The following is a 72089-nucleotide window of genomic DNA, read 5'->3' as shown; positions in this document are numbered from 1 at the left end:
ATTCTGATTCCTTCTCACTAAGCTTCTTCTACAGTAAAGTTTCCTTCAGTTTTCCCACTCACTAAATTAATGTCTGCGTATGTGAATGGAAACAAACACACAGTGAACATTGTAAAGGGGAAAAAGAACAAATTAAAAAGGGCTGTTTCTCTTCAAGTTTTTATATTCCCAATCTTCAGAAATGTCGCCACCATTATCCCAGGTACTTGACAGGGTAAACTGGTAACTCTCCTAGATTCCCCTCTTTTCAAACTGTCACCATTTCAATCACTCATTAAATCAACTAAATCAACCCATTAAAGTCTATCTCTTCTTACAATAAGTAATTCCATATGTTCAGTCCTTTTGTGTCCACCTGGAATCCATTCTGACACACTCTGCCAAAAATATGTTTATTAATATACAAGTTGGATCATTTTTTCCCCTTTACTAGATTTCCCCTCAATTGCTTCCCACTATTTTCAGAAATATCACATCCTCCCTTTTTAACAAGATATTATTTAACAGTTAACATAAGTCAGGGGCCGGCAAAGTAAAGGTGACAGGTACCATAATTACAAGCTCCAATGAACACTAACAGCATGCCTTGAAGTGTCTAGAGATGGAGGTCTTTGAAAATATAGAGCCTTATGGAAGAAGGTCACAGGTTTTCTTGGTGAAGACAGCACACTCTCCTGGCTGTCACTAGAGGTCACTCGGTTAATTTCCGGAAGTTTGTGACTTGCAAGACATGCATTATTTCTATAGTCATTACCACCACTGCGGCTTTTAAAACATCAGCCTCCTGTTTACTACTGTATGAGGGCTAATTACTGCAAAAACTAAGCCACGGACCTCTGCAGCTCTTCTGCAGGATCAGCCTTAGTCCGAAATGGGTCTCTTCTTAGTGCGGCGCAGGTTCACTTTGTTAGCTGATCAAGTTTATCTCCTTTGACTCCATAATTGGAGTATTTCCAGCATTCACTTACACATCTCTCATGCAAATGATTTTGTCAGGATGCTCCAGGCACTCCCTTTCATTTTGAAGTATGTACCTCTCAGTCCCTTGTGTATCTCGTCCATGGTCTGAACTGCACGCATTGTCCTCATTGTTTATATAAGATCCCTACAGAGTTACTCATGTATACACCCTATATCTTTAATTTAAAAATTAGGATAATGATATCTTTCATTTTCTAGGTGAACAAGTCAATATGCAAAGTCCTTAGGTAGACAAATAGTAGCTCTTAAGCCCCTTGGCAAGTTGGGAATATTCATGCAGTAGGCATCAGGCCAGAGTAAGTATCATAATAGTTTGACCCACATGGGTCTTTGGCAGGGGTTAAATGATCAAGGCTTTGCCAGTAAAATAGATCAGCAGTCCATGGGGTGCCTGGGTGGCTCAGTCAGTTAAGCGTCTGACTCTTCCTTTCGGCTTAGGTCATGATCTCAGGGTTCTGGGATCGAGCCTCCAGTCAGGCTCTGTTCTCAATGTGGAGTCTGCAGGAGATTGTTTCCCCCTCCCTCTGCTCCTCCCCTGATCTCTCTCCTCTCTCTCTTTCTCTCTCTCTCTGTCTACAATAAATAAATAAATCTTAAAAAATAGATCAGCAGTCCTTAAGATCACACTTGAGTTACATAAAAACAAAACAAAATGCTAGGTGTAATGAGCCGAGTCTTGATGTAAATCTCCATTGTAGATTCATGGTTCTGCTCCAAGTTCCAAGACATTAGTCAGTTCACAAATCTTAGACCTTAAATGAAGGAGAGTCTGGGTACACACGAGAAAGGACTGCCAATTAACTCTTAAGCAAACATCTTCCTCCTAACCTTCCCCAAAGAGTCCTGTATCCATTTTACAGGGAATAATTATGCAGCGGAAAGGGAAATATCCACACAAGAACTTTTAGGTGTCCCTAGATACTGGCATTAGGCTGACACTAATCCCTAAGCTTCCATAATACCAAAGTGACCCACCGGTTTGACTGGAGGCTTATGGAGATGAGGGGATAAAAGGAATTTGGGCCTGAACCTGTCTTAAAGTGTAGTGAGAACAGTGGTTCCATGAACATGTCCTATATTCCCAGGTTTATAGCTGGCATTTGTGTATTTAGCAGAGGCAGAATCCTCACATTTTTCTTATTCATCAGATGAGATCTATTATAATAGGAGAAGCCAAGAAGAAGCCCCTAAAACATCTTCTTCCTATAAAAAGAGTAAACTAAAGGCAAAATTTCAGGGTCACCAGAGAGATTAGTGTTACTATCAGAGAGCTGAAAGATGCTCATGTGTTGTTTTCTATCACAACCTCATGGAAATTACCTGTTTGTCCTACATTGGACAGGCAGAACCTAGAGAATGAAATGGATTCTAGGAAATACGACCAGCTGGTGACATTAATGGCAGCTACTTTTCTGGACACGTGGTCACTTCAGTGGTGGTCACATCTAATATATGGCTATAGATAAGATACATGCATTTTCCTCTGTCTACTGCTACCTTGTGTATAACCAAATCTGCTTGTTTGCAACTGACAGGAAGCAGTATACTTTCACCATTTTTTTTTTCCTCAGAAATACGTTTATCTCACTCGATGCCATAGTTTAGTCTGGAGAAACTTCGATGATCTCCCCATCACAGGGCACTTCGTGCTAGTACAAAAAAATTGATGACATCATAATGTTTGGACCTGGGGAGCAGTAAGTAGCATACTTGTTTATGTCCTATGTATGCTACTAGGTGGGAAGAGAGGCAATGTTTTTGCTAGCCAGCTTTACCGTGGAAGAGGTGGTTTGCTTTGTTTTAATGTGCTTGTTTTCCCATGAGTGTCAGCAGAGACAGTCCTGATAGATTACGTGGGTGATGAGAGGCAGAGCACAGGAACCCCTTTTGTTATCGTGGGTTTTGGCCAAAGCAGTGTGTACCTGGGGTCAGTATTTTCATGGTTGGCTTCCTGATTCCTACCTTATGAAAGGGTTAGTGGTGTGGTCTGCAGAGAGAAGTTCAGACAGAGATTTCCTGGGTCCTCAACTGCCTGACCATTGTAGAAATTGCAGCTTGGGAATGAGTTTTGAGGATTATTCTAGGAATCATTTCTGGAAGGCCAGTCTGGAGCTTACTTCCCTGTGCCTCAGAATTGTTTTACAAGAATTCAATTTTCAGTACTGAATCCCTGTCACATTAACTAGCAAACTTGGCTCCTGCCATCTGCCGTTACACTCTAATTGCTGCAAGATCTGGACATATAAGCCATGCACATATGTTAGAAGTAAAAGCAGGTCTGGAATTGCGTTTCATCCAAATGGCATTTTATCCAAATTCTTTTTTAAAATCATCTTTACCTCTCTTTGGCATTCCCTCTCCCACTCCTATCTCCCTGTGTTAGAATCTACATGGTTAATATGACACAATTAACTCATCATTGAGCTACAGCGTGATAAACCCTAACGCAGAACCTGGGTAAAGATTTATGGGAGCACCTGGCTTAGATGAGGAACAGAAGAATGTCCTTCTGTCTATCTCCAAATCTAAGTCTTTTTAATCCTGCTTCCTAGGGCTCTGTGCTTAAAAATATCTATCAATGGCCGTCACTTGTACACACAAATATGAAGAGCTGGAAAAATTACCATAGTCAAATATTTGATTTTGTTTACCTCTCTGAAGGCTAGAAATGTGGAATTAGAAGAAAGAAAACCACATATAGGCAAATGATTCTTTTAAAGATGGGCCACCCTGCCGATTAGTAATCATGATCTATCAATGCCCTCTGGACATAAATACTCCTATTAATCATTCCTTCTCCCTGGAGACTATTTTAAGAAGATAAAGAGAAGGGAGGTAAAACCTTTTTCTACTATAATATGAGACTTACATAATATAACAGACATCTTTAATAAAGTGCACAAATATATTTTTTAAAGTTACAGGAAACTGGGGAGAAGTGTCAGCGGCAAAAGTTTATAGAATGTGAATACGAGGTTACTTTAATTCTTCTTCTTTTTTTTTTTTTTAAAGATTTTATTTATTTATTTGACAGATATAGAGACAGCCAGCGAGAGAGGGAACACAGCAGGGGAGCGGGAGAGGAAGAAGCAGGCTCCCAGCGGAGGAGCCTGATGTGGGGCTTGATCCCATAACGCCGGGATCACGCCCTGAGCCGAAGGCAGACGCTCAACCGTTGTGCCACCCAGGCGCCCCTAATTCTTCTTTTGATTTAGTTTTGTACTACCTGGAATAAGTTTTAACTAGGGACAATTTTTATCCAGTGTTTATCTCTTTCTAGGTATTGTGTCTGGCTTTCCTCTTAAAAACTCTGAGATTTATGTTTTCTCTACTTTATAGATAAAGCTATTGGGTTAGGGCAATTAGGAAACTATCTTGGGAACAGAATTGTTCTTTGACTTAGAAAAAAAAAGGGGGTAGATAAATGTAATCAGTACTTAATACACTGGCTCCATATTATTGAAAATTTGATGTGTAAAATGCATGGTCTTGGACTGCTGAAAGGCTGGGAATGTCAGTGGATAGTAAGACAGGAGACTGTGAATGGATATTGTTATTTCTGTGAGAATCCAAAGCTCTAGTTAATTATTTTAAGGTTATATAAATCATTGCAACATATAATTTTCTTAACTGATTTATGCAAAATTTTCTATGAAGCTTCTTTATATGAAGAAGCATTTATATTTGCTTTATTCATACAATCGTAGTTTTGGAAGACCAGGAAGAAAAAGATCACACCTTTTTCGTACAACGTTGGAAAGGATTGATTCAAGAGTGGAATTAAATTGAAAGGATTTTGTGCTTTTCTGATCCAGTGATGACTTAGAGAATGATGATATTTGAATTTTCTGCCTCTCCCTCCTACTTATCTTTGTGACCATATCTAGTCTCTGCATAGAAATGAAAAGGAATAGTGGATTTTTTGGAAATTGAAGAATATTGGCCTGGCAAATGTGCCTACATATTTACAGTGGAGAAGGAAACATTTAAGGGAAAAACGGAATTCAAGACAAGAAGAAAAGCGTGAGGAATGTATATTTGGCTTTGTCATTATCTATTTGCAAAACATTATACACAAATTTAAATTGCAAAGTCTGTGAGATTGCTCTGGGGAGCTCTATTTGGTCATGTCTACTTCAGTGATGAACCTAGGGAAATTGGTAATGCAGTATTTTTGTGACCTCAAAAAGAACCTTTCACCTACCATTTCTTCATTTTCTACAGTAGATAGGCTTATGGCAAATTATCAGCCAAATATATTGCATATTTAAGTGCAAGGCCTCTTTCTTAACAACATATCAAATAATGCCTGTGACTTCGGTGGCCTGGAGTGTGAAAATGCCACAGTTTTCCATTTATAAAAAATTGTATGAAATCTTTTTTCAGAGTGCTAATTACAAATACGGTGAACTTGTTGCCATAGTTTTTCTTCGGATGCATAGTAAGTAGTTGATGTGCCACTGCTATTTTCTTTGAGGTAAGAGATCACTAAGAAATTAACTTGGTGCGAAAATCACCATTTATTCAATAAACTTGGCAAAAGTTATTTCAAGTTACAAGATGTAATGTAACAGTTGTTTGTTGATGACATTGTTCTTAAAGTAAGCATAAAGAACTAGTTCCAATGATGAGAGTTAGCTAGTGACCACAATTTTTTGACAGGTCGTAATTTCATATGATTAATATTGGAAATAAAAGCTGATATTACATATTCAAAATATAATAATTGGCATTTTGAATCCACAAAATGATTTTTTTAAAGATTCATTATTTATTTGAGAGAGAGAGAACACAAATGGGGAGGGACAGAAGGAGAGGGAGAAAGAATCTCAAGCGGACTCTGAGCTGAGTGTGGAGGCTGACGTGGGGCTCAGTCTCACGACCCTGAGATCATGACCTGAGCAAAAACCGAGAGTCGGACACCCAACCAACCGCTTCACCCAGGAGCCCCCAAAATGATTGTTTCTTATATCCAATATTTTGTAGTCAAATCTTGTGAAGCAATGTAGGAATTTAAATATATAGTGCCATTATTTAAGGTTACCAACTATTTGTATAGGAATAATTTACTTAAGGATATTTTTCAGTAATATGAAGCCAAATGCCTTGATAGACTGAATTGCTCTAATTAAATAACTAATTAATGAAATTTACCCTTTTCGGCCAGACTGATTTAATTATAGACACGGCCATACTCATATGGAAATCAGAAATATTTAGTGTTTGGAGTGAGGGGAGAGATAGGACATACAATAATTAAATAATTTTCCAAAGACATAATTTTTTTAAGTTTTTATTTTAATCACCCAGTGTTCATCACGACAAGTGCACTCCTTAATCCCCATCACCTATTTCACCCATCCCCCGACTCACCTTCCCTCTGGTAACCATCAGTTTGTTCTCTGTAGTTAAAAGTCTGTTTCTTGGTTTCCCTCTCTCTCTCTCTCTCTTCTTTTTGCTCATTTGTTTTGTTTCTTAAATTCCATGTATGAGTGAAATCATATGGTATTTGTCTTTCTCTGACTGACTTATTTCACTTAGCATAATACACTCTACTTCCATCTGTGTTGTTGCAAATGGCAAGATTTCATTCTTTTTATGGCTGAATAATATTCCATTATCTCTTTCTCTCTCTCTCTCTCTCTCTCACACACACACACACACACACACACACACACACACACACCACACCACATCTTCTTCATCGACCAATGGACACTGGGGCTCTTCCTATAATTTGGTTATTGAAAATAATGCTGCTACAAACATAGGGGTGAATGTAACCCTGTGTATTACTTCTTTGGTATTCTTTGGGTAAATACCCAGTAGTGTTGTTGCTGGATCCTAGGGTAGTTTTATATTTAACTTTTTGAGGACTCTCCATTATGCTTTCCAGAATGGGGCACTGGTTTGCATTCCCACCAACAGTGCAAGAGGGTTATTTTTTTTTGTCTCCACATCCTCACTAACACCTGTTGTTTCTTGTGTTTTTGATTTTAGCCATTCTGACAGGTGTGAGGTGATATCTCATTGGAGTTTTGATTTGCATATGCCTGATGATCAGTGATGATGAGCATCTTTTCAAGTGTTTTTTGGCCATCTGGATGTCTTCTTTGGATAAATGACTACTCATGTCTTCTGCCCATTTTTAATTGGATTGTTTCTTGAGTCTTGAGTTTTATGTTTTTATATATTTTGGATGCTAACCCTTTATCAGATATGTCATTTGCAAATATCTTCTCACATTCCGTAGGTTACGTTTTAGTTTTGTTGATTGTTTCCTTCAATGTGCAGAAGCTTTTTATTTTGAGGTAGTTCCAAAAGTTTATTTTTACATCTGTTTCCCTTACCCCCGGAGACATATCTAGAAAAAAAGTGCTACAGCCAATGTCAGAGAAGTGTTCTTTCCTAGGACTTTTATGGTTTCAAGTCTCACATTTAGGTCTTTAGTCCAATTTAATTTATTTTTTAATGTGGTGTAAGAAAGTGGTCCAGTTTCATTCTTTTGCATGTTGCTGCTCAGTTTTCCCAGCATGATTTGTTGAAGACACTGTCTTTTTTTTCCATTGGATATTCTTGCTTCCTTTGTTGAAGACTAATTGACCATATAATTGTGCGTTTATTTCTGGGTTTTCTATTCTGTTCCATTTATCTATGTGTCTATTTCTGTGTCAGTACCATACTATTATGATTACTACAGCTTTGCGATATAACTTGAAGTCCAGAATTTTGACTTGAAGTCCAGCTTTGCTTTGCTTTTTCAAGATTGCTTTGGCTATTTGAGGTCTTTTCTGGTTTCATGCAAATTTTAGGATTGTTTGTTCTCGTTCTGGGAAAAATGCTGCTGGTATTTTGTTAAGAATTGCATTAAATTTGTACATTGGTTTTGGTAATATAGACATTTTAACAATGTTTTTTCTTTCAATGCGTGAACATGGAAGTGTTTCATAGTTCTCAGAGTACAGGTCTTTCACCTCTTTGCTTAGGTTTATTTCTAGAATCTTATTGTTTTTGGTGCAATTTTAAGTGGGATTGATTCCTTAATTTCTCCTGCTGTAGCTTCATTATTGGTGTATAGAAATGCAACAGATTTCTGTACATTGATTTTGTATCCTGTGACTTTACTGAATTCTTTTATCAGTTCTAGCAGTTTCTTGGTGGGATCTTTCAGGTTTTCTATATAGAGTATTTTGCCATCTGCGAGTAGTGAAAGTTTTATTTCTTCCTGACTGATTCTGATGCATTTTATTTGTTTTGTTGTCTGATTGCTATGGCTAGGACTTCCAGCACTATGTTGAATAAAATTGATGAGAGTAGACATCCTTGTCCTTCCTAACCTTGGGGGAAAGTCTCTCAGATTTCCTCAATGAGGATGATGTTAGCTGTGGGTTTTTCATATATGGCCTTTATTATGTTGAGGTATGTTCCTAGACCTACTTTGCTGAGGGGTTTTTAACATGAGTGCATGTTGAGCTTTGTCAAATGCTTTTTTTGCATCTATTGAAATGATCATTTAGTTCTTATCCTTTCTCTTATTGATTTGATGTATCAAGTTGGTTCATTTTCAAATACTGAGCCACCCTTGAATCCAAGGAATAAATCCCACTTGACTGTGGTGAGTGATTTTTTAAATGTTGTTGGCTTCAATTCCCTAGTATTTTGTTGAAGATTTTTTGCTCTGATTTTCATCAGAGATACTGGTCTGTAGTCCTCTTTTTTTGTTGTGTCTTTATCTGGTTTTGGTATTGGAGTAACGCTGGCCTCATAGAATGAATTTGGAAGTTTTCCTTCCTTTTCTATTTTTTTGGTATAGTTTGAAAAGACTAGGTATTAATTCTTCTTTAAATGTTTGGTAGAATTTGACTTTGAAGCCATCTGATCCTAGACTTTTCTTTGTTGGGAGTCTGTTGATTATTGATTCAATTTCTTTGTTAGTTTTCAGTCTGTTCAAATGTTCCATTTCTTCCTCTTTCAGTTTTGATAAGTTAATGTGGTTCTAGGAATTTACCCATTTCTTCCAAGTTGTTTAATTTGTTGGCATATAATTTTTCATAACCCTCTCTTATAATTGTTTGTATTTCTACGGTGTTTTTTGTTATTTCTCCTCTCTCATTTGTGGTTTTATTTATTTAGGTCCTTTCTCCCTTTTTTTTAAATTCATAAGTAGGTTAGAAGTTGATCGATTTTATTGATTTTTTTTTCAAAGAAACAGCTCTTGGTTTCATTGATCTGTTTTATTAGGCGTTTTTTGTTGTTGATTTTTTGTGTTTTGTTTCTATATCATTTATTTCTCCTCTAATCTTTCTTATTTCATTCCTTCTGTGGTTTTAGGTTTTGTTTGTTGTTTTCTTTCTAGCTCCTTTAGGAGTAAGGTTAGATTCTTTATTTGAGATTTTTCTTGCTTCTTGAGGTAGGCCTGTATTGCTATAAACTTCCCTCATGAACAGCTTTTGCTGCGTCACAAAGGTTGTGGACTGTTGTGTTTTCATTTTCATTTGTTTCCATGTACTTTTCTTATTTCTTCTTTTATTCCCTAGTTGACCTACTAATTGTTTAGTAGCATCTTACCTAACCTCCATGTATTTGTGGTCTTTCCAGATTTTTTTTCTTGTGGATGACTTCTAGTTTCATAGTTCTGTGGTCAGAAAAAGACGCATGGTATGACTTCAATCTTCCTGAATTTGTTGAGGTTGTTTTGTGGGCTAATATGTGATCTACTCTGGAGAATGTTTCATGTGCCCTTGAAAAGAATATGTATTCTGTTGTTTTTGGATAGAATTCTCTGAATATATCTATTAAATCCATCTGTTCCAGTGTGTCATTCAAAACCATTTTTCCTTGTTGATTTTCTGTTTAGATGATCCGTCCATTGAGGTAAGTGGGGTGTTAAAGTCGCCTACTATGATTGTATTATTGTCAATTAGTTCCTTTTTGTTTGTCTTAGCTGTTTTATGAATTAGGGTACTCTTATGTTGGGTGCATAAATATTTACAATTATTATATATTCTTGTTGGATTCCCCCTTTTATGATTATGTAGTGTTCTTCTTTGTCTCTTATTACACGTCTTTGCTTTAAAGTCTATTTTGTCCAATATAAGTATCACTACTCTGGCTTTCTTTTGATATCCATTTGCATGATAGATGTTTCTCCATCCCCTCACTTTCAATCTGCATGTCTTTAGGTCTAAAATGAGCATCTAGTAGGCAGCCTATAGATAGGTCTTGGTTCTTTATCTATTCTGTCACTCTATGCCTTTTGATTGGACCATTTCGTCCAGCTACATTCAAAGTAATGATTGATAGATATGTATTCATTGCCTTTTTATGACTCGTTTTGTCGTTGTTTCTGAAGATTTTCTCTGATCCTTTCTTGTCTTTTCTCTTTCATAATTTGCTGGTTTTCTTTAGGGATATATTTGGATTTTTTTCTGTTTATTCTTTGCATATTTATTAGCGTTTTTTGATTTGTGGTTACCATTAGATTTGTATATAATATCTTTTGCATATAGCAGATTTGTTTTCCCTGTGTAGTCCCCTGTGTGCTAGTTTATCTCTCACCCTTCTTCATAACTTTGCCTCTCTCCTCACCACAGTGGCTCCAATCTGTTTCTCTCTCAAGCTGCACCTTCACACTTCCTACCTTCTTTGATGTGGCCTCTTCTCTGCTTTTAGTTGTGGAGTTTGTTCTGCCAGTCTTCAGATCAATTTCTAGTTATCTAGTTGTATTCACAGGATGAGGCGAGCCTAGGGTCTTCCTACAGGTTTATGGCACTATTGATGCAGGAACATTTTTAGTGCCTGGCCAAATTACATCAGATCCTAAAAGCTTGAAGCTAACTCCTTTTCTAGAGACTTGATCTTGGCTGAATATTAAACAGGAGTCAGGTTATCAGGTAAGTTACATACTTCTCCCCCCAACCTTGGACACAGCCTGTCACCAATGACTGACTCATAACGGTTACAGTAGGCCAAACCCTGTTACCTCAAGGAACCAACTCTGTGGTGAAATTCATGCTCCAGAGCTTCTTGTAGGATCATCCACAGCTATAGATTCTGAGACACATTTTTATATTGTTCCTTTTTCCTTGAGAATATTCCCTCAATAAACCATGCACAACAAATCTATTTTTCAAGTTTTGCCTCTAGGGAACACAATCTGAAATAATCTTAATCAATTATTACAGCAAATAAAATTTGCTCAATGTGTCTCGTTCTGAATGCATATAATATTTCTTTCTTATGAATAGTGATTCCGAAAATAGTGAGTTTGAGTTTACACACAAAACTGGCTTGCATTTTTCCTGGATTGGTTGTTACTAACCTAGCAGTATAATTCATTCATCTTGTGTTTTGACATTGTTTTTGTCTTTCCATTGAGCAAAGAATAAGAGCAGGTGGGACTATTTAATGTTTTCTTCTAATGACATCATTAAAGAAACCAAAAGCGAAGAGCTGAAACATTTTTAGAAGCAGGGTGGCACACATTCTTTATTCTTATAAGTATTGAAATAACATCCTTTATAAACTTATAATAACAGTATCAAAAATAGCTTTTCCTCTATTAGGAATCCTTACTTCTTATTAGTCACAAGTATTCCTCTTCAAAGCCAGAAGTCTGCAAACCATAATATAGAGAATCTCATGAATATAAAAGAATTACATCAACAGCTTCCTTGACAGTTCTTCATACTTGTTCCATTTAAAATTTCCAGTGATATAAAAGGATCTCACTATTCCTTTATTAAGAGTTTTATGCTAAGAATATAGGTTTAGAATCAGACTAGAAGTGAGTTCTGATTCTCTACTTTTTAATATATGAGACTGATCAAGTTAATTAAGTGTGCCTCCTTTTTTAAGTTTTCAGAAGGGAGAAAATAATAGTACATGTGGTAGGCTGAAAAGTAAGCCCCCCAAATATCTATTTCCAAATCCTCAGAAGGCTTAAATATTACCTTACGTGGCAAAAGGGAGTTTGCAGATGTGATTAAGTTACTAAGTAAGCTAAAATCAGGGAGAATCTTGTGATGGGGAGATCATCCTGTACTACTGTGTGGGCCCTAAATGTAATCACAAGTGTCCTTATAAAAGAGAGACAAAGGCGGATTTGACTACAGGAGATGAGAAGGCAGGATGACTACAAAGCAAAGGATGGAGTTATGTGTTTTGAAGGAGGAAGGGGCCATAAGCCAAGGAATGCAGGCAGTCATGAGAAGCCAAAGAAAGTAGTGAAACAGATTTCGAATGTCTGACTTCCACAACTATAAGAGAATAAATTTGGGTTGTTTACAGTCAGTGAGGTTGTGGTAATTTGTTACAATGGCAGCAGGAAACTGATAGAGTGAGTGCCCACCTATTTTTAAGTAAGACTTAAATAACATAATGTACATGTAGACCAAGAGCCATGCCTGGGAAAGTATTAGAGGGAAATGTGTTAGAGGGAAAAGTCTACACTCCATTCAGCATGACAAAACTTTGGGTATTTGTTGCCCAGAGAGTTGTCTTTCAACACTGAGCCCATCAGAACAGGTCCTTCTGCCACCACTGATGCAAGAGGGCATCTGCACAATAAAATAATAACTCAGAGGTGAAATGAAGTGCTGAGCTACAAGTGTTTTAAAAAATCATAGAGATGTATTCAATCGTTATGTTTATACATAAACCTATGCGTGAGACCATAAAGAAGGACACAACACAAGATCACATTAAAAAGTGCATGGTGGCTAGTGTTGTCACTCTGGACCTCATGTATACTCTTTAAGCTGATCAATCTAGTCTTAGTTAAAGCATGCTTTCACTGAGCTAGGGTCAAACGGGTTACATTTATCATATAAAGACATATATTTATAAATAAATAAATAAAACCATATATAAACTTTCAAAGAAGTGAATGTTAATAAATGAATGTCATTAATGTTAACACTATTAATTATTAATATGTTTATATGTATTTTTGTCTTTCCTTTGTACCATCTCCCTTACTGAACAAAAGAAAAAATAGCAAGACAATTATACAGTGTTTTTTAGTACAGGTAAAATTATTAGCAGTGTCAAATCTGCCCTATTTATGTTGTCTAGGATACACTTACATCATTTCTCTGAAGAAAGAACCAAACTGAATGCACCCACTCTTAGTTCTTTGTCTATTTAACAACATCTCACCTATAGATTCAGTGGGTGCTGAAATATGATGACATCAGTAAGAATTTAGATTCTTATAATTTGTAGTAACAAACTGTTAGTAACCCACACTTTCACAATGGAAGTTTAAATTTCTAAGTTGTAAAATATTCTAAGTACCTAGAGATAGAAAGGGACAAGGAGGAAGCAGAAAGTCAACATATGTTACCTAAAATAAATCTAATATTTAATCTTTAACTACATCTGAGCTTTTAAATCCTTCAAAAAATGAAAAAGTCACACATTAAAACTGGGAAATATTATTGCTTTCAATTTTTAATACACATGAGCATATAGATTCTGAGGAGAAAGTGAATTAGGAAACGTCATCATAAGCAAGCCACATATGAGCACTCCAATCCTACTTAAAAGCAAACGAGGATAATTTGCATTCTCTGTCAGTCTAGCTCAGTGCATCGCTGGGCCTGTCTCAGCAGTGGCAGTCATGTGAGGAGCACCATTTAGACGCAACATTTACTTTGGCACAGGTTTGGTTCCACACTTAGGTTTTCCTCCAGATGGGCTATCTCCATGCACACATAGGTTTGCCTCTTAATTCAACTACTGAAATTAAGGACAATCTCTGCAAGAGCACTTGGGCAATAAGAGAGCCAGCAGGAGCAGAAGTGGGTATCAGCAAGCCTTTTTCCCTTCTCACTTGCTTCTGAGTGCCTGGATACTTTGCAAAGAACCTGCCTTACTTTGCAGCCGAGTTCTGACAAATGTAGCTGCAGAATAAATTATGTCTGCCATGGCTGTTGCATCAACACTGGTCCTCTGGTTTGTTAAGAATAAATGAGGAGATATCAAAGAATATGCATGGGTTATATATTTTTTAAAGATTTATTTATTTATTTGAGAGAGAGAGCTGGGGGCGGTGCAGAAAGAGAGAGAGAAAGAAAATCCCAGTCAGACTCTCCACGGAGCAAAGAATATGCATGGATTACTAAGAGGCATCGAATACCCAACTGAGTTTCTTGAGGTGCAATACCTGAATTGATTAAAGTAAACGTCTTTATTTTATACTTTTGAAAGAAACCTGGGGCGCCTGGGTGGCGCAGTCAGTTAAGTGTCCCACTTGGTTTTGGCTCAGGTTGTGATCTCCGGGTGTGATCTTGGGTCTTGAGATGGAGCCCCAAGTCCAGCTCCATGCTCTGTGAGAAGTCTGCTTGAGGTTGTCTCTCCTTCCCCTGCTGCCCCTCCCTCTCGTGCTCCTTCTCTCTGAAATAAATAAATCAATCTTAAAAAAAAAAAAAAAAAAGAAAGAAAGAAACCTTTAGGGCGAGAATGAACATATCATTGGATTTTGGAGGGAATAGACTGAGCCCTCAGTGTATCAAGTCCTGAAAAGATGAAGGATTCTAATATATTAAGATTGCTATCCAGAAGGATAAGATAAACAAATGGTGATGAAAATAATAATGTAGAGTAGTTCATGGTTAGATAATAAGCAATTGCTACAGAAAATATTGCTCTGAGTTTAGGACTGTGAGAGACTAGTCTGGATTAGCAGCTGCAGTAGGCAGAATGATGGCCACCCAAAACTATTCCACTCCTAATTCTAAACCTGTAAGTAGGTTATGTCACCTGGCAAAGGAGAATTAAGTTTGCTAATCAGATAACTGCAAAATAAGAACATTATCCTGGATTTTCCAAGTGGATGAAATGTAATCACAAGGATCATTTAAAGTGAAATTGTGAAATCAGAGTCAGAGAGATTTCGAAGCCCTGCCATGCTGGCTTTGAAGATGGAAAGGGGGCCACACACCAAGGACACAGCCAGTCTCTGGGAGCTGGAAAAGGCAACTCAGTGAATTCTCCCCAGACCTTCCAGAGGGAACACAGACCCATGGACATTTTTTTTTTTTTTAGTCCCTTAATACCATTTCAAATTTCTGACCTTCAGAACAGTAAGATATTAAATTTGTGTTAAGTCGCTAAATTTGTGGCAATCTGTTACAGCAGCAATGAGTAGCACAGAAAGGCAGAGTAGTTTTCTAGCATAGAGTCCTAGAATAAGTACACAGTAAAGAAGTATGAATGCCCCATGTATATTTGGTTATAACAAGAATTTTAGGTGATTACAGATTTTGTATAAAGATACCCTGAGAAATAAGGTGTGAAAATGTAGGTTGGATCCCTTGAAAGTAAAGCTAGGAAACTTAGGTATCTCTGAGGTGGTACGGGGAAGTAGAAGATATCCTAATTTCACTATCCTCTATGGATATTTTTTTCTGAAGACCAACCTGCTTTCATCTCCTTTTTTTTCCCCCTTAGTGTAATCCATGTAATCTTGCCTGCTCCCTGTGCTCTAACATTTTAATTTAAGTCAATTGTTATTTCTTTCCTTGGTCCTCCATGGAAAATCTTTAGTTTCTACCACTTATAAGATACAGAGAAAGAAGTAGGCTTAAACAAAGAAACAAAAACAACAGCAAAATCCCCTCTATATGCATTAACAATTATTATGTGTATAGCACAATAACCCAACACATTGGAATCATACACACATAGTTATTATTAATGCATGTGGGTTGTTTTTTAAAAGCCTACTTCTTTTCCTATAACCTGCAGAATTGAGGTGGGAAAATAAGGGATCATGTGGATGATAATGGAAGATCTTTTAGTATAGTACAGGTTAAAAACAAGTATTTCACTAAGTTTTGCATAGATTCGTTGGCATTTGTATAGACGATACAAACATTGGTGTTTACAATTAATCTATGTAGCAATTCATAAGATATAAAGTGTTTTTATATTTACTCATTTAATTCTCAAGGCAACCTGAAAAGTCGCATATTGTTGTGACCATCTCCATAGATGGGAAAGTTTCATACTGCTACCAAGCACCTGAGCAGGATTCAAATGTGACTATCCTGTCTTTAACCCTCTATTCTCATAAACTGTTCTATAATCTCTGCAGTGCCATCCTGTAGCTATTTGCTTCTTGGAGACTAGAAGGATAAAGTTTATGGCGAGGAATCATGGATGAACAAGTAGTGGAGGGGTAGACGTTTTGGCCCTGGCAACTCACCTGCCCTTTCTGGTTTTTCACTTATTTCTCTTTGCCTCAATTTGCCACCTGGGATCTCCCCCAAGAACTGAGTGTGTGTGTGTGTGTGTGTGTGTGTGTGTGTGTATGTGCCCTGCTGGGGGGAAAAAAAAGAATATTCCAAGTAGGATAAGTACTACACCTATGGATGGATTCCAGATTGTTCACACTTTAGAATACATTTATTTCTTACTGGGGCACTTGATGAATTACCAGGATTTTGTAAAGGGTTGGAATAAAAGCAGTATATTTCTTGGGGGTAATTTTTATTCAAATATTTGATATAAAAAATTAATTTACCTGGTAACTTCTACTGATTTTCATATTGAAGTATATTGTGGAATATAATACAACATTTTTAAAAAGATTTTATTTATTTATTAGAGGGAGAGAGCACAAGTAGGCCGAGCAGCAGGCAGAGAGAAAGGGAGAAGCAGGCTCCCCACTGAGCAGAGAGCTAGATGCAGGGCTTGATCCCAGGACCCTGAGCTCATGACCTGAGCTGAAGGCAGACCCTTAACCAACTGAGCCACCCAGGCTCCCCATACAATACATTTTTATTATTTATTTAAATGATAAAACATGAAAGTTAAAAAAAAATTGCCACTCACAATGGGCTATTTCAGTTTATATCCCCAACTATTCAGGGATAAAGTTTATTATACCTCAGATCATAAGTTTTCCCCTATGGAAATGTTGGCAAGATATAAAGTACAACTTTATACTTTATAATGCATTTATTACATTATTATTATTTCAATACAATATTATTATTTACATATTCTTTAATTTAATACTTTTAAAAAATGATGAAATACGTGTGAAGAATTTAGTATAATGATTGGTACATAATCTTCAAAAACAAGTATCTATTATTGTAACCATTATTGAGGATAGCCTGTGAGATCTATATTAATGCCCTCCTGCTATATTGTAACTGTGTAGGAGAGAGATGGAATGATTGCATGGAACTAAACTCTCAAAGCAAACTGATGCTGTATCTTTCTTTTTTAAAAAAAATTGTACTCCTTACGAAAAAAACAATTGTACTCCTTATGTATAAAACAATGTGCATTCCACAGCTGTTGTTAAGTAATAATTTTTGGATGAATCATGATTTTACATAATATGCATATAATTCACGAAGTTGGAAGAGAGAATATTTCCAGTTAAAACAAATCTTGAGCCTATCTCTATCTCCTATGGAGTACAGCGAGGCCCCTTTACCTTGAGAAGTGAAGTGCACTTTAAATTACTTAAAATAATGTACTCACACTCAGTATTTTTTTTTAAGATTTTATTTATTTATTTCAGAAAGAGAAAGAGAGCGAGAGCATGAGCATGAGGAGGGGAGAGTCAGAGGGAGAAGCAGACTTCCCTCACTGATCAGGGAGCCCGATGCAGGACTCCACCCTGGGACTCCAAGATTATGACCTGAGCTTATGGCAGGCCCTTAACCAAGTGAGCCACCCAGGTGCCCTCAAGTAGTTTTCCTTAACAGAAGTTCATGAATCAGTCACTATGGTGTCCATATTTGGGCTTAGGAGAGCAATCTTCTAATTCTATAAAACTGTAAGAAACATTTTATGTTCATACGCTTTTTCCTGTGACGAGTCTCTAAAGTTTTCATCAGATCATTGACCAAAACATACATGTTAAGAAGCAGTGCTGCACTTGGTTGAAGGCAATTGATCCTGAAACCACTTCACAGGGAACTAGGATTTCTGGATATTAGAGTTGGGGAGAAAAAAAGAAGAAAGGAAAGAAGGTATAAAGGAAGGAAGGAAGGAAGGAAGGAAGGAAGGAAGGAAGGAAGGAAGAATGGAAGGAAGGAAGGAAGGAAGGAGGAAGGAAGGAAGGAAGGAAGGAAGGAAGGAAGGAAGGAAGGAAGAAGGAAGGAAGGAAGAAGGAAGGAAGGAAGAAGGAAGGAAGGAAGAAGGAAGGAAGGAAGGAAGAAGGAAGGAAGGAAGGAAGGAAGGAAGGAAGGAAGGAAGGAAGGATGGAAGGAAGGAAGGAAGAAGGAAGGAAGAAGGAAGGAAGGAAGGAAGAAGGAAGGAAGAAGGAAGGAAGAAGGAAGGAAGAAGGAAGGAAGGAAGGAAGGAAGGAAGGAAGAATGGAAGGAAGGAAGGAAGGAAGAAGGAAGGAAGAAGGAAGGAAGGAAGGAAGGAAGGAAGGAAGGAAGGAAGGAAGGAAGGAAGGAAGGAAGAATGGAAGGAAGGAAGGAAGGAAGAAGGAAGGAAGAAGGAAGGAAGGAAGGAGGAAGGGACACTCTAATAGAGTGAGAAAAATAATTTCACAAATAATTTAATTACTTACTCTATTATGAAATCACTTACTCATCTAGCATTTTGTAAGACTTTTTAAAAAAATTCCTTCAGTAAAAAGTATGTAAAACTCTAACTGCAGCAGCATCTCTAATATGCTTTAAGCCTGAAAATGTTGCAACTTACAGTTAATAATTTTTTGATTTATGTATTTAATATAGTTATAGCTTAGTATGCAATGTTCTGTTGAGATAATTTAGGTGAGATATATGAGAGAATATTCTATTCTGATTCAAGTACCAAGGATTAATTTCATGGAGTAGGAAGCACAGAGGAGTTTAAATAATCAGGACTTGGAAATGAAGACATAATAGGAAAAAGCACATCATCAATATACAAATATTGTGCATAAACAAATAGTTGAAATGATACTCCACTACAAAATGGAAACTGAAAAGTCTGCTATATTTGGAAAATAATAGAATTTTTATTTTACTAGACTAAAAAGCATTATTATCATTATTATTTAAATACTACTGTAAAAAGTAATAGGTGATTATGTTATTTGCCTTTATTTTAATCTTTTTTCTTTTCTTCCTATATAAATGTTTTGCTGTTTTAATCTTAAAAATCATAATCTGAAAGCCTTGAATTTCACACTTGTCACGAGTTTGGGGAGTAAAGTAGGCTATAAATCACTGCTATGCAAAACAATTTTTCTTAATTTAATTTTCTTCTTCTTAGAACCCACTCAGTAATTACATTAGTGGACTGTTGTGCCCTGGAATAAGTATATGACTATACTGCTTAGCCTAAATTGTTTTGACAACAGATTTGTAGAACTAGGACACAGTTAAATTGGGTTTATTTGAACACCAGACGCTTGAATCTTGGAATATCAACTACCCTCCAGTCATTTCCTAAGCCATGAGAGCATGATCACAGGAAATTCATCATTTCCCCAGAAAGAGGGGGTTTACTGTGTGTCAGACCTTCTGTGCCTTATTCATTTAGCCACACGTGTGTCTGAGATATGGATGCTCTCTTCTGGTTACTCTTGGAAGTACCACTGAGAATCTGTAACATAACACTTGGTAGTTAAAGAGCTTCAGAACAGCGTGTAGCCATCGATCTCTAAGGGTCTCCCTGAAATTGCAGAGCTCAAATACAAATCTGTGTTTTCTTAAACATATGAACTTGAAAATAGTTATTGAATAACATTTCTATTTATGGTTCCACTGGGAATGCCATGAGCTTAATTGTGTACATTTTCAAAAGATGTCTGCATTAAAATGTTGAGGCCTCCAATGCAAGTTCCTATAAAGAAAATTCACACGAATATGTCAATTTTCTAACTTGGAGAAGGTGGAAATTTAAGCATTTTAAGCTTCCCCCTTAAAAGAAAAGATTATCTGATATGCACCATAATAAATATATTAGTATAAATATAAATAGTAATATAATAAAACCTTACTAGGACCAACTTTGATATTTCTTAATCTGTGACAATTTAATCATGTAGTAGCCTAGCCTAGCATTAAACTGAGCACCATGAATGGAATAAAGTGTTTAAAGCTATGGTATGTAACAAAGTAGTGCTATAAAAAATTGACCAAAAAAAATCCCTTTAAAGAAAGACAGTGATATTAAGTTCTCTAAAATTATCACTTTCATAAAGCTTACTTGATAATTATATGTTGTATACTAATTATAGATTACACCTATATCATCAGTAAGACAAGTCTCATGGACTGCAAGATTCCACTGTTACCTAAACTATTTAAGCCACTTAAAACTGTATAAACTATACAACTAACTATACAACTATAAAACTAACTATACAAACTATATAGCCAATTAAAATAAACTATTATTTTAAAACAACTCTACAGTTAAGACGGGCAATTTCCTAAAAGAGTTTTATTTTATGAATAGTAAACTAAAATCAACCTTAAATAGAATACTTAAGCGTTTACAAAATTGAAGGTCACATTTGAGCCACCATCTGTGATGATTGGGTCCAGCAGATTTAGGTGCCATTTCTTAGTAATATCTTCATGGAAGTTTAATTAGGTATAGTTTTACAATAACAAATCTGTTGAGAAAAGTATGGTTTAGAGAAAAGAATTAAATCCATATACCTTCCTACATAATAATTATTCTATTTAAAGTGTATTATGTCATACTATAATATATTAGTAAAATGACTTCAGAGAATATACATTCACAACTCTTGTATGCTTATATGACCACTATCAATATTTAATAAGGAGGTTATACAAATTCTTAATTGGAATTTTTCAGGGAAATGTGTCAGGTTTACTTTTTCTGGCATATTCTATATTATTTCATATTTCACAGAGAAATGTATTAATAAATATGATTCCTTTCTGGTGTCCAGGCTGCTGTACAGATTTCAATCTCTTTAGAAATTGTTTTCAATATGTTTTTTCTTATCCTAATAATTTTTTTTCCTTAGCTAATCACACCTCTGATTCTAATGACTTTACACAATCTGTGGAAAAAATAAAAATAGTACTGAAGTTATATTTTTCTTAAGGGCTCTGTTGAAATGTTCTGCAAGTGAATGCCTTCTATAAAATGCTTTCTGAGTCTATTTGGGGAAGACTTTATTGTCCCTCTCTCTGTCTGTGACAAAGATACTGTGTGCTGATTGTTGACTGAATAACAATCTTTTCTATCATCCCCTTCCCACTCTCCCATTACTCAAAAATATTTCTACGTTGTTTTCATTTTCTGCTACAACCTATATCCCCATTGTTAAACATGCATTTGGCAATAGCAACTCGTGTTAGAGGTCTTTATTTTATTTTATTTAGCATGGTGACCTGAATATAATACAATAAGCCTTCTTGAGAAAAGTTTTACTATTTTCTATTTTTTTTCCATAAGTAAAATGTGGATACTATATTAGAATTCCAAAAAATTATGCTATATTCTTAGGAAAATTATACATTGAGAAAAAACAAAAAACAAAAAACACAACAAAAATGAAAAAAGTAAAAACTGCAACAGAAAATGTTCATTTATTTGGTTTTTAAATTTTCCAGAATAAATATCTTTTAAATATATGCTATGGAATCAAGAAATATCATCATCATATATACATACTCACTAAAGAGAATATAAAAAATGGGAAATATGATAATGGGTGAAACTGAACACAAAAAAAGAAAGACTAATAAAGAATTGAGGTTTTCTGAATAATTACAATTGAAATTCATTATGTAAGACGTGTATCAGGCAGAAATCAACTAGGTTTTCTGACTCAATAAATTTGTTTAACGGAAAATAGAATAAATGGGGGAGGGAAGTTCAAGAACTGTTTTTCATTCATTATGAATGCCCATCTATATGGCCTAAAAATATTTATCTTCCACACAGGCGGCAAAACTAATCTCCCATAGTTTGATGGAATTTTTATCTCATTGCTTTTTTCTAATTGGCAGTGAAACACTGAAAATGTAGAATTGAACACTAGTACAATGCTTTCCTTCGATGAAGTTTCTGTTCTATTTCTCTGACACTATTTTTCTGAACCAAAGTTTCTCCTGAAAAAAATAATCACAATATCACAGTCATTATTTTGTTTGTTTGCTTCTTATCAATAGCATCAACTTTCTTTTTTAAAATTTTAAAAAATTGTTATTATGAACATAGCACCAATTTTCTTTTCTTTTTTTTTTTTTTTTTTTTTTGAGATTTTTATTTATTTGTCAGAGAGAGAGGGAGTACAAGCAGGAGGAGCGGCAGGCAGAGGGAGAAGCAGGCTCCCTGTGAGTACGGAGCTCGAAGCAAGACTTGATCCCAGGACTCTGGGGTAATAACCTGAGCTGAAGGCAGACGCTTAACTGACTGAGCCACCCAGGTGTCCCTAGCACCAACTTTCTAATTCAAAATATACAAGTAACTTTCATTGCTCTAGTCATTTAATTACTTTTAGCATCTTCTTCATTACAAAATAAAGATGTTTCTTTAAACTGGCTTTACACACCACTAACAGAATTTTCGATGTGAGAGACAATACATAGTTTTCTTGTTCCACAAAATTAACATCTAAATCTTGTTTATTCTTTTTACTTGCTCATTTAATTAGTGACACTTCAAATCCTCAAATATAATCAAATAGATGTACTTCAACTCTTAAAAATATGTCAGGACAAACAAAACAAAGAATGCAACAAAGTGAAAACAAAACCAAAGAATGATAAACCCAAATGTGCCTTAGCCAAAGAAAATGTCATCCATAATAAAGTTACACCACCCAAATTTCTTTAGTAAACTCTCATTACTTTAATAATTTGTTTATCTCAACTGGTTCCTACTTTTGAATCCTTTCTTACGTTCCACAGTGGACTCTTAATACATTTAGTTCTATTCTACATGGTCATTGACTTGATCATTCTCTTCAATTCCATGTAGAAACAGAACCTGGCACTTCTCTGATGATCGTCCCCACCAGGCTTCTGAATTTGATTTTACAAGTCCCTACCATTGAACATCTTTTTTCCTTTTGATTTCTTTCCTTCTGCACTAACTGACTTTTTTTTCACTACATATTTGTGTTGGGATTGGGTGGAGAGTATGGCATGTGAGAAAGGTAGATGTGGTGTTGAAAATTGAATTAAGAAAGACGCAGAGTTTTATCAAGTTAAAATTATATCTGAATTACAACTCAACATATTTATTTATTTTGCAATATACTTTCCTTTGAGTTGTAATTCTCCTTCCAAGTCTGATATTTATAAAGTACCTAAAACATGATTATTATGTATGTTAGACTGTTCTACTTCTTGTGACTTATCTATTGTATTTCTCTATATAATCAAGGAAAGTCGTTCTTTAAAAATATCATCTGCAAATGTTTAAAGGATATTATGTGTTAATAAAGAAGTATCTTGAAAAATAGCTGCTCTGGTCAGAATACTTTTGGTTGCAAATGACAGAAATCCAAATAAACTAACTGAAGTGGAAAATGGCATTTTCCATCTTCCACATGGAAGATGCTGCGGTGACTCAAAGAATTAACAGGAGATAAACGGGAATTATCAAGTGCTGTTAAGATTCTCCACCCCTCCCAATCTTTTTTTCTTCTTTACGTTGCTTGGCTAAATCATTTCCTACTGCAGTCAGACTTTATCTACCTCTTTCTTCCTAAGCTTTAATACAGTATACCATATTCCATGGAAGAATGTGACTGGCCTGGATTGAGTCATAAGTCTATCCATAATTTTTCTGACCATTGGACTGAAGTGATGTAGTTGACAAGGTCTGGGGCTATTGGCCCAACTTGAGAACTAGACTGTTAAAGCATTATGACTGGAAGTCCTTTAAGAAAGTATCATTTCATGGGGACAGAAACAGTATTTTTCACAGAAATGAGGGGTATGTATTACCATAATAAAATGAAAATAATTCTGGAATGGTAGAAGCAAGTTCAGGAGACCTTAATATTGCACATTTCATAACCCTTCCCCTGTTTTTTTCAGCAGGAAATAATTGATTAAGGCAGAAAATGAGATTTAGAAAAATAAGGAAGCAAAGAAAGAAGATGCCTAACAATTGTTCATATTATCTCATGTATTAATTAGATTGGAGATTGCTTTAAAAAAAAGATTTTATTTATTTATTTGAGAAAGAAAGAGCAAGAGAGAGCATGAGTGGGCAGAGGATGGGGGTAGATGGAAAGGGAAAATCATACTCCCTGCTTAGATGGGACTTGATCCCAGGACCCTTGGATCATGACCTGAGCTGAAAGCAGACACATAACCCACTGAGATACCTAGATGCCCCTAGGTTGGAGATTGCTTTGTGAAGATATGAAATAAATAAAGTTGCTTCTCTATAGACATTTTCTTGCTTAGCACATATGACTTCAAACATATCTCTACTTTAACTTAGAAACAAGAAAGATGACAGAATAAAATATCTCTGCTAAAATCATGACCTTTCTGTGTTGAAAATTTCACAGCTTGTGTCTTTCTCTATCCTCACGTCTACTTAATGGCAAATCTTTTGAAATCGTGGCCTCTTGAGCATGACCATAGCCACTGAGTGGAAACTACCACAGATCACAAGTATTGATAAGATATATACTTTGGACGCTTGTGTGGATTGGCTTCCCATATTGAATTACATCTGCAACTTAGATTGGTTAAATCCTATAACTCAAAATTATGCTTGGGAATTAGAACAAATGAAGCAAACAAACAAAAAAAAACCTTTCATTTACTGATTTTATACAACTCTAGTGACCTTAAAAGATTATAGTTCAAAAAAAGAAGCATCTGCTGGTGATATCATTTAAACTTGCAGTCAGTATAAGTGATTTTTCCTGTTTATAATAAGCAAAAGTACGCAGACAAATATGGAACTAAAATTTAAAATCAGATCACTAGCGTGGTTTGGCCCAGTATAGATTCTGATTAATCATCGCTTTCTACATAGTGTGCTTTTGTAAGACAATAAGCAATAAACCCCATTAAGTGCCCTGATCACATATACAGGATGTTTCCTTGCTATTTCAGTAAAGTTAGATTTCTCTCCGAAATATCGACATGGTATTTAATAAATCTTGGTTAGTCTGCATCATTCAGACATCTAAAAGAAGTTCATTTTGTCTTGTTGGTACAATTTATGAAGTCTAATATTTACTCAGAATTTGCCTAACCTCGAGATCTCTCATATGGGGGAAAGAAGCAAAACAATTCACCAAAGTGTGTGGAAAAAAAACTTATTTACTTATTATAAATATTCATGAAGGGTATTATTTGTAATAATGCTACACTGCCACCTCTTGTGGTGACTCCATGAAAAACAGTTAAATAAACGTCATTGGCTGGTTGCCATCTCTAGGGCTCAAAAAGGTCTCTCGAGGATTCAGGTAAGAGCTGCTATGTAGGCAATTTATAACTACATAAACAGGTTCATTATAGTAGCAGACTATATCACTTATGAATGAATTCCATACAAAGAATTAGCCAAATACAACCAATTTCATTAGAGATTTATTTTTGAAAAATTATTGTATGCTGTGAAGTACATTTTACTCAGAGAACAAAAAACTATCAGAATTCAAGGGCTGCATCTGCCATATTTAATATATCACCACATATTAATCTTTATCTCAACCTCAGTTTTTCAATTACTGAAAGAAAATTATGCTTTTGTTCTCTAAAAAGCATCAACACTCATTCATTGTGTGTATAATCCCACAATTTTCTCATTTTGTTATATATACATAAGCACTATTAGCCCAAATTTTTACCCTTCTATGCTAGCTACCCATGTTTTTTCGCTTTAGTTTTTATTTCTCTATTGAACAATTGCATAATTTCATAATGGCAAATATGTGGCAGACGTGCCATCAATCCTCTTTCCCACCTCTCTGCTTGACATCAATAATTAATCATGATAGTTTCCTTGCTAATCATCACATGTTATTGTATTTATCCACCTCCTAACTGAGTATAAGACATCCTCTAACAACTGACCAGGAATGGCATGCAAATTGAAATCCACTGGCTAGCTCCAATAATTGTGTTTAATATTGAGAGGTCAAGTTCATTAGTCCATTCCACTTACATTTATTGCATAGCTACTACATATTAAAGAATTATCCTTGTTACTCTGTAATATTTATCTAAATTTTCATCCTTCAGCATGTCAGTTTTATGAAATGAAACCTAATTGAGCAAAAGAAGCTGTTAGAAATATAAAGGAGAGAAAATTAAACTGAAAAAAGCATAGAAACATGACTCCAAATTCCAATTTTATGAAGTACTTTGGGGAAAAATTATCTCATTTATCTGTCAACAATTTATGAAAAATATTTGAATGAAGTGAAATACAAATGCATATATCCAGTCATTTTAATCATTTCTGATTTTTTAAAATTTAAATTTAATTAATTAACATATAACGTTTTACTTGGATCAGGGGTACAGATACGTGATTCATCAGTCTTACATAATACCGAGTGCTCATTTATGATTTTTAATAGACAAATGTTTCACTTTAGCCTAAATATCCAGAAGTGTATGACTCAGTATATTCCTTCAGCTAATCATGTGCTTGCTCATTCAAAAACATAGTTATTCGGTATCATCTGCGGACCACACAAGGTTTAAGGTACTGGGTGTAGAACCCTGAGAAAGATAAATATAGTTCCTGCTTTTACCGAAAATAAATCTCAGTCAAGAAGACAATTTCAAAAGCCTAAGTGCTCTGAGAGGACAAATATGGGATAGATAGCATGGGTGAGCACAACAGGACCTAACTGAGCCTAGAAAGACAGAGAAATCATCCTAGAGGAAATGGTCATTAAATTGGGCCTGAAAAACGCCTAAGTGTTACCTAGGCAAAGCAGAGAAATGGGAAAATATTCCAAATACGGTTAGTTATTGGCATATAAAGGTCTTGGAGGCTAAGAACTAGTTAGATTAAAAAACTAAAAGGTAAGACTTGTTGGAGTTTAAAGTGGAGAGGTGAAGTGAGGAGACATGAATCTGGAGACATATGCCAATGACAAAACAGTCCTACAAGTTATAGTGAAGAGTTTGAACATTACTCCCAAGGAAACTCGAAAACAATGAAACATAAACAGGGAGTAACATGATTGATTCACGTTTCATTTTCGAAGTCTCTCACTCTCATTGGCAGATATTATACTGAACAGATGAAACTGGAGGGAGGCAAAACAAGGAGAGACATGGCACAAAGTCCGGCAAGAGATTATGGTGGCCTGGATTCATGGTCATGGTGAGGATAGGGAAAATCGGGTTCCTCGTTGGGGCAGGCGGTCGTGCACAAAGCAGAGTCAGCAATTGGGAGAGAAGCAGGTCTGTGGAGTTAGATGGGAATAGGAGAGGAGCATGAGTTAATTCAGTTTTAGATGGGTTACTGTTGATATATCCAATAAATATACCATATTGACAGTTTGAAATACAAAATACATCTATGCTTGTCTATATTTATATCTACATGTCTATATCTCTATGTGATATCTACATCAACTTCTATATATGTTTTATTTTTGTAATATATGAATATGCTTGAGAAGCATCAGATAAGTGATAAAAATTAAGTTTTAGGAGTGGCTACAATTGCCAAAGTGTGGGTATGAAGAAGGCTTAAATTGTTATAGTGTCAGAGACACAAGAGATAAACCAACGAAGTTGAGGTGGGGCATTTAAATATATGTTAAATGGAGAAGCTAAGAACAAGTGCTAGAAAAGTCTTCATATGTGTATAACTGTATGTGTTAGCCTACAAAGAAAAAATAAAATTATCATTTGACAATATGGCTTCTTAAAGTAACAAGAAGTGTGTCCATACAATTGAGTAGCTGGTGAAATTAACAAATGCTTATATTTAATACCCATGGGTAACACCTGCTTATTCAAAATCTTGTCCTTACGGAGACTGGATCATGATAACTGAGCACTATATGTTGAAGCAAAATCGGGGATGTGTTAGTTTTTCTCTTTTTACAATATCACGGAATCTCTTCTGATTAGAATGAAAGTATATTAAAGTTCAGGATCTATTCCATCAATCATCTGCTTAAAATACATATGTAAAGTTAGGTTTTGAAAATAAGCTTACTTAAAAATATAGGGATAAAGAAAGGGGGGGTAATCAGAAGGGGGAATGAAGCATGAGAGACTATGGACTATGAGAAACAAACTGAGGGCTTCAGAGGGGAGGGGGGTGGGGGAATGGGATAGGCTGGTGATGGGTAGTAAGGAGGGCATGTATTGCATGGTGCACTGGGTGTTATACGCAACTAATGAATCATCGAACTTTACATCAGAAACCAGGGATGTACTATATAGTGACTAACATAATATAATAAAAAAACATTAAAATTAAAAAATATATATAGGACAACAATCTATGGATGTTTCTAAACAATGATACCTGCCTGATTGATTACTTTCACTTCAGTCTAACTAGCAAATGCAATGGAACAAAAATGTAAGGAAAACATAATAAAGGTCCTTAAACATATTTATCCCTTTGTAATCCACACCTTGATTTGAACCTAGAGATATGCTTTAATCCTATTAGGAAAAATATTATACCAACCAAGAAAAGTCACCTTATAGTATCTCATAGTTGCTTTCCTTACACTCTCTGTCAGTCAAAATCCTAATTAATGTACCTCAATGTTTTTATTCACAAAGCAGATCCCCAGGACTTCCTGAGAGCTTTAATATCATGAGAAAAATCCTGCAGTCCTGTTTTGTCACCCCGCTAAAATCTATACTCATTATCACTTCACCCTCTGTCGTTCTACTCAGTGCTGTGAATTCTAGTGATTTTTTATTCTTGAAATTTTCGGTGAACTCCATATTTTCTGGTCTGTTTCCAAAGGAGTATGCTAGATTGGAGGAGGCTGGGAAGAGAACATGATTGTTGATGTAGCAGTTGCTATGCACTATCCAAAATATACACTTAATCTTCACACTAAACTGGCATTTTTTAAATCACTGTAGAGACTGATTGACCCGCAGAAGCTTTGCTGCTGTCCTATTTACAACTCTGACTGACAGTGTCAAAGTCAATAGATACATTCAACCACATCTAATAGTAATAAAATTAGCTGGACAGAGGTTAATATAAAATCCCCTATTTATATAGTGATTTGTCCTAAAAGTGAAAGATCCCATTTTTTTAAATTATCATAAATGTAGGTTGGAATATTTCTGGAAGTAAAAAGTAAAATTAAAAAAACAAAACAAAAAAACTTTCTTTTTCCCAGACAAATACTTGAATGATAGAGATTTACAAAATGAACAGTGGTAAAGTGTCATTTCCTGATTTGTATTCATCCACTTTAATTGGAATTAGATGTGTATTTAAGCATCTATATAATAAATATATTATGTAAAGCGATGGGTGAAGAACAACTATACCATTTTCTCATTCTAGGTATTGCCTCCACAATCACTTTACAATTCACTGAGAATGTTAAACATGTTTATAAAAGAAAAACAATGTTCATTAAATTACATCGAAAGCCAGGTTTCTGATTCCTACTCTTTTAGAATTTCATTAGTTATTATGATTTCTTTTCACTTACTTTGTTCTTAAGAAATACAACATCTAAGATAGAGTTGGAGCCTTCTGCATATCTGCCAGTTCCACTCCACACTACTTTACACCAAGGAAAACATGATCTCTAACTCTTTGCTTCTTATTTTCATTAATTTTTTATAACTATGATAAATGTATGAATCCATAAACTATATAAAGTTTTTATTTTCATCTTTTGATATCTATCTATGGTGATCTGTGTATGTATAATCTGTAAATATAAATGGATGGATAGATAGATGATAGATAGATAGATGATAGATAGATAGATGATAGATGATAGATAGATAGATGATAGATAGATAGATAGATAGATAGATAGATAGATGATAGATAGATGATAGATAGATAGATAGATGATAGATAGATCATCTGTAAATTCCTAGTTTTGTTTCAGAGTATGAGTTTTAGCAAAATTAACAAAACTGACTCAAAAGTGAATCCTGTGGAGTCCAAACACATTGTTTAACGTGACTCATTAAGTTTCCACCACTGAAAACTCTTACAAACTACTGGATGGAATGTAAGTGGGTACTTTTTGAGAGAAACTTGTCAGTATATAGTAAAGTTTAACATGCACATATTCAACACGAACAATTCCATACACGGGTAGAAAGGGGGGAACAGGATGTGATGAGCAGTGGGTGTTCTATGCAACTGATGAATTATTGAACACTACATCTGAAACTAATGATGTACTATATGTTGGCTAATTGAATATAAATGAAAAAAAAAAGAAACCACGGAAAATCTTATTCACATGTACAAAGGAGTCATGTAAGTGACTGTTGATTGAAACAGTTCTTTTGATAGCAGCATAGTGGAAAGTTCTCAAATGTCCACCAAAAACAGAATGATTAAACTGTAGTATAATCACATCATGGAGTTTTAGAGCTTTTTAAAGTAAACCCAAATTACATATGTTAATGAATAAATGGGTGAAAAGGACCCCTCACCTCTTGGTCCCTCTCATTTGGAACTTCGTTCCAGCAACAGGTGGCTGGGGGTAGGATGAGAAATGTTGACGGCCTGCTCCTCCCCAGAGGACAGCCCTCCACCTCTGAGCCAGGAGTGGGAAGGAGTCTTGTGTTCCAGGCTGCCCCAGCCTGGAGCAGTTTCCATCTCACGGAGCTGGAGCAGGGAGGGAGAGAGCAAATCTTGGTTCGAAGAACACACAGTCTTGATTTTATTAAAATTTTTTATTTGAATTCTTTTTTTTTTAATTATGATTTTTTATTATATAAAAAAAGTGAATTCTTTTGAATAAATATTTCTTCATTTGTTGCATGCCTTTAGGACCATTTTCAGAGATTTTTTAAAAGATTTTATTCATTTTTTTTGACAGAGAGAGAAAGAGACAGCCAGCGAGCGAGGGAACACAAGCAGGGGAGGTGGGAGAGGAAGAAGCAGGCTCCCAGCAGAGCAGGGAGCCTGATGCAGGGCTCAATCCCCATGCCCTGGGCCAAAGGCAGATGCTTAACCATTGAGCCACCCAGGTGCCCCAGAGATGTTAAATATGTATTTAAAAAAATAAACTTGACCAGTTTTGTTGAGAAGAATGGGTCTGCAGAGTACTTCGTGCTGTCATTTAGGAAGTAGAACGTCTCTGTTAGCACTTAGGTAGAATCCCACAAGTCTGATAGGTAGTGTTTTAGTTGTTCTTTAATGATGTAAGTATATATAATATATTATTTTACATTATATAATATAAATTAATAATAATAAATCCATAATATAAAGTTTAAATTACATAACACATACATTTATAATTGCCACGATATTCATTCTTACCTCCTATTAAGAAGTTTATGTTTTATTTTATTGTATTATTTAATAGGCTGTAATTTTATGGAGTTGAGTTATTTGTTGCCTTCCATCATAGTAGAGTCTCTTAATAGCCCCTCACTTATTTTGGGAGAATTGTTATTATTTTATTTCCCCCTAACATTCCAAATCCAAACTCACATTTCTTCCTTACCACAAGCAGTCATGTTAATGGATCTGATACACATCCTTTGCTGTGAACTCATCTTTGTAAGATCTATATGTAACATTTTGAATACAGGAGTTTTATTTTTATAAATTGTATCATGTTATAAATGTCTTTGTTTCTTGACTTTTTCACTTAAAGTATATTTTTAGATGTCTGAAACTAATGATGTACCATGTGTTGGCTAATTGATTTTAAATTAAATTAAAAAATAAAGTATATTTTAGTATCTACTCATGTTGCCCTACACAAACTAGTTTTTCTTTCTAAGATACTATTCAAAGTACACATAATAAATGCTAGTTAGCTATTCTCCTAGAGGTGAACTTTCAATTTCCCTAAAACTCTCTTTTACTAGAAATATCCATGAAAGTTTGGACCCCAGCACACATATGGGTCCTGATGGGAGCCTTGATTTCCTAAAAATTACTTTTCATCTGGAATTCCAGTCACACTGCAAACTTCCTTACACTTGGTCCATGCTGATGAGAGACATATGATTTCTCTCATCTATGGAACATAAGAACTAGGATGATCAGTAGGGGAAGAAAGGGATAAAGAAAGGGGGGGTAATCAGAAGGGGGAATGAAGCATGAGAGACTATGGACTATAAGAAACAAACTGAGGGCCTCAGAGGGGAGGGGGGTGGGGGAATGGGATAGACTGGTGATGGGTAGTAAGGAGGGCATGTATTGCATGGTGCACTGGGTGTTATACGCAACTAATGAATCATCGAGCCTTACATCAGAAACCGGGGATGTACTGTATGGTGACTAACATAATATAATAAAAAATCATTAAAAAAAAAAATCTGAGTTAAGGGAGCACTGGGTTGCTTGGGTTTTGGTGGTGCACCTCATGTGGGCTCAATAACAGGTTTTTCCTTTTTTCGGTGGGCATTGTAGATCCAGATCTCTCCTCTTATATTCTGTCTTGATCTGAAGCCTTCATAGCGGACCACAAAGTCACCTTTGTCCTTTGTCTTAGGACTTTGTCTTAGTGTGCTCCCTTAATTTAGTACTTGAGGCTACCCATTTCTTTTGAATTAAGGTTTTATTTTAATTGTTTTACCTACCATTTCTATTTGTCCTAACAGGTAAGGGCAAGGTGTGCTTCACCTGTGCTTGACATGTTGCTGAAACTTCCCCCACGTACTGCTTTCTAAAACTTCATACCTTTATATAGTTGGCAGTTGAGAATTTTGACTAATGAGAACATATGGTACTGTCAGTACAACAATAGCATGCTACTTAGAATAAAATCAGTTGTCTATCAAAATTAACCTTTATCCTTTTAAGAAGAATATGCACTACATGCCCTAAAACACAACGCAAGATGTGCCTCCTGGAATTGTAAAATGTGGCAGTATGGTCAACAAAGGGAACAACCATTGGTAAAGCAGAAATGCTCATAAAAAGTAAACATTTTATAAAATCAGTTTTTTTTTTCTGTGATTAGGTGGATAAGAATAAATCAGAGCAAATATTGTATTGTAACTCGGAGGGAAAAATGAGACTTTTTAATCAGTATTGCATTCATTCTTGGTTTCTATTTCTTATTTTCTTCCTTCCAAAGCAAAATTAGGATGTCAAACATTTCGGAAAGAAAAAAAGTCCATGTTATATGCCATGTATCCTAATAGGTTTATTGTTGGTCTTATGATGTATTTATTAAAGTACAATTGTTGGCAGATCATTCGGAGAACCAGAGCATGGAGGAAGTGGGTAAATTTGAAAGATTGCTGCATTGTTCTGTGGCAATTTTCTGAAGCTGTTTTGACAGGAATATCATTTTAATAGTTTTATTTTCTTCCCAGTAATTGCTACTAGCAAGCTGAGGTATGGCAGAAATAGAAGAAAACTAAACATAAGAGTAACAGGATCATTTGACTTTCAGAGCTCTGTCTGGATGTGTTGAGGGTGAGGAAAGAAAACTATGAATGGTTTTTATGTCTCTGAGAGCGCTTGGGGGCTCATTATTATATCTCATTTGATTGGAGAGTAAAGCTCCTAAGTGTTCTTTGTGATTTGCAGAATTTTATTAAAACTAAATTAAGAATTTAGAACCTTAGATTTCATTTAAGATGATTTGAGACCTCAGAAATTCCAGATAAACAAGGTGGAAGTTAGAATTTAAACATTTTAAGACACCATTCATTAAAATAAAGTTACGTTAGGTCTAAAAGACACTGTTGCAAACTAGAGGAATTTAACTTAACAAGGCTAATCATACTGAGAAACAAATATTAGAAAATATCCCTTGGTATATGAGAGGTTTTGGAACTTCTTAAAGTTGAATACTAGAATTTTATTTTGGTTGAGGAATTGTAATAAGCTTAAAATCAAATCAGACATTTTGTCCTTTAAAAACTAGTTCTATACAAAAAAAATTAACTACCTATAAATGGTGAAAATAAAAATTCTAATTGTCAAATTTGATTTCTATAATGATATTTTATTTTTTATTGTCAAATAACATGCGTAATAAATGACGCAAATTAATTGGAAAGATGGTGCTATTGGGAAAAAGTATATATAAAACTCTTAGACATAGTCTTATATAGTAGGTACATGTGTGTTGGTGTGTGTGCGTGACAGGATAAACTCTTGGAATACTGTAGTGACTTGTTATTTACTATTGATTTTCAGGATCACAGAATAGCAGTATCCGTAGAAACCCTGAAAATCATAAAACCTCATCTGTAGCTCTGAAGCTTGTTGGTGGTTAAGCGATCTTGATTAAATTTGTAGTTTTGCATGTTGCCATCTCAAAGACTTGCAGGGACAATGTCTTATTATCATGATAGTCAAAAATATGTTTTAATTTGTTATTTCTCTGTCTAGCTAAAGTCTCTCTTCCTTTAAGATGATTTACTTTGATTTGTTCCTTTAAGATAGGGAGAACTTGTCAGCATTCTTTTCCCTCCACACATGCAGAGACACACATCAAGGCAATTGAGATTGATTTTGGCTACCTCCTTTTCAAAGGCATTTAATTTTATTGTTTTTATTTGTTTATTACTTAGCCACCTAATTGAGGTTTCTTACTTCTCAAAAAGTCAGGATCTTACTTTACAGAAGAATTTAGCTCTCCCTTAAGTAAGTTTGCCATTTCTCAATGCACTGAAAATTTCTTATACAGTCTTTGAATAAATCAACCTAATGGGAAGGACTAGATAAAACATTACAATAGTATATTACATATGAATCTTTACTACCCCAGTACAGTAGTTACATTTTCCTTGATCGTACTCACAAAATTCCTTTTTAATACTTTGCACTGACTGTTGTAGTAGTTTGGACTTTTTCAGTTAATAATATGATTTTGCTAGGTCTTAGTAAACTTTTAATGAACTATAAATTTCATATCCCTTTCCGTTTTTGTTGTACTTGACTTCTTTTTTTCTCCACTTTATTATTTGTTGTTTCGAACTATATGTATCACATGATCCAACCATTTACCTCTCTATTAAAAACACTTTTTACTGTAATAAATGTTATACATAAAACTCAATAGTTAATGTAAAAGTTTGTCTTGATTAGGGAAAATATATCACAGTGTCTTAGAAAAATTAGATTTAATTATATCAGGGCAATACATTCACTAACGACTCAAATAACCATGTATAGTCAAAACGATATAAAAGTTCATAACCAAGAGTCTTGTTTTTACTCTCTGTGTAGGTAGATATTTTTATTAGTTTTCATTGTGTTGCTGTTTCTACATGAACATGCAAGCAAACGTGAATATATTTTCATTTTTCTTCTTTCTACACAAAATTGTAAAAGTTAATATTTCCTTAATGCTTATTACTTGTGTCATGCCCTACTTAATAAATCATCATCTCTAATCCATGAGGTAGGTTCTATGTTATTCCCATTTATTAGGGAAGAAACTGAAATGTAGAACATTTTCATAATTTGCCCAAAATAACACTATTAAGTATGAGAGCTGGGTTTGAATCCAGGAAATCTGTCTTCCAAACCTGATATCTCAATCAATAGGTTCCACTGCTACAATTATAGAGGAATGCCCGGACTGAAGTGTTAAGATTAACAGTAGATCCATGAACTAAATTCCATCAAATCAGTGCTCATTGATAGAAGAATGGACTGTGAATTAAAGGTAAGATATTTTGTTTAAATGCTTCTACGTACTTTCTGGTGTTTATAAAGCAAATAAATTATGGGAGAACAACACCGACTCTGGTATTTATCCCAGCACTGCAATTCTATGAGCTAGATCTAGGTACTTAACTTTGCTAAACTTAGATTTCCTGATCTCAACAAAGGAAATAAAAATAGCATATGCCCACCTCATGGTGGTGTTGCAAGGCTTAAAAGAGATCATTCCTGTATAGTGCTTAGTCCAGGACCTGTCATACTCTAATTGCTCATTAAATGGTAGTTCAAATTCTCATTTTGATTTTCAATGGCACATGAAATAACAACATATACTTCAGGAAAAAAACAACTAATTATTTTTGGTAAATCAAACTACATCACTGATGTTACGTCATTAAAGTAGATGACATATCAATAGATCACCTTTATTGAGCAAAATGTCAAATTACCTGTTTACTTCTTTAATTTTTTAATTTTTATTATTTTTTAAAAGATTTTTTTATTTATTTGAGAGAGAGAGCACACAAGGGCGTGGATGGGCAGAGAGAGAAGCCTACTCCCTGCTGAGCAGGGAGTTCAATGTGGGGCTCCATCCCAGGACCCTAAAATCATGACCTTAGCTGAAGTCAGATGTTTAAGTGACTGAGCCACCCAGGTGCCCCACTTCTTCTTCTTTCATGATTTTATTTTAGAGAGAGACAGAGTGAGCGTGTACACACTCCAGTGCCTAGGAAGAGGGGCGGAGGGGGAGGGAGAGGACAAAGGAAAGAATCCCAAGCAGACTCACATGCAGGGCTAGCTCTCAGGAGCTGAGATCATGACCCGGAAATCATGGCCCTGAAATCATGACCAGAGCTGAAACCAAGAGTTGGATGCTTAACAGACTGAGCCACCCAGGCACCCCTACCTGTTACTTCTAATTATCAATCACATGGTAATTTCAATTTCATATATATGCTTAAGAAGCTGCCTTAGTAAAATCCTACATCATTAGATAGAATTAAGGCTATGTTTTTTCCTTTCTGATCTTAAAGTAAACAATAATGCATAATCCAATTCACCTGAGAGAACTCATTGACACTCTCTTGCAACAATTCTGTTCCAACAAAAACTTGCAGAATTATATTTCACTTTGACCATTCAACATTAATTCTTGTACATTGCAGGTTGGATACTCCAATTGGTTCCCTCCCCAACTGTATAAAGTTTTAGCCTCTGAAGTGAAATTTGAGGATTTGAATAAAGATATATATATAGGATTTGAATAAAAAATATATAGTATATGGTAGAATGGAACGGATTCTTTACATTTATGAGCCTCTTGAGAGAAATTGTACCTTATTTTTTTTAAGTCTGGCACATAGCAAATAAAAAATAAAAAATGGTTGAATGGATTATTCAAAAAATTCAAAAGTACAGAATTTTTTTAAGTATAGTTGGGTATAGAGATAATGAAATTCAATAAATTTTTATCACTTCATGTGGTAATCTTTGGAGGCAATTGAAAATGAAACCCTGAGATATGATTATCCGCACAAAGTGACTATCACAAAATGCAGTTTTACTTTTTATGGAAAATGGTAAAAACTCACTATAAAATTTAAATATATATGAAAATTATGGCATTTGAATTTGTATTTCCTTAGAAGAAAGCAGGACCATAGACGGAAGAGCTATGTGTGTATTCACACATTTCTTCGTGCCAGAACGCCATGAGAGAGTATATTAGTTATAGGAATATTATTTTCTCTCTTCCTAAATTTTAATTTTGAAAATTTAAATTTACACAATTGTCCCTACTAAAGATGATCAAAAATATCTAGTCTAGACATTCATTCTACAGAAAATGTATTACCTATAACAAAAAAAAATTCTAAGATCAATCAATATATAATTTTGGGGAGTTGACAGTATCTCAGAACAAAGTCCATTTCTATTTAGTTTTAATTTCTGCCAAAAAGACATAAGGAAATCCATTTTTCAGATTTCAACCATTTAGGGAACTAAATCAGTTTCTCTCGCTTTCTCTCTCTTTTATTTTCATTTTTCGTTGTTCTACAGAGAGTCATAAACTTTTTGCTAACAATTAATTGCACTTAATGTGAAAGTGAGTGGATAATCACTAATCACCGGTAATCAAAGCTAAGTTACAAATACGGTACATATTTAGAGAAGGAGGAAAAAAAGAAATAAGAATCACTACAGATGTCATCACAATTCTCTTTCCTTTTGCTTATGAGTGAGTTTTGATGGAGTGTGGGGCCACAACATAATTAGTTGGCCTTTCTACCATGTGAACATTTGTAATATGTGATTTGGAGGCAGAATGATGGGAGAAAGCATAAAACATTTTGATATGTAAGCAAGTTTCACCCATCTGTGAGGAAAACAGATGATTTATGAGGCCTGTCTCCCTATAATTAAAAAGAACAGACAGACCTGCTGTTTCAGAAGACTCAATGATGGCCTAACTCATGGAACTGTGAGAAGGCATTGAGTTAATGCTGCTAAAGAAATTAGAGAAGTGTTTAGTATATACTAAGTATATAGCATATGTTTATAATAGCAATTATAGATGTTTTATTACTGTTGTTTTCTTTTATTTTGTTTGACTATTTGGTAGTCTTTTGACTTTTGCTTCAGTCTGCCACTACTTCTTGCTTATCAACTGGAAGACTTGAACTGGCCCAATCTTTAGGCCAAGGACTTAACCACCTACCCAAACCACCGGTCACATCCTATGAATTGGTATACAGTTGAATCTCTGGCTGTTTCCCATTCCACGCAAAATAAACAACCAGATTCACTGCTCAGAGTTCTGCCCACTGAGAGGATCTCTGTTCACCATTGTCCTTCAACAGAAGGAGTGAGGCCCCTGGTTATTTGGGCCATTTCCTCATGCGGCACCCCTGCTACAGTCCCTGGCCTCTCTGAGCCTGCATCTATGGTCTTATTAAGGAGCTTTCTACAATCAGTTAGCTACGAAGGAGAGAACAGGCCTAGCTACAAATTGTTCTGTGCAGTATACCACCACCACCTAAAAGCGGGTAGCTGCCCCACTCCAGCTCCTTTCTGAGATATCCATCAAAGACTGCTGAGCAAAAATCCTCCCAGTAAACTAATATGTCTCTTCAGGGCCTACTTGAGCCTGATTGTGCATATACCACTTCCACTGGATGATGGAGTGCTATTGTGCAACCCAATTTTATGGTTTGGTGGGTCAGACAACACCCAGTTCATGTTGAGCAGCTCAGGGTGCATGGTAACTTCGTGGCCCATGGCTAAACATTTTGTCACTAAGGCCCTCTAGCAAGTGCAAAAGGAAAGGAGCTCCCTGCCCAGGGTGGCAAGGCTTCGTTCCAAAATCCTAAGGGTCGGCACATATAAGAGGCTGCCAAAGGTGAAAAACAGCATCTCTTTCTGACACTGACACTTCAAGCACCATTGAGTCTGCTGAATAATACGGCCAACATGACAAAGCAGCTTGCACAGCAGACTGGACCTACTGCAGAGCTTTCTCGTATTCTAAGCCCCCTGAAAACTAACAGGTATTTGAATCACTTGGTACCCAGAGTAGTACAACCACAGAAGGACTGTATTGCCTCCAAAATCTAAAGACATCCCCTAGGCTCTGTCCTGCTTTTTTGGTTGTAGGAGGGACCAGATGCAACAACTTATACTTTACCTTAGAAGCAATATCTTGACATGCCCCACACTACAGACACTGTGGAAATCACTGGGATGAAAGGCCCCTGAATTTTTTTCAGATTTATTTCCCATCCTCTGACAGGCAGACGTCTTACCAATAAGTCTAGAGGAGTTGCTACTTCTTGTTCACTAGGTCCAATCAGCATAATGTGATCAATGCAATGTAATGGATCGTTGTGATGTCTTGTGGAAGGAAAGGCAATTAAATTTCCCATGGACTGAATTATGATATAGGGCTGGAGAGTGGATATATCTCTGAGGTAGGACAGTGAAGGTGTATTGCTAGTCTTGCCAGCTGAAAGCAAACTGCTTCTAGTGGTTTCACTGACAGGCATCAAGATAAAAGCATTTGTCAGATCAATTGCTGTAAACCAGGCACCAGGGTATGTGTTAATTTTCTCAAGCAAGGTAACCACATCTGGTACAGCACCTGCAATTAGAATCACCACATGGTTATGTTTATGTCCTAATCCACTGTCATTCTCCAAGATCTGTCTGTTTGCTGCAAGGGCCAAACAGGCAAGTTGAGTGGGGATGTGGTGGGAATTACCACTCTGCATCCTTCAAGACCCTGATTGTGGCACTTTATTTCTGTAAACCTCCAGGCAAGTGGTATTGCTTTTGGTTTACTATTTTCTTAGGTAAAGGCAGTTCTAGTGGCTTCTACTTGAACTTACCTACCAGAATTGCCGTCACTCCACAGATCAAGGAACCCACGTGGAAATTCTGCCAGTTGCTCTTATGTCTATTCCAAGTACATATTCCAAAACTGGGAAAACAATCACAGGATTTTGGGACCCACTGGATCCACTCTGAGATGGATCTGAGATAAAATTCCATTAATCACTTGACTTCTATAAGCCCCTAGCCTGATTAGTGGACCGCAGTGACATTTTGGGCCTCCCGGAATTAGTGTCAGTTCAGAACAAGTGCCCAATATTCCCTGAAAAGTATTATTATTTCTTCCTCCTCAGTGCACAGGCATCCTGGTAATAGGATGCATGTCCCTTTGGGCAAGTCTGGGAGAAAGACTGACAGTGTGGAAGTTTGGCAGTGTAGTGGAGTCCAACTTAAGTATTCCCTACCTCCTTATTCAAGTGGTTCTGGATCTGTAAACTAGTTCATATCTGGGAATTGACTTAGAGGTTGTGATTTTCTTTTTATGATTCCAGTTTTACTTCTGTTCACTTGACCTAGAACTCTTCCACTTATACAAACTACATATGAATTTAGTAGACTACTCCTCTATTTCACTTCTAAGGATACCATGATCAGCTAGACAACATCATAGGTCTAATGATCAGCTAGACAACATCATAGGTCTAGTGACTCAGGCTATTCTGATTACTGCTTTGACTCTGTTGCCCATTATGGTAACCATGTTTACCTTGGTGATGAAGTGCCACTACTTGACCCTGCTACCCTAGGATCCAACTATCCTCATTGCATTTATGGATCTCAGTTCAGTGGCAGCAGTTTCTCCCTGAAATTTCTGTCCTACAGAAATGATCAACCAGAAAGTTCTCCAAGGATATTAAGACTCTTCTCACAAATTTATTCCTCAAAGTTGTGGTAAAAGGTGTATTCCTGGGACCTTCCCTGGCTTTTTACCAGGGTGAGTAAGCAAGTCTTATATGAAAACCAACTCTAACATTCCAGTCCCCTTAAGCCTTTGGATCCCTTCTTCTACCCCTGAGCTAAACATTGAATCCAGAATCTCTGTTCAATGGGTTATGTCAATGATTTCAACCTGATCCAACTTAATGTTTCTTCCACCATTATCCTATATCCTCATTGTCACTCCCATGCAAATCCCTCAGACTTCTGTCTGTCCATGTAAGTTGGAAACTCATGCAATTCTTTTGGAATGGAGCACACCACTTCATGTTTCATACATTTACCTCACATTCAGGTCCTGCTGGATTGAGTGTAGTTACAGGTGTAGAAGCAATGAGAGGTGCCAGAAATGGGTTCTGATATAAGTCAGCAGGATTTTACAAGGAAATTACCTCAGTGGAGACCATTATAGGTTCCTCAGGCAAAGCAGGGTTAACTTCCTCAGACAAGGGTGGTAGGACAGCTTCTGCTGCTAAAAAAAAAAAAAAAAAAAAAACACCTCATCAGAACTTAGGGGTTCAATGTTCCCAGCTTCATCAAGATATTCCCAAAGTTCCATTTCAGTTTTCATTTTCCAAACTTTCCCAGGCAAGTTCCTCACCTTAGCAGTAGACACCCTACAAGGCCGGCGATTCAATTTGCACACGATTCAGCCACTTGCAGTTAATCTAGATTTGGGTTTTAGCAATCTCATCTCTAAGACTACAGGAGCTAATGTATTTTTGGTTTGGCTTTTCAGAGAAGACATAGAAACTTTTACATTATTTATATGATGCTTGAGTAGGGAATTGGAAGCTTTGAGTTCATGTTTTTTTTTTTTCTTTTCCCTCTACATTTTGTCAAATTCAATTAGGAACAAGTAGCTACTTTCATTACACTTTTCAGTTTGATAAAAATGTTCTAAGCTAACAAGTATTTGGTCATCTAGAGCTTTGTTTCTTTTAAGTATTTCATTGGGAGTTACCCAAAGGTGATACTTTGCCTGTCTGTATTCCATATCATATCATGAATTAATCCGTGCTCTCTTTGTTACTGAAAATAGTCATCAGTACCTCTAAAACTGATTAGAGAGCCAACTCCAAAAATAGCTCAGCTAATTTAGAAAACACATTCTGAAGATTCTGTTTCTCTAGGACCACTCTCAGTATCAAAATCTGTTCTTCAAAGAAATATATGGATGCATGTATGTGCATGTGTGTATAAAATAAATGTTTTCTTTATACATATACATGTGTGTATATATGTATATGTATTAATCACATATATACTCCCTTTAGATATTGTCTACTTCTGTTGTGCTCCCAGTCATGCTTTGTCCTCATGTTCTCTTCTTCCTGTCATGGAACTTAACATCAGGTCTTTTTCAAATACATACACAGAGTTCAAAGTGTTGTTTTATCAGGTATTTTAGAGAGAATTTAGCTAAGATAATGCATCTTTACAATTCAGATTTTACCATCGTTGTTTTGTTTTGTTTTTTTAAGATTTTATTTATTTATTTGACAGAGAGAGACAGCCAGCAAGAGAGGGAACACAAGCAGGGGGAGTGGGAGAGGAAGAAGCAGGCCCCCAATGGAGCAGGGAGGCCAATGCCAGGCTGGATCCCAGGATGCTAGGATCAGGCCCTGAGCCGAAGGCAGACGATTAACGACTGAGCCACCCAGGCACCCCATCATCATTGTTTTGTTTTGTTTTGTTTTTAAGATTTATTTATTAGAGAGAGAGAGCATAGGGGGATGAGAGAGGCAGAGGGAGAGAGAGAAAGAATCCTTAAGCAGACTCTGTGCTGAGCAGGGCTAGATCTCATGACCCCTGAGATCATGACCTGAGCTGAAACCAAGAGTCTGACGTCCAATCCACTGCGCCAATCTGGCACCCCTTTTTTTCATCGTCATCGACAATTAGGCAGTGGGACATTCCCAGAGCAACCCTCTAATACCAAGTGAGTGGTTGTCTATTCTGAATTACTTGAAAGGGAAATTCATACTATTCATGATAGGTTTTTCAAAGGTATTCAATAAGTTCCAAGTAAACTTTCTGAGAATTTACCACATATTTACATGATTGTTCTGGATCAAATGTAAAACTCTGATTAAAAAAAAAATGTAGAACATGTGTGGCCTGGGGCTGAATTGTAAGTGCATGAACGTAGTTTTACTCTGCCAAACTGGGCAATATATCAATTGATGTGACATTGTAAAATATCAGCTTAATTTGGGGTAGAAGAACAAATCCAACCTTATTGTTGATGCCTGGGGGATTAATGATTCTACATTTTCATTTTGATTCACTTATTTTGATCTTAAATTGTGAGACTCAATTACTAGAGATAAATCCCATCTAGTCTCATTGCATAATTGGTTTTTTGTAGAGTCCATTATCCTAATAATTATACTCTAATTGGCATAAAAATGAAATATTCTGATAAGGAACATCAGGAAATAATAACAGTAATTAATAGTAATTAAATCCATTGTAGCCCATCATAAAGAACAGAGGTTGGAAGTAATTTTAAGAATAAATTTATCTAGGACTTAAGCAGAAATTATAAACAATATGCATTTTTGTTTTTTCATTTATCTATCCAAGCTAAAAATACATTAAAATTCACAATAGAGAATTTTCTTTATATTTAAACCTATTATCAGTAATTCTGTGAGTATACTTATGTTAGATGGGTTTGCTTTCATTCATTCATTCATTCATTCATTCATTCATTCATTCAATTCAACACGTTTACCCTAAGTCAGGCATTGAGTTGAATCCAGAGGGAGAAACGACATATATAAGACACATCCTAAAAGTAAGGATCGTAAAATTTCACCAGAAACTGGTTGTCAGATGAGGTCTTCTAATAGAGTAACAGGGTAAAATATAGCATCTGTTGGTGCTAATGGTGCGGATGAGGATTAGAAATACCCTCTCCACTTATTCCACATTTTCAAGTGTGGAGACAGCAAAGATGACATCTGTAGTTTCGATTTCTTCCATTACTCCCTGTTCCCTGAATCCTCTGGGGAAAAAAAGGAGTGAATTATCTGAATAAGTTAGACAGATAAAATTGCATTTGCATAGCCAAATCCCTCTTCTTTTTCTTTTTAGGATGTTCCTGTCTGCACAGGGCATATTCAGTTCTGCTCCTTTGTGCTGCAAATTTTATACAAGACAAATGCAGCACCTATGGGGAGGAACTTGCAGTTGTTAGGCATTTTCTATGAATGGGTGGATATAAGACTATCTAATTTTGGGGGTTCAGTTTTAGGAAGCCCATTAGGTTACAAACCTAAGCTATGCTCTTCAATAGCTCTCTCATTTGATCTACATCCGTGTTTCAATTACTGCTATGTAGCAAACCAGCCCAAAATTTAGTGGCTTAAAACAAAAATTTATAGCTCTCTCATTTGATCTACATCCGTGTTTCAATTACTGCTATGTAGCAAACCAGCCCAAAATTTAGTGGCTTAAAACAAAAATTTATTTTTCTTATAATTTTGTGGATTGACTGGGTTTAGTTTGTTAGTTTTTCTTCTGTATATGGCTTAGCTAAGGTCGCTCATGTCTGCTGTACTCAAAGCAAGTTCAAAACAAGTCATATTACCAAGTCTGAGGTCAATGTAAGGGGTTATACATGGGTGCGAATACGAAGATATGTTTTTCGCTGGGAACTACCACAGGACAATCTACCTCAATCTACCTGTTGTCTACCTTTCAATTGGTTCTGAACTTGAGCGAGGAAGAAGATTACCATTTATTAGGGTCTGGAAACACTGACATTCTTTCCAAGCTTCTTTCCTTGGTACTATTTTTTTCCCTTAAATATTCCCTATTTCTCAATAATATGTGTATGTCTTTTTTTTTTTTTTTAAGTAAGCTCTATGCCTAGCATGGAGCCCAGTGAGGGGCTTGAATTCACTACTCTGAGATTGAGATCTGAGCTGAGGTCAAGAGCCTGAGGCTTAACTGACTGAACCACCCAGGAGTTCCTGTTTATATTTCTTTCATGGTGGCTGTCCTTTCCACAGTAAGTATAAGTTCTACTTCATTAAGGAGTGGTTTTTTCACCAAATATTTATTATTATTTCTTTATATTTCTACAGTTGTCATGTTTTAAACTTGCTAATACCATGTTATGTTCATGTGTGAGAGATTTAACAAAATGCTTCATCATTTTATTCAAATGCAATCTATCAAGTTCCACTTTAATGTAATCCTTCTGGCACACTGCTTTTCTTCAAGAGTCACTTATAAGAACATAAGTAATACAATATTGAGGAGTGCTGTTTTGTTTGGATTAAGAAGAATGGCATGAAATGCAAAAAGAAAAAGAAAGAAAGAAGGAAAGAAAGAAAGAAAGAAAGAAACAAGGAAAGAAGGAAAGAAAGAAAGAAAGAAAGAAAGAAGAAAGAAAGAAAGAAAAAGAAAGAAAGAAAGAAAGAAAGAAAGAAAGAAAGAAAGAAAGAAAGAAAGAAAGAAAGAAAGAAAAGAAAGAATAATTGCAAAACAGGCAGGGTTAAAAAAGGGGGGAGGGTAGCCTTAATAAAGCACATGTTATGGCAAACAGGGTATCAACATTGGAATCCGCAAACAGATTGGCCCACTTAGTCTTGAACTACTCTATATAGCTAAGAATTCAAGAAAATGTATTTTTTGTTTTCATACAAATTTTCATAGAGATAGTACTCTCAACACATAGAGGACACAAGGGCAATGGAAATAACGGGATTTTTCTAGATATGGATTCCAAATTTAAACCAAATATGCAGACTAATATACTTAGTTGATATCCTAGATCTCTAATATGAAAGACATATAGTTTGTGTTATTTTTTCAGCATTGAGACAATTGTCCAACGATGTATTCACATTTCCTTATCCTCTCCATTCATGATCATGTCATAAATATTAACAAGACATAGAGGTCCTACTTGGAGGAATGGGATTGAGTAAAAATAACTGATTCATTGAATTCTGGAACCCACAATAAATAAATAATATTTGAAGGAGCCGGCTAGCCCAGGGAGAGAATATGAAAAGAAAAAAAATGATAGCTGTATTCAAACATTTTAAGAGTTGCCACATAAAAATTTTAAACCTTATTTTCTGTTATTCTAAGATATGACTTACATGGAGGCAGATTGGAACTCAATGCAATGTGAAGCTTTCTGAAGATTCATTATCCAACAATAAAGCTCAATTGCAGACAAGCAAACACCTTTTCTTCGTTAGAATTGTGTAAGGAGATATAGCTATTCTTGAGCAACTATAGAAGATATTTCTGCACTAATTGGAGTTTGAACTAGATCAACAAATAAGGCTCTTTCTGACCATTAAATTTTACTAACCCTTTCCTGATGTTATCATGATAACCTTTATAGGGGTTAATGGTAATTACTCAAATTTAAAGGAAAGAGAAGGTAGTATTTATGTCTAATGTTTTAAGGCAAATTAGTAATTAAAATTCCCCGAACAAGTTTGGTTCTAATATTATTTAGCGTGGTATTTTGGCATTTCTCTCTGATTGTTCCACAATCTCACTGAAAAATAAATGACTTGGTTTGAAGATTCCAGGCATTTTAAACCCTAATGTCACTACACATTGATTATCTTAGCCAATAATTCTATTCCTATCCACATTCTCTGTCTTAAAACAAAACAAACAAACAAACAAACAAAAACCCCTCTTCCTGATTCAATCAAGACCGAAATACAGCCCTCTGATAAACAAATATAGTTATTCTTCCTTTCTGTTCCTTCAGCACTCTCCTAAGTGCTGTAAAAGAAGTATGCCCACTGAACTGTAATCATTCCCTTACGTTTCTGTGTTGCTACTTAGATTTTGAGGATCACAAGTCAGAAGATGTATCTATGTTTTTGAACCCCCTATACCTTTCCCAGTCTCAGAAACATTCATTCGAGTAGGCATTTATTATGTGTTGTTTAGTGAACATTAGCCTTTCACCTTGCACATGTATTGAAGGGCATATGACCAGGGGTCGTAGAAGAACCGTGTCCTAGGGCAGCGGCAGTGATTCTCCTCCATATCTGTGTATGGTGCAGATGCCCCGGCTTACAACGGTTCGACTGACAATTTTTCAACCACATGATGGTGTTAAAGCAATATGCGTTCAGTAGAAACCATACTGTGAATTTCGATCTAGATCTTTTCCCAGGCTAGTGTTATGTGGTACGATACTCTCATGATGCTGGGCGGTGGCAGTGAGCCACAGCTCCCAGGAGGCCCCATCATCACAAGGGCAAACAACCAATGCACTTACCACCATCCCGTGCCCATGCAACCATTCTGTTTTTCACTTTCAGGACAGTACTTAATTTATTGAACGAAATTACAGGAGATATTCAACACTTTATTTTAAAATAGGCTTTGTGTTGGATGATTTGGCCCAACCGTGGGCTACTATAAGTGTTCTGAACATGTTTAAGTTAGGCAACGCTAAGCTATGATGTTCAATTTACAGTGCTTTCAGTTTGCAATGGGTTTATCCGGATGTAACCCCGCAATAAGTTGAGGAAGATATGTATGTGCCATAGACCAGAATTAAACCGGTAGAATATACTGAATCTGGGCCACAGACTGTTTTGTTTGTTTGACTTGCAAATGTTTTTTTTTTTTTTAATTTATTTATTCGACAGAGATAGAGACAGCCAGCAAGAGAGGGAACACAAGCAGGGGAAGTGGGAGAGGGAGAAGCAGGCTCCCAGCGGAGGAGCTTGATGTGGGGCTCCATCCCAGAATGCCGGGATCACGCCCTGAGCTGAAGGCAGATACTTAACAACTGAGCCACCCAGGCGCCCCGACTTGCAAATGTTTTAAACAGAATCCTTTGCTAATATTTAAAAAAATATTATTTCATATAATAAACTGGATATCTGGTTTTCATTTAAAAACAGTCACACTATTGTCCTTGCATTTCATCATTCTCGACCCTTTAGACAGGGCATATATATTCTGATTTGCCACACTTCTCACAATCTGCTATTGTCTCCTGGCCACAAAAGCTACAAAACTGTTGACATTTATCAGCCTATAACCAGCAACATAATGCTCACTATGGTCTTGGTCCTCTTCACCTTGGGGGTTTGGAATCCCTGCTACAAATATTTCCCCTTAAGATGAAATCTGGTGCTTAGCTTTCTAATATAATAAGAAGGTATATGCCATATGTCTTCTTTCTGCTCAGGATGTATTCTTTTTAAAAGAAAAATATCAGGAAATTTACAGTGATGGAGTGGGAGTAAGGTGCAGTGCATAAAGGTTTATTGCAATGCCTTTATTTATAAAGATGAAAGTCTTCTTTATTTCACACATATACTAATACAATATAAGTAATCATACATACCCCATTCCTAACACAAACACCATTTTAATTCCTGGACTACAAGATGTCAAAATGGATTGATTCAAACCGTGGTATAATCATTGGAAAGTACAAAACTGACTGACCATATGTTAAAGAAACATCAACGGAAAGCAACATAGTATAGTGGTTGGGTATGGAGGCTGTGGTGTTGATTCTAACTCTGATATAGCTAGACTGATCTGGGATATTTAATTAATCTCGCAGTATCTCAATTTACAAACCTTTAAAGTAGGAAGTAGAATAACACTTCTTTGTGTTTTGAGGATTATTGAGATAAAATTATTATCGAGTACCTTGAACAATGCCAGGCAAATTAAAAGGACTCAATAAATATTAGTTGTTTGTATAGATATATGAAGGTTGGACATTAATAGGCAATATTCAGTGTTATGTTTAAGTATCAACCCTTCTCAGCTAATGTATTTACAAAGTAAAATTTGAAGTGTACAACTTCACAATAAATAAATAAGATGACAAGTGTTTGATTGTTATTAGGCCGATGCTGCACAATTGATGGATGATAAATTTTCAATATTTATACACGGTTGCATCTAAGAATAAGTTACTTGTATTTTGTGCTTTAACAAAAAGAAGTGTATTTCAAATGAAGCTCTTAAATCCCATTCTTCACCAGGTAGAGTCTTGAATTTAACTCGTGAGATTATTGAAGTTGCCTCCCAATCTATATATCTGTGCCAATGCTTAAGGAGTGACTTTCCTTGAGTGCTGGCAGAAACTGCAAGTGAAATCTTCAAAATAGTAGCAGATGACATTTAAAACTATCTTCCTGGGCTACCGTGAGAGGGACTTTATAATTCTCACTAGCCTTAGCCCAGAAAAGGCAACTGGACTGAGTGTTACCTAGAAATTTCTTTCATTACTTGGAATTCTTTTTTTAAATTTTGCTTTCTGTTTCTCACTATTAAATTTTCCTTAATATTAAAACTTGAGGTAAAAATTAATTTCATTTCAACACGGGCACAAGTTAGAAATTTACTGTTTAATCTGATAGTCCATATACTGCTCCAGATACAATCTGTATGACCGAGGGGAGTGAGAAAGAGCTTTGACAAAGGGCATGTCAAATGATTTTGAGTGGGATTGATGGCCAGACTAAGATAGGATTTTGTTAATTTTCTGTTACCTGCTTTTGTGATTATTTCCAGATGTCCTTGGAGATTATAGTTGTTCATAAATTATTTCGTTTGCAATTTAGTAATGTAATTATTTTGTTCCAGAATTTTGATACAAACCAAGAACTTCATCAATGAAAAGGTGATAAAAAAAAAAAGCATCTCTTTCCAAAAACTTTTATAGGACTCAAGCCACTTACCAATGCTGTTTAAAATTTGGATGTCATACAACTTACTGTTCAAACTGAGACACTTTTGAGAATGAAAGTGTTATTAATAATTACAGTAGGGATATAGGATTAGATGAGACCATCTCAGGCAAACTAGGGTATACAGGCACCCTGATTATAAGAATATTTGTCAGCTATTTTCTCTTTCAAATAATTTGCTTGTGTCAGTAGTTAAGACTTGTGAAATAATTCTAAGAATTGCTTATATATGACAGTTTAAATGAGGTGTTTTTAAAGAAAAACTGAAAAATAAACAAAAAGCCTGTGGTATTTTAAAGTGAGCCCGGGAGAAGGGGATAGTTTTCCTCTCTCACCAATTACACTGGTACTGCTACAGGTGTTAAACCTGGACCTTAGCCTGCCCAAGTCTGGATTGTTTTCATATCTGACAATCTCTCATCACAGTGTCCTATAAAAATTGGATCTGAAGCTAATATAAGTTTATCCTTCTTAACTAGCTCACTAGTAGAATATCTTACTCCACTAACTTTCAGATTGGTATAAAAGTAAGCAAATTATGCCTGACAATGCAGGATCCATTTGGATTAGTGTATCTGTCCATTTGTTCGATGTTGCTGTTTCTGCCGCCTTCTAAAGTATTAATTTATGCAACTTGACAGAATTTGTTGGTCATGTTGTTTATATGTGCCTCTTTTTTTTTTCCTGTATAAATCTGCTATGGATCTATGAGTTAAGAATTTTATATCCTATACTTTTGTAAGATAATGGTATAGATAAAATTCTGTATCTAAGAATCCATAAAGACCCATCCTTGACATACCTTCCTTTCATCGGGGTTCCTTAATTTTAGTGTGCCTAGGAATCTCATGAGTGCATGTCCAGAAATTCTATGTTAGAAGTTATTGGGTGGGATCTAAGGACTTAGCTATTTTAACAATGTCTCGAATGATTTTGACGTAGGTAGTCCATAAGCTTTGTTTTGTGAAACTGCTCTGCAACAGATATTGAGAAATAAGAATGCATACAGGTAAATCTACGACTTGTTCCTGTATAAGTTCCTAGACGAAATTTCTTGATATTTCAGTCAAGAAGCTTAATAGACCTTTCATGGACCACTGAGTCCATTCATGCACTGAGTAAATGTTTACAGAGAACTCTGCTGTGCTAGTGACAGGATGGTAGTACACAGCACAGAAGGGTTCATTTCCCCCAAGAATCTAGCATAGCTAGACAGGTCAGGCAACACTGCGAGGACTATAACGGGACGTACATGGTGGTATGGAAGCACATAGAAATATTCTTCATCCAGAAGGAAATTCAGGGAAGTCTTCTCAGAGGAAGTGCCATCTAAGCTAAGAACCAAAGATTAGTAAGATGCAGTTGGAGGAAAAGAAAAGAGAGGGGGAAAATGATCATACACTATCAGCCAGTCTAGGGAACAGAATGATTAGACATCCTGAAGCATGATGTATGTAGTGCTGGGGAGCAACAGGGAGGGATGAAGATGAGAAATGTGACCCATGTGGGAAGATGTCATCAGACCATGAAATGACTGGTAAGCAATACCAAAGGGTTCAGATTCAATCAGAATTCTTATCCTCAACAACTTTCATTTAGTCCAATGTTCTCTTTAATCAAATTAGTATCTCCTTTTGTTTCACATGCACTTTGTTTCCAAATGATTCTGGTGATTTTCCAAAACAGAAACTATATTAAAATATTTTAAATATATCTTTTTTGTAGTTTTGCCATACTAAGTATCTGTATTTTTAAAATAATAGTACTTTAATTTCTCTAGCAAGGTGCCTAAATTTAAATAAAATATTCTATGCTTGTTTTTGTCAATAGTTCGTTTTATTACAAGCAAGCTGCTTCTAATTGCATAGATTTCTCTTTGCTGTTTTTCTTATTAAGGATAAACTCAGCTGATGAGTTCAATACCCCAGCAGCTTTAAAGTCATCATTAATTTAATGTCACTCACTCTTCATTTATTAGTGGTCCTAATTTCTCATCAACCCTGAAATATTTGGAGAAGCTGACCTGTACAATTTGATCCCAGTTGCAGGTATTAATTAATCAAGCTCTCTGACTGCCCTTATGCTTCCCTGACAGCTTTAATATTGAAACAATTTTTACTTGGATTTTTTTCTCTCCTCCATTTACAGTACTGTCTTAGGTTGGTAAAATTTGGAAAGACACCTTTAAAAAAGTGATGTGTAATTCTTATCTGAATGTAAACATAAACATTCCAAGTTGCTTAATACTTATGTAAATCACATTTTATTTTAATTTTTGACTAAAGATATCAAATAACTTGGAACTGTACACTAGATGTGATTCCTAAATAGGCTATTATAAAATGTGATTCCCATTACATTTATTGTTTTCTGCAGAAATTAAATATTACTACCTCCTATAAAAGTGTTTATAAATGTGTGGTCAATAGACCACCTATACTGCTTAGGACATTGGTTTAGCATATACCTACTGACGCAGAAATTTAGATCTAAGCTTAGCCAATAATATTTTAGTAAAATTAAATGATTCTTCTTCATACCAAACTTTAAGAACAGGAATGATTTAGCTGGTAGGCAGTTTAAGAAATTCCTCTTTTCCACAATACAACATTATATTTATACTTTCAGAGATAGTTGTGAATATGGTATATATAAAATGCATATGGAACCAGTTTCTTTTACAGGTATCTACAAATACGGTACAGATTCTTATTCCCCTGTGTGATTAAATTGTGACTTCTCTATTACAGAACAGAAATTGAACATCTATCGTCACTGTAGTCACACACGTGGATTCCAGATGGATACAAATCAATTAGGTGGGGTTGTTATTAGGTATAAAGATTTGAGAATTATCATATTGGTCTACTAATTGATTTCTAGTATTATTATCGGAGATATTTGTCTATCAGAAATAAGGAAAGTAAACATTAAAATTTGCCACAATTTTCATTATAAAAGTAAAGGTTAACTAAACTAAAAAAATATTGTCTTTTTGTGCTGAAAAATTACCTTTTTTAAAAATTTAATTTTAGGGTATCACACAATGATGGACCAGGAATGTTTACCAACTGGTTCTCAAAAAACAAAAAACAAAAACAAAGCAAAACAAATCCCTAATTTTTAGTGTTTGCTCACTTTTATTTTGTCAATAATCCTACCATTTCCAAGTTCAGGCTACAGATATGATACCACTTTATACAGATTTCAGAAGATATGCATAGTAGCATATATTTTATAGTATCCCAATCATGCAAAGATAATAATTGTAATTAAGATAAAGAATATAGATATAGTAAAATGTAATAATATAATTAAGAAACTATGACTTCTGAAATTATGTTACTATTTTCACTATAATTTATTTTGTTGTCAATTTATATAATTTAACTTTAAAGAATAACTGAATTTAACAACCAGATGGCAAAATTCTTGAAAATCTAAAATTGGCTCTCACAAGCTGATTTGAGTCAGATCAAGAACAACAACAGCACAATGGATTTGTATCCCTTTTGATATAGAAAAAGTATATATCACAGTGTGTGCGTATAAAGGTGCATCTGTGTGTGTCTTTATGTGTGTTTCATATACGGTACTCTTTCCCACTTATAAATAGCTTGTGTAATCCAATTCTCGGCTGGACTCACTTCCCTTTTTGTACACCCTTAAATCACATGGTAGACAACCAAGCACTCTGCCAATTGCTAGAGAGTTCCAGTTACCTCTGCCCCTGTGTTCCTGCTTCTGCTGATCCTTATTTCTGTGTTCTGTTTTGAATAACTTGTCCCTTTTCTCCACTTTTAGTCTCCAAAGTGTCATTGTATTTTGGATCAAGACAAGTCTATGTTTGTGTGTGAGAGAGAGTATATGTGTTGTTAAATCAGGAAAAAAGTGTTGTCTTCCAGTTTGAGGGAGCAGAGAGTACATAGGCTTGAAGCAAGTTTGGGCGGAGAGATCTTCCCTTTCTTTATGTATTCTTTGAGTATGCCCTGGTAGGTTTATACCATCTGATGCAAAAACATTTTCACCTTGACAAAATATTTTTTTGAAAACTTCATTCTTTAGTGTCGAAGAACTTTTTGCCAAGTTAGTCAAGTTTTTATTCTTAAAGTAAAAGGAACTAAATGAAACCTGGAGTGACAGTGCTGTATTTTCCAGCAATTAAAATTTCTTCTGGTATATATTTGTATAAAATAAAAGTTTATTTGACTTAAATGTTAGCTATCTATTACCCAGGTGAATTCTTGCTCAGTTTTGAATCCTGGATATAGATTTAAACACTGCTAATAAATTTCTTATTTTGAAAGCCAATAAGACAGTAGATGTTCAGGCAATACCCTCTTTTGTCAAAACAAAAGTTCAAGTTCTAAATATTCTTGATAGTTTTATACTCAAGAAACTAATAAGCATGCCATGTTATGAAATATTATTTTACTAACTGGGTTTTTTAACTTAAATTCAATTAGCCAATATATAGTACATCGTTAGTTTCAGATATAGTGTTCAGTAATTCATCAGTTGTGTATAACACTAACGGGGATTTATAAAATTTTACTATTGATCTTAGCAGAGGCACATGCCTATCATTTTGGTAAGTCTGTCCTTTTCTATGAGCTTTTAACCTAGAGCTGGATACCATTCCCTCTTTGCACTCTTTTAGCTCACTGAATAGATTTTAACCTTACTTGAGGTTGTCAGGAAATCCAAGAGCACACTGAGAATCTTTGTTGAGATTCAGCTAACAGTGTTTTTCTCTCTCTCCTTTTCACTTATGAAGTATTTAAGTAAAACTCAAGAAAAGTGTCTGAAGTACTATCTTTTCAAGAAAGAAATAGTCGAGTAGATTTGATGGTGCAATACTTAAAAACTTCTGAGAGTTTTTATAACGTTGAGATTCCGGCTTGAAATCTACTTACAGAAACACTATTTTATACATTTTATAGATTTGTTGATACAAACAGAAATCTGTTTGTTATCCACGTAAATCCAGAGAATTGCCTTCAGATAAACAAATTATCTTAACCACATTTTACAGAGGAAGTTTTAGGGTCATTATAAAAACTAGTATTGGAAGACTCATAATTTTAAATCTAGAATAAAGAGTAAAGACAAGATAAAGACCCTCATTTTATAGGGAACTCAATCACAGATGACCTAGGTAACAAATTTAGAACTTGGATTAGACAACAGGTCCACAGACGGAGAAGTACCTATTCTCCAATCCAAGTATATATATTAAGGCACGTATGGAATTTGAAAGATATTCAGCAATGGTTAGTATGTTAGTGACCCTTGTTGTTATGGAAATTAGGTGATGGGATTAATAGAGTTAACGGATACATTCCTTTCTTTCTTATACATTTGTTTGATGCCTGGAAATTTTTTTGAGGGATAAATATAACAAGTGGAAAGATAATTATATCTTCTTGACTAGTTACATGTGGAAAAAATATTTGAAAACGTGAAAAAACACTCGAGGAATAGTTAGATGAAGAAGGAAGTCACTTGCTATAAAAATAAAAGAAATAATATAAACAAAAAGAGCAGGAAGAAAGTTCTCAGTCTTTTTCCTTTGTGTCACATAGGATGTCACATAGGACTTCATAGGATGAAGTCACGGGACACAGGTCCAGATTTTCATAAAGTTTTCTCTGTTTGATATTTGTTGATGAAGAGCCTACAATATAAGTTGTGTTGGGCAATCTGATTTAAACATATTTTACAAACACATATACAGGCTTTTTTATAGAAGGTATGCAAACTGAACAAAGATTCTCTAAATCACCACCATGATCTAAGCCTTGAATCTCATGGTTGATTACAATTAAACCTTTATTTATTACTGAAGGATGGCTATTTATACTCAAGCACTAGGGAATGAAGCCTCCTCTCCAAGTCTGTCTAACTAAAATAGAAGGCAGGACCATACCACCTTTCCCAGCCACTATCCACTCATGACTTTCAGAACCTTTTTGCTCTTATCAAGTCCCCTTCTCATTCTGGTTGCTTGATGTTGTCCTATGGCCTTAATTATATAATTATATTATATAATTATTATATAATAGTACCTTGCTTCTAAATGTCTTCAGCTTCCTCAGAGTTGTCAGGCAAGATTGATACTTTAAAAATAATTTCAAGCTCATGGCTATGAAATACACCCAGATAGCTTATCTCAAAGAACATTTTAAACACTCTCCATGCAAACCAACATATTTTCCCATGTTCTGTTAATAAACCAAGCTTTCGACATTTTTAAAAACTTGACATCCATATTTCATGGAGTAATCAGAATTTTTCCAATTATACAATTCTTAAAATTTTGCTCTAGGAGTTAAATGACAAATCTTCCACTGAATGGAAAGATTTTGAACAGTTGCAAAACCCTGAAGTGCTTTATTATTGCATTAAATCTGGGTAAATCATTTCTGAAATCAGAATTTAATTAGAAAATAAATACTAGAATTGCTGCTAGAAGTAAAATAACTCAGGAACAACAAATCTATCAAGAAATATGAAACTATAATATTGATGAGACAGTTTTTATCTTACATTTTCAAGCAGTAGAAACTTTTTTCATAACGGTTCTGAAAGAAATTCAAATAGTGCTGAACCCTTCAGAGGTGTCCTATATGAAAATATATAATAACCATAACTTACAAGATGGTTTCTTGACTCAAATTTATTGGATATTTAACTACTTAATCTGTTATTACATTTTTTTTAAGCAATTGCACAGCTGGAGAAATAGAAATCTATGTGAATTTGTGCTCTCTTTTATTGTTGTTTTTTTTTTAAAGGTCTTCTTAATACAAAGTAGTTGTCATAGCATGAATTACTTCTCATAATACTTGGCAATTTGAGAAAATTGCTGACCATTCAGCAACTGTTTCAGGATCAGCAGGAATTTGCGGGTCTTTCAATTAAAAAGAATCATTCTAATAGTTATATTTTGATACTTTTCTTATTCACATATTCCTAAATGGGGTTAGGACGTTCTTACAATCAATAGTAATGGTTTCTTTTAAAATATCTAAGTTATCTATAGAAGGGAGGTGGTTAAAATACCTGTTAACTGCTTTTCTGCAACGTTATTGGGAAGAATTTCAGTAAGTCCTATAATAAACTTTGAAATCATTTGGACAAATGTTTAGAAAACCCTAGAACAGGATTAATAAGAGTAGTAACAAAAATATATTTGCACTTCCTTACAAACATGGTTAGGGGAAAGGCAGTCTAATCCAAGCATATTCACTTTTTATAATGGTACTTTTTCTATTTATTGAAAAATTCATTTTTTAATCTATAATTCTTTAGGTTGGAATTCTAACTGTTGAAATTACACTTTAAGGAGGTGTATAAATGACTATTACTCCTATTCTATTACCATGATACCACCAGAAGTATGATGGGGATTTTTGTGACGGAAAAATAAAGCTAAAGCATCGTTCCCATATTCAACCATTTGGTTAATATATCTACATTATTTGGGTATCTGCATGTGTCCTTTAATGGTATTTATCTATTTTTTATTTCTGTTAAATTGGGTTTTGTCAAGAAAAGAGAGGTAGTGAGGGGGAGAGAGAGAGAAACGGAGAGGGAGAGAAAGGGAGAGCACACAAGTACTGAGCTGCCAGATGTTGAGCTGGTCTATTAGTCAGTAAGCCAAAGTGAATAACAGCCAAGCCTTTATTCACTTACTGCAATAGGGTAACCAAGAGGCCCAAACAAAGATGCCAGCTCCCTCAATGGTTCTGTTTATTTGTTTGTTTGTTTTTCCCCTCCTGCAAAGGCACTGGGCAAGGATTGTAGACCACCAGAAACAATAGAGTGGGAGGAGTCATCTCATTCTGGACAGACCCTAACAAAAGACTCCTGATGTTTTACAGACCCAGGGGTCAAGAATAGGGAGGGGGGAAAAACTAGCATGGAAAAGTACTCAGTAGTGAAGAAAATTATCTTTATGGACATCTAATAAGGAGGTCTCTGCAGGAGCTCCTGAGAAAGGCCTCCATTAAGGGTCCTCTTAGAGGTGGGCCTCCAAATGGAGGCATTAGGCCAGAAATACAGACGCATAAAAGTATGGCAAGCTAGCAGATGGGGGCCAAGTCTGTCTGCAACACCTTTCAGAGATTGCAATGCACTGACTATGCAACACGTCTGGTATTGAAAAAGTAGCTTCTCCACCTGCCAGGTAATCACATGAAAAATAGCACATCAGATTTTATCCCAGAGCCTGACTCTTCTGATTTTATTTAAACAAAGGGAAATGTTGTAACCACCATCAATGGAAAATTGTGTCACTTGCCATAATTAATTAAGGCAGATACATAACTATCAAACTGTAAGAATTTACATTCCATGTAAAATTACTTCTGTACCAACTGAAGTATGAAAAGGATATGTCTGGACAATACTATTTAGAGAATTGATAAATTTATATATAGAAGATTGAAATAAATATTTTAAAATATGATTAAAATGATTAATCTAGTTTACAAACTCAATTTCAGTATGTCTAATTCAGAGATTCTTGGTCCAAATTATATTCCCCCTCCAGAATTGGCTACTTTTATAGATTTTTAAAAACAACTTTATTGAGGTTTAATTTACATATAACAAAATCAGTAATTTTATATATTCTAACAAATACGTGTAGTTATGCTAATTATTACCATAATCATGATATTAAATATTTCCATTGCCCAAAAAAGTGTCCATATGTATTTTTTTAGTAGAACGCCTTCCCTTATCCCTGTCACCTAGCAACCACAGATTTGCTTTCTGTCATGATGGTGTTTTCCATTTCTATAATTTCTCATAAGTGAGATCATAAGGTATGCGGTCTTTTATATCTGACTTCTCTCACTTAGCATAATGCTTTTGAGATTCATCTACAGTGATGTGACTATCAGTAGATACTTTTTATTGCTAATACTGTATTCAATTATATAGATACCATAAAACATGTATCCATCCATTCACCAGTTGATAGACGTTTGGGTTGTTTTCAGTTTGAAGCTATGATGAATAAAGTTGCTAAGAACATTCACATACAAATCTTTATGTGGTACAATGTTTTCATTTTTCAAAGGTAAATACCTGGTAATTGGTTGCTATGTTGTATTGTAAGTATATGTTTAACTGGATAATAATAATTATCAAGTGTATGTAATAATTATCAAGTGCATATTATTCATGTATATATTTAATAATTACCAAGTGTATATTTAACTTGATAATAATAATTGAAATAATGGTTCAGATTGACTGTGCCATTTTGCAATCCCATCAGCAAAATACAAGAGTTCAGTCTCCTTAATACCCTCATCTACATTTGTTATTGTCAGTCTCTTAATTTTAGCCATTACAAAGAGTACCTAATAGTAGCACACTGTGGTTTTAATATGTATATCCCTAATAAGTAATAATGTGCAAACTTTCATGTGCTTCTTGAACATTTTTATATCTTTTTGGTGAAGTGTATGCTCAATATTTTAGTACACTTTTTATTGGATTGCTTGTCATTTTATTATAAAAATGTAATAAATCTTCATGTAACTTTATATATATTGATTATCACATACATATTTTGCAAATTTTTTTTCTAGTTTTTGATTGAATTTTCATTTCCTTAACAGTCTATTTCTTAGAACAGAAGATTTAAATCTTGCAAAATTGCAACTTTTTTTTTTTTCTTTTTTGGTTCAGGTTTTTGTGTAATATTCAGGAAACATTTGTTATGTTTTGTTTTGTTTTGACTTTAACTCCGGTATAGTTAACATTCAGTGTTATATTAGTTTCAGGTGTACAATATAGTGATTCAGTAATTCCATACATTACCCTGTGCTCATGAGGAGAAGTGTACTCCTTAAATCCTATCACCTATTTCACCCATTCCCCCTACACCCACCTGCCCTCTGGTAACCATCAGTTTGTTCTCTGTAGTTGAGTATGCATCTTGATTGGTCTCTCCCTCCTTTCCCCCCCTTTGTTTGTTTTGTTTCTTAAATTCTCTTTACACATGAATGAGATTATATAGTATTTGTCTTTCTCTGACTTATTTTGCTTAGCATTATACTCTCTAGCTCCATCTATGTAGCTGCAAATGGCAAGGTTTCATTCCTTTTCATGGCTGAATAATATTCCATTATATGTATACATTTATATATGCATATATATGCCCATATATATTTATATATACATATATTTATATATACATATATTTATATATATACATATATATAATACCTATATAGACATATAGGCATTACCACATATATAAGCCAAATCTTCTTTGTCCATTCATCTATCAATGGACACTTGGGCTCCTTCCATAATTTGGCTATTGTAAATAATGCTGCTATAAACAGGTTTGCATGTGTCCCTTTGAATTTGTGTCTTTGTATTTTTGGTGTAAATATCCAGTAGTGTGATTACAAAGTGACAAAATTCTTTTTGTATATTCTAGCTTTAAAAAATAGTTTTAACAATTACATTTAGGTCAATATCCATTTTGAATAATTTTTCATATATATATATGTACATATAATGTGAAGAAGACACATTTCTTTTATATGGATTTTCAATTATTTCAGAAAAATAAAATGTTGAGAAAACAGTCTTTTTCCCACTGAATTACTTTGTTACTTTTGTTAAAAACCAAATGATAATGTAACCTTACCTATTTCTGGACTTCCTATTCAGTTCTGTATGTTTACGTGATCTATTCGCATATCCTGAGTTGGCTTGGTTACTACAACATTATTATAAGCCTACTAACACTGTCATTCAAATTGTTCTACTATTCAAAATATTTTGGTTATTAGAGGTAATTTTCTTTTACATATACATTTTAAAATGATCTTGCTTATCTATACTATGAGTTTGATAGGATTTTGATTGAGTTTGCTTTAAGTCTATAGATCAGTTTGGGAAGAATTGATATATAACAATATCCTCTGTGACCCATGAACATTGTATCCTTCTCTATTTGTTTGTATCTTCTTTAGACTTCAGTCAGCTAGTTTGTGTATTGGTGACCATTAATAACATTACTTCTATCACTTCTATAAGACAATATGTTACAGGCTCAAAAAATATCAACAAAAACTTTACATAAATTTGGAGAGAGTTAGTTTCTAGGGTTTATAGCTCTTAATTTCTTTAGTTAAATATCACAAATGTCATGATGAGCTGTTGTGAGAATATTCCTTACAATCATAAACCAACCTTAGGTTTGTCATTCAGAAAGTAGGAATTTGGTTTTATAAATAAAGAACTTTGAGAAATTTTAATATTTATGGGGAAAGGCATGAATTATCAGTTTAAAAAGAAATGACATGACAGCTGCAAATAACACATTGGAAGCCAATTTTACTAATCATGAATCCTTAAAGTGCCTGCCTTTTTTTTTTTTTCCTCAAGGAGGAATGCTTGAAATCACTAGGAAGCAAAATGTGATGGCTGTTTCATGCCAAATCCATTTCAATTTTTTTTTTTTGCCACAGAACGTCATAATTCTAAATTTTATGTTTTGAGCAGGGATTACTTTTAATCAAAGGGGAATATCTTCAAAAATATTCATGATGAACTTATTTGGGAGAAGAGAAAGTGAAAATTATGAGAAAGTTGAAAATAGATTTGGAATGTACTCCTTTAAGTGAAGGAAATAGATAAAAGCATCTTACTTTAATTAACAGAGACTTTTCTTCCCCTTCTTCTCCTTCTTCTCCTTCTTCTTCCACATGGTGTGTGTGTGTGTGTGGCCAAACCTGTTTCACTTGGTAAGATAAGGACATTGAATTAATATCTGGTGTCGTCCTAGGAGCAGCTAATGCCATTCCTATGTTTGTAGTGCCAAGTCACTGAAGAGCAGGAACCCTGCATGTGTAATCAACTGAAAAGGCACGATTATCTACTAGGACCTATCCATTGTCATAGTAACACAATGAGAAGTATGGGAAGCTATCCCCCCATGGGGAGGATTTGACCAGTGATAAGTAGGGACCTGAGAAGGAGCCAACAGATTATATATTCTCCTTTCCTCCAACAGTAAATCTTATGGCTTCTGAGAATACAGAAAAAGAATAGCGATTACATTTGATAAGAAGCTGTGGCCATATCATTAATGTACACTTTCCTATCTTTTCCTCCTCTTTCTTTGCCTCATATCACTTTCCCCTTCTTCCTGCTTTCTTATATGGCATAAAGGATATCTACATATAACTCTTCCAATCAGGCTTTCTGTTCTAGGGTACTTTGGCTAAGATAAATGACAAAGGTGAAAATATGTTTAAAATTTCAACTTAAACTTTCCAGTGGCTTTTATATTCTGGTGTTAGATATTAGGAAATTCCTTTTTTAGAAAGCCGCCCTAATATAGAATATGACAAGTTCAAACTTGGGTTTATATTTCTTTAAGTTTTTGTGAGTCACACATGACCTGAAAATGATATTCACAATTCCACCTCCTAATTCTTAATAGAAGAAAAAATATATATTATGTCACTCGGATTAATTTATGCATAGTTAAAACCAAACAGTGGCTTTATAAACTCCATTGTCCCTCACAAGATTTTCCGCAGGGGTCTCGTAACTAGAGCTGTGCTTTAACTTCTTGGCTTCTTAATGTTTGTGTAGTCCACATGTATTTTACCCATACAACTATTTTCTTTAGATTTAAGTGGTAAAACTTTGCTCAATGGAGAGCAGTTTCTTTTCTTTGTTTTTCTACGATTCTGTAACACTGTTTACATTTGTTTGGCCTGTTCAACATAAATTACTTTTTTCTTTCAGCCTCTGTCTCTCTTTCTCTCCATCTCTCTCTCTCTTTCTTTCTTTCCCTCCCTCCTTCCCTTTCCTTACACTGAATTACATCTTTTCTTTAAGAACATTAGAATAGAAAAAAGACAGTTCAATCTAACACAAAAATTCTTTATCACCTAATTCCTAATATTTCTTCATTATTTTCTTTTACTTAATTTTTCTATGTACCAAAATAGAAATTGGAACATTCTCAAAAATCTAATGAAAAGTATTTTCTAGTTGTCAATTTCAAAGAAACCAAAACAATTTAAACATTTTCATTTACATTCTAAAATATTATCCTTTATTCCAAACTATTATCCTTTATTACATTCATTTCTAATTGAAAAAATATTTTTCTAATTCCCCAGAATATTTTTTAAGCTTGCACTTTTAAATATAAAAATAACATGTTAATAGTTTCACATGCAATATATTGCATTCTTAACACATGCATTTTACAAAAACTTCTTTATTTAAGTTATATTTTTGCCAAAATGGAAATACTAGTTTAAGATTATCATGTTCTTTTTATATTCTTAGTCTGATCTGGTCCAATTTGAATGTGGAATCTTGCCAATTAATCCATTCAATAACAATTTATACCCTGTTTCAAATCTGAATTTCTAAATCATTTGGTTGAAACTTGAATTGAATATAATAAAACTTGCATATTTACTAGTAATGCAACCATATGTCTCTGAGAACATCTCATTATTACTTAATCCTGCAAATTCTGTTACTGTGTGCCTACGATATCCAAGTATTTGATATTTTGTATTCTGTGATTCGGTTCACACTAATAGATTTTTCATGAACTTCATATCAATATAAAATGAACTTTCTAGCATTGGATCATTAACAAGATTGCATGAAAGTTAGATGAAACATAGAAGGTACTATTAAAAAAGACCTATAAATTGGACATTGAGTATTTCTGAGTTTACTGGAGTATTTTAATCCAAAACCATGACCACCACCAACAAAAAGTATTTCAGTTATTTAGTGCTGTGTAACAAACCTCCCCAGCCCTTAATGGCTTAGATAGGTGTATATATATAGATAGATAGATAGATAGATAGATATATCATGTATTATATATGTGTGTATGCGTGTGTGTGTGTGTGTGTGTGTGTGTGTGTGTGTGTGTTTGTATTTTTATTTTCCCCCCTCACAAATCTACAACTTGGGCAGGGACTGTCAGGGAAAACACATTTCTGCTTCCCCAAGTGTCTGCTGGGCTGTTCAACACTAGGAGCTGGGATCATCTGAAAGTTTGCTCACTTCACTCACATGTTTAGTGGTTGTTATTGGCTGTAAGCTGAGACTTCAATGGGGGTGTCAATTGTAACACCTACTAATACTTTCTCATGCTCTTTTTTGTGGGGTTTTCAACAACATGCTGGCTACCAAGACCATGTGTGTCATGGGGGGATGTTAAGAGAGAGGAAAAAACATGAACAAGGAAGAACTCTTATTAGCTTTGATAATCTTGACTTGGAAGTTACACAGCATCTCTTAGACCACATGCTGTTCAATAAGACAGTCACGATGCCTTATTGAAGTTTACTGTAAGGGACAGGATTATAATAAACTCTACCTTTTGATGGCAAATGACAAGGTTCTGAAAGTGCATGCAGGCTGGTAGATATTCTTGTGACCATTTTTGAAAAAACAAATAAAAAAACAGAATCCGCCACAACTAGCAACCATGACAGGAAGAAAAAAAGATTTTAAAAAACCCTCATAATCAACGACATTAAATGATAATATGTCTTCATGAGCCCCCAACTATAAACAGGCATGTTTGGTAAAACTGAAAAAAAACATGGTATCGCTAAGTGTGTGAGATGAAGCAGAAGGTTGTGTAGAGGTCTTCTGCTGAGCTTCAGAGCTGGAGGACCAGTAAATCAAGCTTCCAGAGGTAAAAAGTCACAATTGAAGGATTCTCCAATCAGAAAACAAAATTCAGGAAAAGCTGAAAATGGGATGCAGAGTTCCTCAGGCTACAATCACATGAGTGCAAGAAAACTGCAGAAATTAAATAAAGCTTTCTTCTAAGACCAAGTCCTGTTCTAAAGAAGATCTGCTGAAAATAATCTATACGTAACTACACAGAAACACAAGAATCAAAGGAAAGAAAATGCCCAGAAAAAATGGCATAGAGGACCCGAGGAAATGATCGTGGAATGTAAAAGGGTACATTTTGGATATTTTACACTAACAACAGCTGCAGAAGCCCAAGCATTATGAAACAGGGAAGGCTAGCCTAACTTTCTCACAGTGTTCAAGAATATGCTTTTACAGAATATCTTGAGTTGGCAAAAAAAAGTGTATAATTTAAACATTATAATAAGAGTGGGGGCTGGGATTAAGCATGATTGAGAAGTTTCAAGCATTTTAGAGTTACCTATTTACAAAGGCAATTGTAATCATCAGAACTTTTCCTATCCACTAATTAAAACTTTTATTAGAAAATAATTAATTAGAAGGTTAGATTACTAATTAATTACCTGATACATTTTTAAATTTCTTTGATTAAGGCTCATAACCAATTCAAATCACTAATTTCACCAATTAGATCAATGCTTTTTCTGTATTCAGAGAAGCTAATTTTAATAAGAGACATTTTTATATAACCTTGTATATATCAAGTCTTGTCACCTGAAATTTATCTTCACAAGGTTAATACCTGTGATAGCTATGGTTGTCCTACATTTCGATTAAATATTACAAAGGGCTTTGAACATTTTTTATTGTTTAGTTTCATGTAGTTTAAAATGTCTTTGTTTAAGCTATCCAAAAATGCTACTACTGATTCTCCCTCCACCACCTCCTCCACTAATAGGAGAAAGATGTTTATTGAAATGTCATTGTAATTTCCCAAGTAAAACAACTCATATTGTTTATAGTTACTTGCCCCACTGTTTAGAAAAATTAATTTTAACCTTTGATAACACATTTATCCAGCAAGAAAATGTCAATTAGGTCTTATTTAAAAGAGCTTGACCTTTTCTACCTTTTCTGGCAAGTAGAAAGTATAATTGATTTATAATAATTCACGCAGATGTGTTTGTTTACTCTGGGTAAAAAACAAGAAACGCAAACATTTGTACACTCTACAAATCTGTAACTTCATTATCAATAAGGTCCTAGGGACAGAGAGTGAATTAGAGAGAGGTTAGCAATTAGAGGTCAATTAGGAGGGAGGCTGGCAAAGCCGGGAGCCTGCTTGTTGGTGCCTCAGTTGGACATTGTTTAAAAGAGACAGAGAAAAATGAGCAATAATTGAAATATGGTCATGTAGATAGTGTATTTCATTTTATTTACCTTTTGGTTTTCTTGCCATATGTTCATATTTAAATGAATGAAACTGTTGCAGCTAATATATATAATAAAGTGAACAATATTTGATTTATATGGAAGGGTACTCTCTACCATTATTTTTTGTATATCATCCTTCAAACTACATTAAGTGAAAGGGAAGTTTCATGACCAGATGGGTTTTGGGCAACGCTGAGTTAATAGACATTTGTTCTAGTCTTTATAGGCATGAGTGTTAATGGACTTGAAAATCAATCGGCTACTGTCACTCTTGCTTTAATTATATATAGATGTGCATTTCTCTTTTCTCTTCTCCTTTTTCTTAGTCCCTTTAAGGGCAACACTCAAGTCCTACTCTTCATCTTCCAAAGAACCACCTTGTGGTTCTTCTTTATCTTTTCAACTCTGTTCATGGAAAAGCTGGGGAAGATGTGTGGTGTTACAGGGCATGGATGTAGAGACATGAAGTCTTCCCTTTGGAATGAAAGAATTCTGTGCCCAGAGGGTAAAAATATCTATTTTCTATACTTATTTTCTCGAATATCTAGAAGATAGGTCATTTCTAGAAGAGACTGATAGTATTTTTAGGTACAATGCCTTAGACTTATTTTTTCACCTGGAAAAATTGTTTTTATACCAATATACAAAAATTCCTCAACTCATGATGGGTTTACAGCCCAATAAACCCACTGCAAAGTGAAAATATCCTAAGTCAGAAATGCAGTTAGCACACCTAACCTACTGAACATCGTAGTTTAGCCTAGCCTACCTTCAACATGCTGTGAACACTTACATTAACCTCCACTTGGGCACAATCATGTAACACAAAGCCTACTTTATAATAATGTTGAATAGCTTATGCAGTTTACTGAATACTGTACTGAAAGGGAAACACAGAATTGTTGTAAGAGTGCAGATTGGTTGTACGTGAGTTAGTTATTTACCTTCACATTGCATGGCTGACTGGGAGCTGCGGCTTGCTGCCACTGTATGAGAAGATCATACCACATTTCACTAGCCTGCGAAAAGATCAAAATTCAACCTGAAGCACGGTTTCTAATAAATGCATATCATTTTTGCTCCATCATAAAGTAAAAAGTTTGTTAGTTGAAACAGCATAAGTCAGGGACCATTTATAGTATGTTCAGATGATGTGGCTCCTCTGATAATGATTACATGATGGCTTGGTTTCCAGTTTATGCAGGTCATCAATATCCTGTTTTGTAAAATGCATGTATGAGTTCCAAAGCATTTTTATTTTAGGATAAAGAAAACATATTGCCACTGAAATTATCTATCATATCACATGCTTTCATCTACCCAGTTCTGTACCGCGTCTGCTGAAGTTAGTGCACTGAGGACATATTGAAGAAATACAAGACCAGTTTCCTACCTTTAAGAAGTTGTCTAGACTTCCAGAAAAGCTTCATGCCTGCAAACAACAGGAGTGAAAAAGCAGCCTTTTTCAGAGTGCATCTGGCCACTAGAAAAATTCCCACTGATTCCTTCTTCTTAGTACTCAAAGCCTCAACATCACAAATTTCCCCAGGGACTCTCAGGATAAATTTCATCATAACCTCCAGTCCTCTTTCCACCAGCCCTCACAAGACAACTTAAATCAACTACTTGCTCAATCCTCACCAGCTAGGCTCTCAGCTCTACCAGACTCTGATATGCCCAATCTAACTGGATCCCCCCACTCATGCCTAAGTCCACAAAACCTTATTCTCTGTTCTGTGGAACTCAGGATCTGACATCAATAAAAGTCCTTATATCTCCAACTTCCTTACCAAACATTCCCTCACTTCCTCTTTTTGATCTACTTTTCTCTCGGAGACATTAATTTCTCTTTGATCCTTTCAAATACAACTCTCATCGCACATCATCTATGTCACTGGGCCTGGAGATGATGTGGTCATCTTCAATATGAGTACTCAATATGAGTATTGCTTCTAGATAATACTCCCTCTCGCATACGTAACAATGCCAGCCTTGAAGCATAGGCCATAAGTTCATATTATCCCCTATTGCTCATTATAGATATAACCACAGGTCCCCAAGGCATTTGGTCTCTGTCTTTGACTATTTTAAAACCTAGTTTACCCTCACTCTCTCCAATGCTATTCCTATGATAATTATTAATAATTTCAATTTACACCTATATTATAATCTTGTCATTACAAATAACTGTTCCCTCTATATCTTATTTGCAAGCATTTTATTCTTGAGATATCTCTGTAATGTTTATACCTTCTCCTTGGACTTCAATTCCAACTTTTCTTTGTCTCTACTGGAATGTTCCAGCCATTATCTTAACAATGTTTTCATGTCCTTCACTCCCTCATGTTCACCTTCATGTTTACTTGGCTTAGATTCCATAGCTCATTAGTATAATTACCTCCTTTCAGAGAATTTTATTCCTATTTCTTCTTTCCTTCCCTTCACCTATCAGAAAAATCTCTGACTGGCCCAAACCAGCTCTCTATGTGATTTGCTCTTGAACTCTAAAGCTAAACATAGCTGGAGAAAAACTTGCAATAATGCCAACTCATCTCATTTTCCAGGATCAGGGTTTGTAAGTAGAATGTTAGTGCTGCCTACCAGTTTGATCCCATTCCCTAACTGATAAATTTCCTTCTCTCTGCATGACCATTTCATACTTTTCCTCTCATCATACTTCTGATACAACATCTATCGTTTATTCTCAGCAAATGACATTAGTTCTTTTTTCTTCTGGAAAATAGAAACTGTTAGAAAGTCACCCATAAACTCATACTAAAACTACCATCTGCCTCTGAATCCATAGGTTTCACTGTTAGGACAATGGAGGGACTGTCTTTGTGCCTATATAAGGTCAGCAATGCACTTCTATCCCATCTTCCCTCCACAGGATATTACATTGTCACTGCTTTCTCTGAAGCATCATTTTTCCCCCTTGTCTACTGGATCATTCCCCAAGACCATACAAATGATCTCTGACACCTCTTGTTTTAAGGAAGAAAAAAAAAAGAAAGAAAAACTTCCTTAGCCTCAACCATCCTCCATTTATGATCCCCATCTTTATCACAGATCTCTTAAATTATTGTCACTACTCACAATGTCCCACGGAAAATCAACCAGCAATCTTACTGGCTTTAGTTTATAAGTCCATATCATCTTGGTTCAAGAAAGCTCCATATCTCAATAGGATTTCTGCAAAGACATACAGTTTTGCAAAGACTAATTCTGGTTTTCCAGAACTAGTCCTTTTCTTTATAGGCTATACCACAAAACAGTTAAGGGGCTCATTTTAAAAGATAAATCTCAACATATCATTCCTCTGCTAAAAATCTGCTTCAGTCAAAGTGAAATCCAAATCCTCATATGGCCTACAATATTTACATGATGCAAACACCATCACCTTCCCCTATTCCCTATCTTGTTTTCATCTTAACTTTCTTTCTTACTTTCTCTTTTCAAACTACTTTGGCCTCCGGTGTTAGAGTTTCTTTTCCTGAAATACTCTTTTCCCAGAGTTCCACATGATTTTTCCCATACTTCTTTCACATCTCTGCCCACATGTTATTTTATCATCTGGGCATTCTTGGTCAGGTTATATAAGATCATCATAACACTGTACTCCTTCTTGGCCTTATTTTTCTTGTAGGATTTCTCATTCTCTGATGTGTTATATAATTACTTCCTTATTTGTTCATTGTTGGGAGACATTTTACCAGTTTTAATGCTAAAATCCCTACAAAAATTCCTGGCATAGAGAATGTACTCATTAAATATCTACTGAATAAATTACTTTTGAAAAATACCTTATGGTAAAAATTTCAAACGATGAAATTATTGAGATATTTTCCTCTGTTGTGTGATGGACATGATGTCACAAACCTAAAACAAGTTCCACTCTAGAGTGAGCTGTGCTAAAGTGGGGCCTTCCGCTTATTACAATTTTCAATCTATAATCTCTGATTGAGATGAAAGTTTACATCAGTGTATTTTCTGAGACTGATCACCTGTATTAATGTTTAAATGATACGACATTGAAAAGTCTCACAAAAGACAGTTGTAAGTGGTTAAAAATGATGGAACATATTAATGTTTAATCAGATGCAGAGCAAAAAATGGATGTCTATATTAAACATAAATAATGACAAGACTAAGGAGTATCTTAAATGTGAAAGTTTCCAAAATTGCTTTTTCATCTAAATCCCTGGAAAGATAAATGAAATACAAAAAGTCATGTCGAATAATTTTTCTACTGCAGTCTATTTTACAATGGCCTGTAGAAGCCAATGCCCTTCACAAATTGGCCTCTCGGTTTTATTGTTCTCCTGAGATAGCCTGTCCTTAGCCTCAAATCTTCAGGCTGTGAAGTTTAGTTACCTTTAAATGTGAACAGGCTGGGAATAATTTTACATAACATCTGCCATAACAAGAGGTTCGATAAATTAATTTATAGCAATATATCTTCCCCTTCGAGGGTTCTATTGAATATATGAAGTCATTCTTCTCAAAATATTTGTTCTGGTGTTTAACAGGGATTGGTTTATATTTTGAGAGAAGAACCTCATAACTTTGGGGATTGATTTTAAAAATTCTCTAGAAAGGTAGGCTTTATTCTTTTTCCTTCTTTAAGATGAGCTGCCTTTTAAAATTATTACTTATAACGAACTCATTTTATCTTCATAGAATAAGAGGATTTTTTTAATGTCAGAGTGTGTATTATTTCTTTCTTTATTCTCATTTACTCTCAGCTAATGACGTTGCTTCCTTTCTTAAATCACTAAAGAAAAGGTTAAGTATTCATTGTAGATAAATTTCTTTTGATTTTATTTTAATTAGCAAATCAAAGTTGAATTTTCCTGAATAAATGCCAGAAACCAATGCCCTGAGGTTCTTTTCCATAGTGGGGAAAAATGAATACTATTTTTTAACTTAAATATAATTAAATAAGAGTTCCATAGCAATAAAAATGATGTAGTCCAAAACATTTCTAACTGGATAGATATTTTGATGACTAAAAAAAAAAAAAATCAAAGAAGTATTTAATATAATTAAATGACACAATAGTTGCCAAAAGGATGTGATTACTGTGATCATTTGGTGTGATTTTGGGTGATTTTTCTTTATCATTTTGTGGAGAAAGCATAGATTTCACAATAACAGAGACTTGTGTTTAAACTCAACTCCAAGGGTTATTAACTGGATGATATTTGACAAGCTAGTTAACCTTTTAAAAATTCAATTTTCTTGAATCTGTAAAATAGGAGTTAAGAACACCAATCTCATAGAATTACAGTGAAGACCAATGATATAATTTTGAAAACTCTTTAATTTAGCATATACGGCAGAATGGTAGCTAAATTAACAATAAGTTAAAAATTCATTTAAAAAAGCAAATCACTTTTAAAAAATTGAAACGTACTTTAGAGAACATCTCTAAGGCTACTAGTGAAGACCACAGCTGTTTTTAAAAATTTGCTCTTCACAGGGCACCTGAGAGGCTCAGTTGGTTAAGTGGCTGTCTTCTGCTCAGGTCATGATCTCAGGGTCCTGGGATTGAGCCCCAGGATGGGCTGGCTCCCCTCTCAGTCTGCTTCTCCCTCTCCCTTCCCCCAGCTCATTCTCTCTCTCTCTCTTTCTCTCTCTCTCTCCACACCCCCTTTCTCTCTCAAATAAATAAACAAAATCTTTTTAAAAATCTGGTCTTCACAATAATGCTGTGAGCTATGTATTATTTAACCCCATTTTACACATGAAAAAAGTGAGTCTCCAAGAAATCAAACAACTTGCCAATGTAATTAGAGTCCAGAACTGACCTCTGAATCCATGTCTTTCAGATAAAACGATTCATGCCTTCTCTCTTTTTTTTTTAAAGATTTTATTTATTTATTTGACAGAGAGAGAGAGACAGCAAGAGAGGAAACACAAGCAGGAGGAGTGGGAGAGGAAGAAGCAGGCTCCTAGCAGAAGAGCCTGATGTGGGGCTCGATCCCATAACGCCGGGATCACGCCCTGAGCCGAAGGCAGACGCTTAACGACTGCACCACCCAGGCACCCCCAAAAATTCATGCCTTCTCAACAACCTTTTACTAAACTACACAGTGACAGCATGATTAGAGAAGGATGTGACAGTAGCAGAGCTCAAGGTAGCAGAAAAGGGGATCCTGAGATCTGTAAAACTTCTGCTAACTCTTTGTCTCCATGATAATATGC

General features: G+C 35.1%; 1 pseudogene; it reads right to left on the bottom strand.

Moving 5' to 3' along the window:
- Positions 1–38827: 38827 nt before the first annotated feature.
- Positions 38828–42929, bottom strand: LOC113262351 (uncharacterized; annotated as a pseudogene).
- Positions 42930–72089: the final 29160 nt, after the last annotated feature.

This window comes from Ursus arctos, unplaced genomic scaffold (assembly GCF_023065955.2).
Source record: "Ursus arctos isolate Adak ecotype North America unplaced genomic scaffold, UrsArc2.0 scaffold_9, whole genome shotgun sequence".
Classification (NCBI taxonomy): Eukaryota; Metazoa; Chordata; class Mammalia; order Carnivora; family Ursidae; genus Ursus; species Ursus arctos.
Note: the sequence above shows the minus strand (reverse complement) of the source record. Positions and strands in the feature narration are given on the sequence as shown.